Below are 72,089 nucleotides of genomic sequence, written 5' to 3'. Positions count from 1 at the left end.
TTAAGCCAATAAAAAAGTAAATCATTCTCTCAATCGTATGGTCTTAACCATTCAGACTCAACCATTTGACCTCATTCTATCAACCTATTTAGCAATTCAGCCTCAACCATATAATTTCAATTTCTCAGCTTCGATTTCTTTATCGAATTTTCAATCTTCAAATTTTGGCTTCAATCATTCAGCTCGGTCATTCGACCTCAACAATTCAACCTTAACCTCTTGGCCTCAATTTCTCTATCGACTGTTCAATCTTGGAATTTTGACTCGGCCATTTGACCTCGACTAATCGGCTTGTTCGACCTTTCGGTCTCGACCTCTTGGTCTCAATTTCTCTGTCTACCTTTTAGTCTTAACATTTTGAATCGGTCACTCGACCTCGACCTCTTAGCCTTAATTTTTTGTCAACTTTTTAGTCTTGACTTTTCAGCCTCAACCATTAGGCTTCAACATCTCAGTCTTAATTTCTCTTTTGAGTTTTTAGTCTTGACATCTCAATCTCGGTCATTCGACCTCAACCATTCTGGCTCATCCCATTGGCCTATTCGACCAGTCAGCCTCAATGCTCTCGACCTCTACCACCACTAGTACAATAAAGAGAAACGACATCGGTTATTTTTGACTATAGGTAGCGGTTCCTGAACCGAGGCATATTCAGGCGAGGTAAAAACTGGTAGACTTTATGCCTCGGTTCAGAACCGAGGCATAAAAAAGTAGGATATCGCCTCGGTTCAAAGACAACCGGTGCAGTAGGATTTTTTTTTTTTAATTTTTTTCCCCAGAACCGAGGCAGTAGGGTTCTTTTTTTTTCTGCTTAGGGTTCATTATTGGGTAAATATGTTGCCTATGTCATCAAAATTCAAAAACGCCCAAAAACAAAGTTAAATTGTCTGCACAGGCATCCTAAATAGCATGAAGATAGAACACATCATGAAGTCACAACATGAAGATAGAACACATCTCAGCATGGAAAGAGGTTCCAACAGAAGGAGCAAAAAAGGACTTGCTATCACCACCACAACCCTCCTCTTCGTCTTTTTCATCCGGATTATAATCTTCCCAACCAAAAGCAACAAATTCAAAAAAAAAATCAATTCTTGATACAAATGAGCACTACTGCATATCGTTGGTCAGAAATCAAATTCTGAAACAAGAGAAATGCTAAAACCCAATAATGAACCCTACTGCTCCAATTTCTCTGCCTCCGCTGCAAGAACACGAACGGCCACCGCCTAGGTTGGGTTGGATGGACGAAGAGGAAACCCTCTTTGGCTTGCGCGAGACCCTTGGTGCTGCGACCAAAACGTGGGTGGCGACCCAAACGGACAGTGGCGGCGACAAATGGTGGTGGCTGCAACCAACTGTGGTGGCTGCGACCAATGGTGGTGGCGGCAATGGAATCAAATGCAAGGTGTGGCAACAATTGCGAACCGCTGTTGAGGGCTTAGTTCGTGCGTAGGACGAGGCACGCCGGTTGGGGACAATGGTTTTGCAGTGGCGGCAGCAATGGCGGAGGAGGCACGACTCGACAGTTGCGGCAATGGCAGAAGGGGCACGACACGACAGCGGAAACGAATTGTGGTTGGAGGCAACGGTGCAAGGAAAACGAAGAAGAAGAACCCAATGCTGGTGGAAGAAGAACGGTGGTTGTTGTGCGCCTGAGGAATGAGAACGCGAGGAAGTAGAGGAGAGCGCGAGGAAGAAGAACGCAAATGAAGAGTATAGGTTAAGAGTCTGAACTTAACAAGAGATACAACCTCAGTTATCCAAAAACCCGAGGCAATACACGTTTATGGCACCGGTTATTACAGTAACCAAAGCCTAAAGTGCCAGAAGACGTGTGGCAGTGTGATGGTCAGTGTGTTGCAGGTGTAGCAGAGGCCTTATGCCTCGGTTCTACACATACCCGAAGCAGTATCCCCATTTCAAAAAGTTGTCAGCACAAAAGACAGGCGGGCAGGTGGACGTTTATGCTTCGGTTCACAGTGTAATCGAGGTTGTTGCTGGTTTATGCTTCGGTTCATTGTGTAACCGAGACGTATAAGTTGAACGTATTTACATGACTGCCACCGCATTTTTATAGGCATCGTTTTTGTCTGAACTGATGTCTATTGTACGAGTTTAAAAGCCAATTTTGTACTAGTGCACATGGGCTCATCCTCTCTACCTTTGGTCGGCCTTGACCTCTTGCCTTATCCTCTCACGATTACGGTAAAAATATTGGGTAAGGGTGAGTTCCAACCAAGGAACCCCTCCTGATCAAACTAAAATATTCTACTCAGGACAAGTTCCAACCAAGGATCCCTTGTTGAAAATTCCATTAGGTAAGGGCAAATTCCAAGTAAGCAAACACTCTTGATCGATAAATAACATTTGGCTAAGGGCAAGTTCTAAACAAGGAACCCATCCTGAAAACTACAACGACTAAAGATGAGTTATAACCAAGGAACCCCTCTTGATCTGACTATAACATACATGATTTCCAAGTACCTTTTTTCTTTTCAAACTGTTACAAGTACTCAGGCTTGGACGACTAGTGTATTTTACATATCCTTTTGGTCAATAAGTTAGACCAACTAGCAAGACAACCTATCGACCGAATGGCGGGCTGACCCCTTGACCTGACCAACCGACTAACGAGCAAACTACCCTGACTCGACTGACTGAAAAACTAACCAACTGATTAACAAGACTGAGCAATTGCAAAATAATAAAGGTCAAATTAATACTTAGTCAATGATAACCACAAATTAACCACGTCTCATACATGAGTAATTGGTCATTATATCAAAAGTCTTCCTAACAAAGATTTTAGGTAAGTGTGCCCCATTAAGATGAACGACGATATGCAAAGGTGTACTCATGGTTGAGAATGCTTTCGTTGAAAGGAGAGTGTGTACCAATGTGGAAGAGACTCACCCTTAATGTAGAGATTATTGGGCTTCAAGTGGTACTGTAAGTCCCATATTTGATAAAAAAAGAGAAAGTTGAACATCATACAAAGTATAAGACCCATAAACTTATTGACTTAAGATTTTGAGATTAAGGTGATGCTCATGCATTATGTGGTTTAGACTCAAGTATAATTGGTATTTTATTCCTATGATGAGTTCTCCCTTCACGAAGAACCATCATTTTTCTCAAATGTGGTTTAGACTCAAGTATAATTGGTATTTTATTCCTATGATAAGTTCTCCCGAATAACCATCATTTTTCTCAAATATAATATTTTTTTATTAATTACTTTCATCAATAAATGTTAAAATTGTTGAAATATTAGTTTTCTTCATTAAAAAATTCAAACTTTCTCTCTCCCTTCATTCTTTCTCCTTCTCATTATTACCTACTAAATATTATATATATATATATATATATATATATATATATATATATATATATATATATATGTATGTATAAACTTAACATTAAAACAAAGTGGAGAAACCATGCAAACACACGTCCACACAATTGGATAGATAGATAATTGTTTATAGGCAAATCATAAAAATAATTACAAAAGGGGTTTAGCCTTGTTCCTCATGTTCCAGTCAATGAAAATGAAAACAGGATGTAGGGTCCCGATCGTGCACATAAACTTAGTTAATCTAGAATGTTAGGATGCCACAGACCACTCATTTTCTCTATATAAACACCTCAACTTGTTCAACAATCCAATTGATCCATTTTCCCTCCTTCATCTTATCATTACTACCCCACAGTTTATGCACACTCACTACTTTGCTCCTTAATCACTTCTCTTTCACACAACTTATGTAATAACCTCGCAATCGATCAAGATGAAGAAGAGATTAGCAGCAAGCACCATCGATGATTCCACTAAACTTGATCGCAAAACCATCGAAAGAAACCGCAGAATCCACATGAAATCCCTCTGCCATCAGCTTGGTTCTCTTATTCCTCCCAACCTCAAACCACCCAAATCCAAGGTACACACGGAATTCACAAAAAATACTCAGCTGTTCATTTTTTTCGCCACCCCTCTTGTTTGAACTCTTCACCCAGTTGTTCTTTCAATTGGGATAGTTAAAAGACACTTTCTTTTTCAAAAAAGCAGACTCTTTCTTCGTTTTTGTATAAGAATTTGAAAATGAGCACTCATGTCTGATTCCACGTTTGAAGTCTTCCAATTCGGGATTCAGATGTGAAAATTGGGACGTGAATCACGCACCACCACACATTTGAGTTGATCTCGTGCGAAACACGAACTAAAATTTCCAAAATCACGTTCCTAACTGTTTGATGAATTGTATCCTTAGTCCATGAAGTTTTAACCAAGTGTTGAATGTTTTCAGCTGATGCTAGGGCAGCAGGACCAACTGGATCTCGCAGCAAGGTACATAAAACAAATGAGAGAGAGAATAGAGAAATTGAAGAGGCAGAAGGAGCAAGCGATGTTGAACCAAAGCAGTGAAAGAAAAATGTTCGTTGACACCAAGTTGCCAATACTCGAGCTAAGAGACTTGGGTTCCGGCATCGAAGTGATGCTGGTGAGTGGATTGAACAAGACAGTCATGTTGTACGAAGTAATCAGCGTTCTTGAGGAAGAAGGTGCTGAAGTTGTCACTGCAAGCTTCTCAACTGTCGGCGACAAGTTATTTTACGTTGTTCACGCTCAGGTAAAGTTATACAGCATCAATTTTTACAACATTTTCATCTGAAATGTTTGTTTGTTCAGAAGTTAAGAAGAATTCAATTAAGTAATTTGATCTGGTTTTTGGTGTGTCAGGTTAAAATATCAAGAGTTGGAGTGGAGACGACAAGGGTAAAGGATAGACTTCAAGAATTTATTGCCCCATTAGAAATTTGGCCGGAAGACGTGTGAATCTTAACAGCTACTCTGTACCTCACTATGTACTGTGTCCTGCCCACAAATTATTAGTTTCAGAGCTATGTCCTGGCTGTGTCAATCATATTAATCTATATATTAGCTTTTTATAAAAAAAATAAAAATGAGTACTATATTATCTATTTGTTTCTTTTAAGTAAAACAGAGAAACATATAATATTTCCTTTTATGATAAATTTTGTTATAATCTTAAATAAGTTGAGATAATACGATTAGAGTCATCACTATATTTAAAAGAAATTCAAGAACTATTTTTACTTTGAAGTTTGGAACCCCAACTTTTAGGTACGTGAGAATATAAGACTTATTAAAATAAATTCTTTTGATGAAATAAAAATTCATCTTTGAAAATTTTAATCTTTTTAGAAATGCTAAAATAAGTAGAAAATTTGACAGGAAATGAATTAAAATTAAATGTTCAATATAATAAAGATTAAGATTGATTGTTTGGGACATCCGTTGTAGAAACTAGAAAATCTGCAGATCCTGGAAGTGATTAAAAATGAATGATAATTTTAAAGAAAGTGACAGAGTTGAAATGAGTAATAGAATAATTAAGCAAAGTAATGATTTTGAAGGAGTGAACTTGCAAACTAACAACATGTTCACACGGCTTTGAGGGAAATAATTACTGAAAGGGGAAATAAAGCATATTAAAAAAAGTGATTTTGTGATCTGTGTCGATCTGTTTCTGAAGAGTAATCCATGATTTTGAATTTAATGCGCCGGCGGAGATGTCGTCAGAAGTGTATGAACTGAACCTGAATTTTGGACCTAATTCCATGTATGTGTGAACAAGGTCAGCATCATTATTTTTGAAAAGACTTTGACACTTTATGAATGGATGGAAGGCATCAGGACACAATTTTAAAAGCATCACAGTCTAATACGTGGAGATCTATTTTGACAAACTTTTTTTATACAAATAAATTATATGGAATCAAATTCGCCAATATTTTAAGAATTTCCTCCAATAGGATATTCGCTTAAAAATGTATTACTTTAGGAAACAAACCAAAAAATGTATTTTCTTTTGGGATGAATTGTTTGACACTGTGAGGAATTTATTATTGAGAGTGATGGAAAGGGACGATTTTGTGAGTGTAATGTGTTTTTATCCAAAAATTTAAGGATGGAGAAAAGAAGAGAGTAGCGAAATGTTGAGCTTGAGGAGGAAGTTTGACGGTGATATATGAAGTTTAACAATAATAGCACCTGGAGTTTATTATTTGTGAGAGGTGGAGAACTTGAGTTTTGTTTTTGTGACAGTGCTATGATGGTTCTGTAATGTGATGGCGAAGAAGGTTGTAGTAGTAGGAAGGGTGAAGTGTGTTGTGAACTTCGATATAGACAAAAGCAACAAGAAGGTGATTGCGAAATGTCATGGGTGTAAGGTGGTCCCGATTGGTGTTAGGAATTGGTTTTTGATTTGGTGAAATCAATTCCTCCAAGAACCCATGCATGTGTGATAATAAGTTATATTGTTCATCAAATCGATTTCAATGTGTGAAAAATGTTTTTTAATTCCTTATTTTGTGTTGTTCGGATGTGTTTAATAATAATAATAATAACTTTTAGAATTAAAAGAACATAACTTTTAGAAATATAATGTATTTTTTATTGTTATATCAAATAAATTGTATTATTTATTACTATTATTATTTTTTTCAAAATTAATGAATAATATTTTTTTAAAAAAATTTAACTAATCCAAAAATATTTTTATATTATTTTTAAATAAATATAATTTTGTAATATTTCTTTTCTATCTATTAAAGCTTTTTTTTATCTATCACATCAAATCATTCACAAATTTTCATAAATTTCACTTTTTAAATTCACTCACTCTCACTTTTAAGGCTTTGTTCACTGCAGAAGATGATTTGGGAGAAAGTGAATGTACGGATTTGAGGAGAAAATTTTTGTTGTTTATTTGAGTGAATTTTAAGGTAAGTAATGAAATTAAAGATTACCAAAATAATAATAATAATAATAATAATTTATTATTATTATTCATGTTGAGAATCTATTTCAATCAAATATATTATATTAAGGGTAAAATTGAGAATTGTCATAATTCCTTGTAAATCTGGAGAGAGAGTGGAAGATTAAAAATTTGCTTCATCCTACAAATCAGCTTTTTCCATCACCTGCAAATCTATAGATGTGAACATAAAATTCATTTGAAATCCATCGTCGCAAATCGCTAATAACAATGAATTACCTTCAAATGAACACGGCTTAAATCTCTTCATCAACACAAACTTTAAATTGAAATCTATTCAAATAAATTCAATTACTTTTAAATCTCTTCATCATTGAATTGAAATATACTAGAATTATTAGAATAATGATAAACTTATATTTCATTGAAAGTATAAGTTGTTGATTTTAAGGTTGTCAAATTAATTTTTATCTAAATTTGCTTGGTTTATACGGTAGGATTTTTTTTCTTATTATAATGTTAGGATTGATGTCCAATCTTATGTTATGGTTTATTTTCACTCGATTGTTATCCTATTCACGTAATATTAGTATTAATATATATATATATATATATATATATATATATATATATATATATTCGATATTAAGGTCGAAAACTATACTTTCACACTTTTAGTGAATCATTTATCTTAGATTATCTCTCTTATTTCAATCTCTTGTTGAATTTTCTCTAATAAAGTCCAAGTCCGAAGGGTGAGTATATGTTAAAGGCACTCTAATGATTAAATCAGTTCTTAGTTATATTGATCGGTTATTACAGTTAACTCTTAAATGCCTAATAAATGTAATCACCTATCTCCTTACCTTGTCTCTATATTTATAGGCTTTATATTTATAGGCTCTGAAATGGACTTTTGTTTAGGGTTGGTCCAATCACGACCCTATGCGTTGTAAGGATGTTTTTTCATTACTAATTAGCTTCAAGTTTTCTTAATTTGTGAGAGGCCGATCAGTTACTGATGTTGGTAGTGACTGATCGGTCTATATTGTTTTGGAGGTTTCAATGGATTGACCGACTGTTTGTTCACTTTGAGATTACATTGACTAGTCGGTTCATAGATACAATATATATATATATATATATATATATATATATATATATATATATATATAAATAATAGTAGAATAATGATAATGTTATAGACATTTAGGTCACTCTCAATAATATTAAAGAAATATTAATAAATATATTGAAACTAGAACAATAATAAAAAAATAAAAGACGAGAAAACAAATGGTGACAATGAAAATAAAAGAATACACTAAATGTTATGACTTAGAGGGTGTGCAATTCTTGGCTATAACATCATCTCTTTCTCAACTTTCATATCCTTACATTGAGTCTTTACATTAAGGGTTAATGGGTCTTTCATCTTTATATAATGTTCTACTTTCTCATTTCTATCCAATGTGGGACTTAGACTCACTTAGAAACCATCGACTCTGATACCACTGTTGGATCTACCAAGGAGGAGGTTCATCCGGGGAGACACAATATCAATGAGATATGAGTCCAACCATATAAAGGATTAACACCACTCTCTACCCAAAACCTTAAGGCAATGGATTAATGGGTCTTTCATCTTTATATAGTGTTCTACTTTCTCATTTTATCCAATGTGAGATTTAGACTCACACTTGGATTCCCAACAAATTTAGAATCGGTCCAAATTAACGAGGTGGTTTATTTGGTGTTAAAATACTTGCAGAAAATATTTTCCAATCAAGATAGAGGAAAGGTTGAATTGGTTTTTCTAAAAACTTATTCTTTTTAATTTTTCAAAACCATTTTCTTGAAATTGATTTAATCAATTAACAAAGTGTATGTTAGAAGAAATAAGAAACAATAAATTTTATACTCGTTCGATTCTTTAAGAATCAACATCAGCTTCAAACTTGAGCTAGAATTTCACCATAGAAGTAAGAGTTTACAATACTACAAGAACATTTTAGTAATCCTAATTTTTACAATACAAGAACCTTGAAATAGACTTCAAGAATTACACACAACTATAATGCTACACACAATTGCCTTATAAAAATCACCTTTAGAATGACAAGATTAACAAAAAGGAATGATAACAAAGAGAAGAAAAAAAGAAGGAATACACCTTATGTGTTGATATTAAAAAAATGACACTTACTTTAAGCAAGAATCCTTTAGAACATCTCAATATGAAAATCTTAAGTAAACTACTCTTAGAACTCTCTAACTTACACTTTTTAATCTTTTGATTTGAAACACATTATCTTTCTCATCTTTTGATTTGGAAAACATCATTTTCAAATGAGAAGAAATGATATTTTTTAAAGAAAACTATTTTCTGGTATGATCAATTGATTATGTTATTAACCTAATTGATTAATTTGATTACAAAAGAAAAGTTCATTTTCTAGGATTAACCATTTGTATCATGTATATTGGTTGTGGATTGGTTGTTGCAATAAATGATAGCAAATTAAGTTACGAGTATATGTAAATCTTGGAAAAATGTAGACTAATCATTGAAACTCACATGTGGCTAAGACACGGTATTCAACTTCTAAAGAACTATGAGAAGTTGTTTGTTATTGCTTCGACTTCCATGAAATGATAGAATTTCCAAAGTAAATAGAGAAACTAATGATGAATTTCCATGAATCTGAGCAAGTGGCCCATTTTGAGTGACTATATGGCTTTAGATGATTGGTGTTACTGCTTTGGAGATGCCACTTGTAACGACCCAAATTTGGTCATCATTATATAATTTTCAATAAAAAAAGTGTAAATCTATATTAGATGTATTCATAGTCTTCCAAAACTTTAAATAATGTCTTTTAATAAAAACATTTCTTATTAACGAGCAAACATTATCGAATACATGAATACATAAATGTATACATGCATCCATTCTTATTTACAACATCACAAACTCGTTGTCGATCTACACTAACCTATGAAATGCATATAAACATATCACAGGTTGAAACCATAACCGCAAAATTCAATACTAAGCAAAATCATAATACATATAACTTTATTATCATCAATGTAATTTAAACCATTTGTATCATGTTAAAACAATATACCAGATAAATTCATTGATTTCATTTTATAATATCTTTATAAAGATTCAAATAACTAAGCTAATAATATATTCATTTAAATATACAAGGTTACACCTCCAACTACAATAAATTAAATTATTTTGTAGTAGCTAGTTAAGACAAATAAGCTAATATCTACTCATTTAAATTCTCAAAGTTATACCTCCAATTATAATAATTCAAATCTTTATTTATCATTATATATATATATATATATATATATATATATATATATAAATTTTTTTTAAGTCTTATATAAAAAATCAAAGTTGTTTTATCCAAAACAAATAATAAAAAAATATTTTAGAGTTTTCAATAAAACAATAGATATGTTTATGCTGAAATGGGACGAGGATACCGCCAATCACTTCTGCTCGAGAATGCTTCAGCCTTCAATATATCCAACTGGTTAGTTCTCCGTATCTCTAAGTCTCCACGCCTAAAGTTCTCCTTCAGAATGTAAATCCCAAATGGGGGGTGACCTGCAGAAGACACTCCGACGCTCAAGTCAGAATTTATCTCTGTAAGTCTATTAGTAATGATTTAGAGTTGATCCAAAAGTCCTCTTACCTCCATAATAAACCTTTATTTATAGAGTTTAAAAGAATCTAATTAATTAATTTACCTCTTTAATGATCATTAATGCAAACCTTAACCGTTCAACGGTAGCCTTGACGTCATTAATTGCATACTTAATGGTACTTAACGGTTGTTGGAACCGAGCGGCCACATAACGTTTGCTTGAATGTCCTCGCTTGGTTCATCGTAATCCTTTCCTCTCGATTGCTGACTACCTACCGGTTAACCTTGTGCTTGTAGTAGCAGGGAATACCTATTACCAATCGATTAGACTCGCGCCTATGGTAACTTAAGCCCCCCAAGCCCTAGCAAAGTTTTTTGCGTTGGGTTTTAAAGTTGTATCAGATCGGTTCAAGGCCCCTCAAACCATAACATTCCTCAGGCGTGCGTGTCTTCAATGTTTGCAAAATGGCGGGAGAAGTTGAAGTTGGAGAGTCACGACTGTAATATATAGGCGGGAAAAGGTGAAGCTGTAGCGTCACAACGCCTGAGTCGTTAGATCTTTTTCTTTTGGACGCTTCGGATTTCTCTGGCGAATCGTTTTTACCCTCTATAAATAGCAATAGGTTTGCCCTGATTTTTCACCTTCTATCCACGCCTCTTCTACTCCCAAGTGCTTTCTTGTTCTCCTCCTTCCCGTCTCAATCTTCTGCTTCAGGTAATTATGTCTTCTCGTGTTCTTTCCGATTCCGCCGGTGAAGAAGGCAAAGGGTATGTTGACGACAAGATTGCCACTTCATCCTTTTCCTCCTCGGGTGCCATCGCCGATCGGGATGCTATTGCCGTTGATTCTGCAGCGCCTTTGGACCTTGGGGATTCTTCTGACCTTCTTGAAGACAATGATGCTCTTGAGGAGGTCGCTATTCATGTAGACTCCGCCGGTGCCTGGGATGGCAAGCCCAAGGATTGGCCTGTTGTCCTTGGCTATGATTGGGCTCCCTATGAGGATAGGAAAATCTCTTCGACCTTCTATTCTCGCTGCCCTTTCAAGGAATTGGCTGGCAAAGTTTGTCTGGTGAAGGCAGCCCAAGATGCTAGTTATTTTAAGCTTGCCATGTAAAAGACTGAGCGAGTGTGTCACGGCTGGGGAGATTATTCCTCAGACTTCTTTTATGCCTATGCTACAATGTTTAAGGACTTGAAGGTCCTTCTTCCTTTTTCGGAATTCTAGATGGGCGTTCTCAGGGAGCTTAATGTGGCTCCTACGCAGCTGCATCCGAATGGTTGGGCATTCATACAAGCATTTTCTGTCGCCTACACCGCCCTTGCCTTGTACCCTACTCCCGAGGCTTTTCTTTACTTTTTTCGCATACAGCCTCACCCGAGCAAGCTCTGGGTTTCCCTCAGAACGATTTCGGATAGGCAGTTATTTACGTTGTTCAACAGTTCCTACAAAGACTTTTAAGGGGAACTTTTTCAAGGTTGTTCCTCTAAAGGTCGATCATCCCAGCTTCTGCTTGCCAGACGAGCGACCTAAATTTCCCTACTGGAACGATTACCCTAATAAGGTTATTTTGTGGCCCAAGTCACGAATGACACCCAAATAGTTGGATTTGATAAGTCAACAGAGTCAGCTGCCCCGCAAGTCCTCTTCTCGTGCACTCATCAACTTCTTTAACAACAAAACCTTCACTCTAACAGCTTTGGTAAACTTCTTTCAATTGCCTTTATTGAGCAGCCGTTTGTAACTTATCTAAATTTGTTTTCGTTAAGTAGATTACTTAACTGGGATGGATCCGGCCAAGAGTAGCACCTTCGCACGTTTATTCGCCCAGAGGGGGGTGGGGGGAAATAAGGAAAGCAATTGGTGAGGGGAGTTCTTCTCGTACGCCAGTCGTTGCCGCTATCCGTGCCAACCCAACAAGTGCCTTCCTCCATACGCCACTGAAGTCCCGACGACTGAATCCACATGTCCACCTTCCGCTGAAAAAGTTCAACCCTCCTCTGAGTCGATTCCGAAGAAAAAGAGTAAAAGAAAAGCTGCTCGGGAATCATCTGCCTCGTCCAAACGTAGTAAGCGATCTCTACCGGACGGTCCTCCTCTTTCTGGGACGCTCAGTGCCAGCTCATAGGTGGCCAAACACATTCAATTCGACCTTTTTATTGAAGAAAAAGGTCTGATGAAAGGAATGATCAAAGAAGAGGCCTCAAACATGGCTTTAGAGTTGGCCGCCCGTTCCAGAATGTATCTAGCCTATGCTGCCCAGAAGAAGGTCGCGGCTTCTACAAAGCTTCAGTCGCTTCAGGAAAAGTATAATGCGGTTGTGAAGTCCAATCAAGAATTGACTCTTAGGTTGGCTGAAGTGGAAAGGATGGCGGATGAGGAAAAGAAAAAAGCTAACACTTTGTTTGCTGAGTCCTTTTCTGCTCAGCGCAGATTACAATGGTTTGCTGAAGACATGAAGCATGATCTTCAAAGGTCCACCAATAAATGCAAAGAGCTGGTGACCGATAGGGACAACCTTCTTGCCGAGTGGGATGGCCTTCGCGATAAGGCGTTGAAGCTGAAGGTTGACAACAAATTTTTGGGCAACGAAGTTGTGAACGAACATATGCTCAATTTCGAGAAGGCTCTCTCCTAGTGTAATGTCCTTTTCCAAATTCCTTTAGAAGACCCCCGCCTCGACGTTAGTATGGTAGTGATGGATGGTAAGTTAGTTCCCATCCAAGTTCCTACGCCTTCAACCTTGGCCGTTCCGAATACTCATCCTCCTGCCGAAGAAGTGATTGAGGAGACCGACGGGGTCAATGCTCAACTTTAGTAGACTTCCTTTAGTTTTTTCTAAAGTTTGTCAACGTCTATGACTTTTGTAATCCATCTTTGAATGAATATATCAACATTTCTGGATGAATATATACATCCTTTTTTACATTTGACTGTGCGCTTAATATAAATCTATCAGATCAATGTGAGAGCTCACGAAAAACATTCCTCACCGTTCGGTTTAGATCTTAGGATTTCATTGGGCGCGTGCCCTAAGATCAAGGTGAGAGTTCACGAGGAGCGTTCCTCACCATTCGGTTTAGGTCTTAGGAGTTCACTTGGAGTGTGCCCTAAGACCAAGGTGAGAGTTCACGAAAGAGCGTTCCTCATCGTTAGGTTTAGGTCTTAGGAGTTGACTAGGAGCGTGCCCTAAGACCAAGGTGAGAGTTTACGAGGAGCGTTCCTCACCGTTCGGTTTAGGTCTTAAGAGTTCACTAGGAGCGTGCCCTAAGACCAAGGTAAGAGTTCACGAAAGAGCGTTCCTCACCGTTCGGTTTAGGTCTTAGGAGTTCACTAAGAGCGTTCCTTAAGACCAAGGTGAGAGTTCACGAAAGAGCGTTCCTCACCGTTCAGTTTAGGTCTTAGGAGTTCACTAGGAGCGTGCCCTAAGACCAAGGTGAGAGTTCACGAAAGAGCGTTTCTCACCGTTCGGTTTAGGTCTTAGGAGTTCACTAGGAGCGTGCCCTAAGACCAAGGTGAGAGTCACGAAAGAACGTTCCTCACCGTTAGGTTGCACTAATAATGAATAAAAACATCAGTATTATTGATCTTTGAAAGAATTACAACGTAACCTCTTAACTAAAGTAGAACTTTAAATGTGACGCATTCCATGTGTTGGGAATGGCCTTTCCTGTTGGGTGCTCTAAACGGTAGGTTCCAATTTTCAGATTTTCAATCACCCTGAAGGGGCTTTCCCATTTTGCAGCTAGCTTCCCTTCTGCTCGGTTACGCCAGGCGTCCCCTGTCTTCCGCCACACGAGATCGCCCTCAACAAATTGTCTTGGTTCTATCTTGGTGTTATAACGTCTAACAATAAGTCTTTTTTGGGCTTCCGCTCGGATCACTGCAATTTCCCTTCTTTCATCCAAGGTGCCCAACTCCGTTCATAGCTCGTCACTGTTAGCCTACAAATCTTCAATTTTTCGCCTAATAGTAGGCTCCCCTACCTCTACTAGTAGCATGACATCCGTTCCATATGTGAGGTTAAAAGGAGTTTCTCTAGTTGTACCATGCGGTGTGTAACGGTATCCCCAAAGAACCTCTTGCAGCTCATCCACCCAAGCTCCTTTGGCTCTTCCCAGTCTCTTCTTTAACTCTGTCACAATTACTTTGTTGGCGGCCTTAACTTGGTCGTTCGCCTGTGGGTGTTCCACCGAGCTAGTAACATGCTTGATTCCTAGCTTATTGTAGAAATCGGCAAGTCGTTTATCAATGAATTGTCGCCCGTTATATGTAATGATCGTTCGGGGGACACCAAACCGACATATAAGCATCCATATGAACTTTTGTACTCTTGCAGCGGTAACGGTAACGAGAGGCTCTGCTTCTACCCACTTAGTGAAATAATCAATTGCCACTAGTAAGAATCTCTTCTGTGCTCTGCCCACTGAAAAAGGTCCACTATGTCCATTCCTCATTGTGCAAACGGCCAAGGAGATACTAAATTGTGCAACTCTACCGTCGATATGTTGAAGTTGTTGCAATGCTCCTGACACTTGAGACATTTTTGCACAAATGTCTTGCAGTCCCTTTTCATAGGTTGCCAAAAGTAACCTGCCCTTAGCACCTTTGCTCGGAGTGCTCGTTGGCCAGTATGCATTCTGCATGCCCCTTCGTGAAGCTCCCTCATAATGTACTTGGCTTCTTCCGACGACACACACTTCAATAATGGTGAAGAGAATCCCCTTCTGTAGAGATTTCCTCCTATTAATAAGAATCGAGCGGCTTTCTTTGTAAGATCCTTGAAAATATTTGTAATTGAGATACTAGATTAAAAAAAAAGTAAAAAGTAAATAGTAAATTATGAATAGTAAAAAAAAAAAATATTTTTAGAAGGGATAAGTATTCCACGTTGCCTTGAGTCATAAGAGATCAGAATTCATCAAATTGTAAGTAAAAAATTATTTTTATAATAGTAAAATGAATAGTTAAAATGAATAGTAAAAATGAATAGTAAATTTTTTTGCTATAAATAGCCAAGGGGGAAAGGCTGAAAATTTACACCAAAAAACTTAGAAAAATTTTGAGAGAAGAGAGTTGGAAGAATTTCTAGTTGCAAAGGGGATATTCTGGAAGTTTTCAGAGAATGAGGAGATTAAGTCTGTAATAGAGGTAAGGGGAGTTAATATTAAGATTTTGTTTTGTATTATCCTGAGTCTTGATCATGTAATATTTTGCTTTTGTTTGATCTTAAATCTTGAATATGAAACATTTTGTTTCTGTGTGATCTGAATTTTGAATAAGAACATGCTTCAGTAAGGAGATCCATGTTCTTTTTGTATGGTTGGAAGGATGAGAAGTTGTCTAACCGGCTCTGCCAGATTCAACTTCTTGTTCCCCAGAACTTTTATTGTTTCTTATATCTTTATATTGTATTTTTGGAAGGACGAGAAGTTGTCTAACCGGCTGTGTCAGATTCAACTTCTTGTTTCCCCAGAAGTTTTATTGTTTCTTATCTCTTTATATTATATTTTTGGAAGGATGAGCAGTTGTCTAACCGGCTCTGCCAGATTCAACTTCTTGTTTCCCTATAATTTTTATTGTTTTATCTATTTTTATTGCATCTTTTTGGAAGGATGAGAAGTTGTCTAACCGGCTCTGCCAGATTCAACTTCTTGTTTCCCCAGAAATTTTATTGTTTTATCTATTTTTATTGCATCTTTCCAGAAGGATGGGAAGTTGTCTAACCGGCTCTGCCAGATTCAACTTCTCGTTTCCCCTGAATTTTTATATTAAGATTATTTTGATGGTAGAGGAGCTAATCCTTTCTTACATATGATATTTATACATATTATGATCATAAATATGAATTATGATCATGTTAAAATTTTGGTAATGGTAGTTATCTGTGTAAACTTAGTTTTCATGATTTTAATTTTTCTATGTTCGAATTACAGTGGTAAAACGTTCCTCTTAATTGTTTTTATCGTTAGATTTAGCTAAAATTTTAATATATGGATCCTAAGATCTATTTCTTTACTTTGACCGTTTGAATAATTAATTAAGAGTCTGTACTTGGAGAAATAAGTTCAGCATGTTTGAATAAAATTGTATTACTGAGTACTCTCGGAAAAATATAGATTCTATTCTATTTGACTGTTGGATCAACTTGAAAATTTGATATATGATTCCTAAGATATATTACTATAATTTGACCGTTAGGATTTGTAATTAGAAGTCTATGTGTTGAGAAATAAATTTCAAAATTTTGAAAAGTATGATGAACACTATATTTTTGTTCTTAAGTCATCATGGAAAGAACTTCATATATATTTCATTTACCGTTACATTAAGCCCAAACTTTAATATTTAGTTCCTAAGATATGTTGATGTATTTTGGCTGATATATGACCTTTGATTTGTGAAAATATGTTGAGTTATACTCGTTATGAGAGAAATGAGTTTATAATATGAAGTATGATATCTAGCAATATGTTTACTTTGTTGACACCAAAACGAGTTATTATCAATTCATGAGTAAAGAACGAACATGATTTGAGTTAGGTAGATAAGAGGGTATGATATGTTGATTTTTATGAAATGTGGGAGTGGATATAAGAAATTATTACTTATGAAATGATGTTTACTACTTGGAGTAGTATGTTTGGTTTATACTATGAGAGCTTAATATGAGCAAAGTAACACCGAGGTTTATGAAAGCAGGCAGAAAGTGGTCTGACCATAAGGCTTTGACATAAATATATGGTCCGTAAGTTTTATAGAAGCAGGCAGAGAGAGGTCTGACCATAAGGCTTCAGAAAGTAAGACATAGTATACAGGTGAGGCTTAAGGAAGCAGGTAGAGAGCAGTCTGACCATAAGGCTTCGTGAGTAAGCATGGTATACTTGTAAGGTTTATGAAAATGAGAAAGGTGATTTTTAAAAAAAATGATGAATTAATGACATTCGGATAATGATATTTATCAATTGCAGAAATACATGATTGAAACATTTATATTATAAGTTTAATGATTGTATGATATGGTTGGCTTACCCTTATTTGTTTGTGCTATGATCATATAACTCATGTTATATGTGAATAGATAAATCCGAATTTATCTCTATAAGTCTAGTAGTGATGATTTAGAATCGATCCAAAAGTCCTCTTACCTCCATAATAAGCCTTTATTTATAGAGTTTAAAGGAATCTAATAAATTAATTTACCTCTTTAATGATCATTAATGCAAACCTTAATCATTCAACGGTAGCCTTGACGTCATTAATTGCATACTTAATGGTACTTAATGGTTGTCGGAACCGAGCGGTCACATAACGTTTGCTTGAACGTCCCCGCTTGGTTCATCTTAATCCTTTCCTCTCGATTGCTGACTACCTACCGGTTAACCTTGTGCTCGTAGTAGCAGGGAATACCTATTACCGATCGGTTAGACTCGCGTCTATGGTAACAAGATATATTAGAAAAAAAATTAACAAAAATGTAAATCAAATAAATGAATTTTATGAGAATAAAAAATCCAAAAAAAAATTATGAAAAGTATATTCAGATTTCAAATTGATGAAAACTAAAAGCCTTGCACTGTATGAAATTATAAGTTGTGTTTAAACATTATGAGCGCGAACGGCTACATTAAGTTTTTGGTACAGAAACAGGTACTACAATATTACATATTGAGAATCTTTTAAAAATAATTCATACGGCATTCGTTTACTTCCAACCATCTAATCATATCACAAAGGACCGTTAACTTATGGTGCGACATTATTATTGGTCTCTAATTCCTGTTTTACCTTTATCCTGTCCAATCAACTCAATTAATTGCTTGCCATCAACAACTTCCCAAATACACCTTCAATCTCCAACCAAGATTAATCTCATTCTAAGCAGCTAAGGGTTCAATAATAACTACATATATATTGAATTCTTTCGACATTCCTCTAAAGTTTGATTATGTCTGAAAAGGGAATTATTAGAAAATAAAAAAAATAAAAAATTCATCTGATGCTTTGGGAGATTAATTTATAAGAACTCGTCATCTTCAATCTCTAATATGTATAAATCTCCTCTAAATTCGACTTACGAAAAAAATTCGCCGTCTAAAAAACTCAATAATTGTTTGTCGAAAATGATCAGAGTTGATTTGTTATGTACTATTGTTTCAAACTTTATTTCTTGGTTAGCAGGAATTAATGTCCATATAATTTTGCGTTTGTATGTTAACTTCTATTTTAATCGATTAATCGATTACCTCAATCGGTTTAAATCAATCCAGTTGCGTGTTCAGTCTGTCTTAGATGTTTTAGTCAGTCAAATTCAATCCATACACCGAATGAATCAATCCTGCATGTTTATGGATAGAATCAGGTGCATCTATTTAACGTCATGATCATCAGTGCATATTCAATTAACTTCTGCTTCTTAATGCTTGTTGTCCATGTGTTTGTTGCATTGTTCAATGTGTCACTCTCCATTGCTTGAATTCATATTGTTGTCTTGTCAAACTAATTAAATGCAATTTTCACGGAACTAGTTCATAACTCAGCAAACTTAGTCCATTCATAAAAATGATTTCACCTGTTTCACCGAATAGTTCATTTATTATCTGTTTCACCGAACGACATCTCAACATATTTCCATAAACTCAAGAATGAAATATGAACAACCATTTTAGGTTCAAATCATGTGGTATCTAGATAGGTTGATGGATATATATGCTTATCTTTAATTGCTGATTTCAGTACTGGTTCAATTGAATTCAGTGAAAATTGTTGTTTCTAGTGCAATCGGTATTTGTTTCTGTCATATACTTCAGTACGTCTTTCAACATGTATATTGTCCTGATTAATTCTATTCAGTTGTCTAGTGGTTAGTCTGTGTGTATGATCATTGTGGATAGGGCTGGGCAAAAATAACTGATCTGTACTGTACTATAGTTAACTGTACTATATTATACTTAAAAAAACTGATCCACTTTTACTAAAAGTTCAGTATACTATTTTATGGTTTAGTTTTTAAAAACTGAACTTATAAGAGTTTCGGTTCAGTTAACTGTAAGAACTGTATCTATTCTTTTCTCTTCTCTAGTTTCCGTTCAATTACTCTCTCTTGTTAAGAAAATGTTATTTAATAATAAAATTTTAATAAAAGAAACCGTTCAAATAAAAAACTAATAATGAGTTTTTTAAGAAAAAATTTTTTATCACAAATTTTTATATTTTTTCATCAATAAACATATATTACTTTTTAAATAATATTATTTTAAGTAATAAAAGTAAAATATATTTTTTAAATTTAATTTTATTAAATGATTAAGTAATATAAATCATAAAAAAAAGACTATATAAAAAAATAATGCTTTAAATATATTATATTCTTTAACATATTATTAAATAAGTAAAAATATGTTAAAAAAACTTTTAATGATATTAAAATATGTGTAAGCGCACACACTAAAATAACTATTTATTTTAAAAATCAACTTACTTTAAAATAAATATCAATATTATTATTTTTAAATGATAGTATTTTACATACTAAAACTAAAATATATTTTTTAACGTTAAATTTTATTAAATGAATATATAATGAAATATCATAAAAAAAATAGTAATGTAGCAAAATAATTAATATAATAGAAATATCAAATGACAAACAAATTAACAAACGTTTGTTAAGAGTAATTTTTCTAGTATCATATTTTAGTATATTATAATAATTAATAAATACTAGTTTAATTTTTACATAATAAAATATAAATAATAAATAATTTATTAATAAAATAGTTTTACGAGGGAACAAAACAAATATAAATAAAAAATTATTTTAAAATAAAATTAGTAGATAAAAAGATAAAATAAATTATATACATATATAAAACAAAAAAATACAAATAAAAAATTAAAAAAATAAATATAAAAGTAAAATAATATTCATGACAAAATAAATATAAATAAAAAAATAAAAAATAAATAAAATAAATAATAAAATAATTTCCATACACATATAATAATAAAAGAAATATAAATAAAATAGAAAATAATAATATCAAATAATTAAAAAGTTAATTTGTAAGACACTTATGAATAAAATAAAATAAATATTAAAATAAATTTCAATTAAAAAGAACATGTATTGTTATACTATTCACTTTAAAAACTAGTACAATTCAATTTAAAAACTAGTACAATTCAGTTTAAAATTAGTATAATTCAGTTTAAAATTAGTATAGTTCAGTTTAAAATTAGTATAGTTAGTAGTTCAGTTTAGTTTATATTGTATTTTAGTACAATTTAGTATAGTTCAGTTCAATACAGTTTAATAAAACAAAAAACAGTTCAGTTCAGTTTGTCTGAACTGTTTTACAGCTCAGTTCAGTTTATACAAACTAGTTTTTAGTTCAGTACAGATTTTAGCAGTACAGTACAGTTCAGTTCTATTTGCCCACCCCTAATTGTGGAATTGAATTTTGGAGTCTAACTATTTGATCTTTTGAGTCATATGTGGGTAGATGTTCTAGAATAGGTGTTTTCTCAACTTACTCTAATTAGAATTGAATACGTGTAAATAAGAAACTGTTTGAGAAAAAAGTTGATTAATGGTCTGAACAACAGAGTGCAAGTGTCCATGCCTTACTTCAGCTCTTAGCTTCAGATCTTATAAAGTGCTTTTTCATTAGGCACTACTATTTTGAACATCTTTTCCTAAGCAAAAATATTTCATGTAATGTTGTTTGTTAAACTTCAAAACTTGGGTTGCTTACACAATTTACTCTTTAGATGATTTTTGTTTCTTTAATCTCATTTTTTTTATGTTTAACAAATACTCATGCTAAACGAAATATATTTCAAGTTGATTTTGAAGGCGTATGGTTATGCTAGGGTTTTTTTTTATCTTAGTAAACAATGTATACTTTAAGTATGCTCCCCCTTACTCCTAACTCCCTCTGAATTGTTTAACTTTTATCAAAGCAAATGTGACATTTCAAAAATTTCCTTTAGTGCGTATGTCAAAATCCTTGTATCAGAATTTTATTGCTTTTTAATAAGAAAGTATTAGAACGAAATATGATTCACTAGAGCAAAATATCATTAATTTTTCGTATATCAGAATTTATATCGTCTAATCATTTTAAAGTTTATGCATGATATGAAATGTAGCAACAAAGAGAATCGTGTATATTATTAGAGCATAAGTGTTTTTTATATACCACAGTTAAAACACACATATATAAGAACATAAATATCTTTTATATGGCAGAATAAACACAAATCTATACAGTAAAGCATAAACACACACACACACACACACACACACACACACACACACACACACACACACACACACACACACACACACACACACATATATTATATTAGAGTACATATATCACTTTTAAGTCATAAAATTTTTATTTCATATTTCATCAAATAAACATTATTACATGCAATATCCTAATATTACATTACTCCCCCTGAATGTAATATTTATCTGGTTTAGGATTTCCTCCCAAGGGAGGGGAAGAAAGCCATCATGGAAGGACTGGATAAAGATAAGGTGGTGGAGGGGATGAAAAGGAAGATGGAAGGCTAAAAAAGAAAAGGTTTCTAAGGAAGGGAGGGAGGGGAAGGGGTTTGCAAGGAGAACATCATCACCCATGGATTAAGGCGAGATATTTAGGATATTGTAAAACTTTATGAGTACAAATCTTTAGAGAATACCATTAGCAAAGGAGGTTCAAGCAATAATTGGAAAGGTGTCATTAGGTGTGGGCAAACACATTAGGGTGCCTTAGCCTAAGAAAGAGCACACAATGACTGACTTGTAGTGCAAGGGAGCAAAGGTGCTTAGAAGAGTCACAACAGAAGTTCCTTGGCCCAAGAAGAGATCAAGAGCAAATAATTTGCTCACTTGGAGTGCAAGGCAAAGGAATGCTTCTAGAAAGGAGTCACACCACCAACATTGAGCACATGTTAAATGCGCAACATGTTTAAGGTATAGAGATCCTAATTTAATGGTTCACCTATTTTATATTCAACTTTGATTAGTAGTACAAAAACTTTGCTGCTTTTGTGAATGATTGAGGGTTACTCTCAAGTAGAATATTATCTTGTGCCTTCAACTCAAGTGGCGACTTCATCCTTCCCTTATTTTGGCTCCTACTCCAAGTGGCATCTACATTGATTGCTACTGAATCATGTTCTATCCTATATACAAGCTCCATTAGGTACTTAATTTCAGTTATAGTTCAAAAGACATTTTCCATCACCTAATGAATCATAATCAAGCCATGGATGTTCAAACCAACAAAAAAATTAAGCATAGAAATCAAATACTAACATTGAAATAGAAAAACATATGTATTAACATCATAAAATATGCAAAAATAAAATTATTACATCTATTATCAATAAATAGGTTTAGCTCTCGGTAGTGGACAACCTAAGGTTTACAAAATTGAAGAATATGGAAGAAATTGAAACCATAGATCAGAAACAAGGACTCTCCCAAGGTTCTTGGCAGCTACTCCATGTTGCAATGGTGCCTTCCATTCGCATCTCCACCTCTAATTTCAATGACACACACACTGCACACACACACAAAAATACACATGTCGCGTGCACATACAGATAGAGAAGGTACAATACTTTAATTAACTTCTAAATGCATGACTTTAGGTCCAAGCTAAAGGTTGAGTATGGTCATGTCAACCTATGTCGAAGGTCAAATTGAGTCAATTTGTATTGAAGGTCAAGATAATTTAGTTTAGGTCGAACGTCTAGAAGAGTCGGTTCAGGTTGAAGGTCGTTCGAGTTATCCCAAGTTGAAGGATCCAGCCTTCCACCAAGGATGACTCAATTCTACCCTGCCTTCCACTAGGGATGACTCAGTTCTAACCTTAGGCTCGAGCTAACATGAGTCAACCTTCGGCCCGTACTCACTATTGTTGACCTTGGACCTAAGTAGACTCACCTTGAGTTTTGGCCCCGGCTAACTTAAGTTGACCTTCGGCCCAAATTGACTTGCCTCAACCTTTGGTCCTAACTAGCTTGACTTTCGATCTAACTGACTCAATTCAATACTTTGGCTCACTCAAATTGGGTCAACCTTAGGCCTACTTGCCTTGGCTTGACCTTTGGTCAGGATTGCTCAATCCGAGTTGACTCAACTCAACCTTCAACTTAGCCGAAGTAGACTTGATTCTTTAACCTAGCAAATTTAGGTCAACCTTCAACGTGAGTAGACTCGAGTTGACCTTTACTCAAGCCAACTCGGCTTAACCTTCAAACTAGGTTGATTCGGCTCGACCTTTGTCTAGCTGACTCATTTTAAATTTGGTATAAACCAACTCTGTTTAACATTCAAGCTAGGTCAGCTCGACAAAACCTTTGACCTAGGTTGACTCGTCTCAATTCTTTAGTCTGAGCTGATTCGACTTAGCATAAGATATATCTTACTTGACTTCAATTCTATCAACCTTTACTTAACCTAGACATAGTCTTCCTTGAATCTAAGTTGAACAATATCTTGTTTATCTTAACCTAAAATCGACTTGCACATGTCAATCCATGAGACTTTTATTATTATCTTGATCATATATAAAACGGAATTTGTTTTTACTCTTGTGACTTTTATTTAACCTCTATCCATATAAACTAAAATTAAATCGGTGAAGTGATTAAATTCACATCTCTACAAGTAATTGTTTATGAAATTTCAAATTGATGTAATTATTACCTTGTATATTTTCAATTTTTTCATTCACTGTGTGAACATTAAGATGAATGTTATAATATGATATGCTTCAAAATCGTGAAACAAGTATCTTATGTTTTAAATTCCAAACATTTTTACTTCAAAATATTTTAAAATTTTAAAATAAATAAATTATTCTTTTAAATTGTTTCATCCAAATACAATAATATGTCAATGAAATATAGTGGAGAAAATAGAGTAGGTGGTAAGTTAAATATGACTATGAACGTTTTTTGTGCATCATTAATATGATATATTATGTTGTTGAACTACGTGTCAGATATTATTTGATATAAAATCTGTGAATGGTCCTTGCTAATCTCGTGACGTTGACACAGTTATGAGGGATATAATGCTACTTTCAGAGTGCCTATTTGTCACCATCCTTGGCTACTTTCACAAACTTGTTTTTAGTGTTCATCAACTGTTGTTACAAATATCTTTTTGCCCTTTTTTCCTTAGTAGTCTATGTTAAAGTACAAATGAACTTGTAAAGAATTATTTATCTGAATAAACTTTTTCATTATTCATGTTGAGAATTGGATTTTTAAAAAGTTGAATTTGCAACATGAAATAGAGTCTTAGGTGTTGAAAGACTAATCAAAATTCTTTTTCATTAAATTTTGAAAACAAAATCAGAAAGCCTCACCAACTTCCTAGTGATTGCGCTATTATTCCACTTTGCAAGGATTTAATTTTGAGTGGGTTTACACGTCTAGCGATAATGCTTATTGTTGAAAATTAAGCTTCTTGAAAACTAAACTTTCATCGATTGTATAACATCAATAATAATAATTTCTAAGTTTAGTTTCCCAAAACTCAAATTCTCAACCACTAAATAATTCGTTTATATTACATACTAATAATAATACATATCTATTTAAGATTTTTTTTAATGATTTTCCTGCAGAAAAAAAACTTGTTTTTGAATAGGTAATGTAAAAAAAATGAATTTTCTACGTTTATAGTGATTGAATTAAATATTAAAAATAATAAATTTATGAATTTCCATTGATTGTAACTTTCTCAAATAATCTAAAATTTAGACTTAAATAACTTTTATCAATTGAATTCTGGTGAGCTTGAGTACTCTTTGAATTGGGTCTTCACATTATAGACGCCACTTGATTCAGGTTCTTACCACTCAACAACCAAAAGCAAAAACTTTTCAGTTTTATTATTGCTATTTTTTCTATTGATAGTAATAATTCCAAGTCTTCTAATTAATATCCTTACTTCTTTAGTGTCTATCTCTCTATCTATATCTCTGTATGTATTTTATATGATAAATCTTGAACTGTATATTTTTTAATATATATCTAATATGAGCTGTGATGAAAGCAACCAGTGGTTCACCGTTGCTACAATCGGTGGTTGTTTGAACCCAGTTTCAATTTGTTGTCTCTAAGGAGTAAACATATTTCATCAGAATCAGACCTTCCAAGTTCGAAGGGAAAGGTAAACTGGGCAAGATCACAGTGATGGAGATTGTGATTTCTTTGATCATATTGTTTGTGGGTATAGCGATTTTGGTGGTTATCCATGTCTGCATAGTGGGGAGAGTCTTCAGAGGAAACAATACTGGTGAAGAAGATACTCAACAGGGGCAGAACATGAGTGGAATGAAAAGAATGTTGGGTGAAGACAACATTAGCGACCTCAAAAACCTTCCTTGCTTTATGTACGAGGAGGCAGCAGCAGTATCAGCAGAGAGAAGAGAGTGCAGCAGTCCTGTCGATTGTGCTGTTTGCTTGGAGAGTTTCAAGGTTGGTGATTTGTGCAGGTTGTTGCCCAATTGCAATCACACCTTCCATCTGCACTGTATAGACTCATGGATTCTCCACACACCCATCTGTCCCATTTGCAGAACATGTGTTCTTTCAGTAACAGAACAGCAAAGTTATGCTTCTGAGAATGTAGAAATTGTAACATCATAGACCTGTTCAAAAGTGCCTCCTATTTTGTGTCTGGTGTGTCTGGTTAGGTGAATTTGTGCCCAAAATTTCATCTGAATAATGTTCTCGCACACACAGAGACACATATTTTCAGTGTTTCATATTTTTAGCTCTGATTGTTAGATTAACAGAGTAATTTCATTGCTGAATCATGAACTATCCCTTTTTTTTATTCGGTTGGTTTATATGAAATGTTTATCCTTCCAGACAGATTTTGAGACCAGAGAACATGAACTCCAACGAAATAGTGAATGTTTCTTTTGTCTTTTTCGGGCTATCTTATCAACACAAGTTGCTTTGCCTGTTGTTACTGGTTGTTTCATTGTATTTTGGATTGGGCAGTAACTGTGATGTGGTTGTGGTACTTGAATGTACACTGTTATGTTCAGATTTTTGGCGATTCTTGATCTTGTAATGTGGTAGATAAATCATTATCTTATCTTTGTCTTAATTAAGTAAGCATAGATATTATAATAGATAATGGTGTTTGAAGATATTCCGTCGATAATTGCAATTTCCTATTGCTAAGACTTTTTGTTATGCTGTCAATATTCTACTAGTCAAGGAATAAATCATCATCATGTGACTTGTCTTTGACTTCGTCAATTGTATATAGACATAAAATGCTCTTAGCAACGACCATTAACAACTGTTAAGTGAAAATCTACAATACCTATGATTTATCGTTTCCACTATGCTTATTGATAGATAAATCATCACATTCTATCTTAGTCGTATTAAGCAATATGTATAATTTATAAGAAATATGTTAATAGGTGATAAGTTGGAAAATGCCTCGAAAATTTAGTTTGATACCACGGTATTTTTTAAAGTATGAGTATCTCGAACTCATTTTATAATTTCAACTGCTAATAATTTCCCTAAAGAAACGACTAGTATTACATTTAGTAAAACGTTTTAAATGTGTATTTTACTAATTTTTTAAAGGTGGAAGTAATTTATAATATTTTTTATTTAGATCTGTTTTTTATTCAACTTACAACACAGGAAAGCCATGTCAATCATTAATAAACAAATCATGTGGATCTCCTGCAATCTATAGCTGCTTTTCGCGTCAATGGATGCAAACATTGCTCAAAAGTTTATAAGAAAAATATTCCTTAAAGGTGATTTAGAATTGTTTGAGTTTTATGTTAAATTCAATCTAATATAAATAAAAATAATATAATTACAAAAGCTAATCCAAAGCTTCAACAAAATTAATAAGTTGTCATAATAAATTTATTTAAATTAAGATATGAAGAAAAATCACAATTTGTTCATAACTCAAATATAAATTTTGAATTTGGTCTGAAATCATCATAAACTAAATCCATATAAAAGTGTGTTGGTGCATATTGGATCATATTTTACCATAATCATAAATGAAATTTAATTTAATTAAATTGAATTCAGTCAACTTGGATTATTAGGTGATTCAACCTGATGAACCTTGAAGATTGTATTGGTTTATTAAACCTCATATTAGTGGAATATTAATGTAGTTACTATGTTATTATGTTTTAATAATAATTTAAAAAATGTTAATTATGTTTTTATACTTGAACTATAATGTTAATTTGATGTCCGTCTTTATCACAAATTTCATGTTAAGCAGTCATTTTCATCCAACAAAATTAATTATTTTCACGTAACAAATGACAAATTCACAAGTTATCATCATGTCAACATTTATGTGATTCATTGGGTTTTATGCCAAAAAACAATTACCATTAAAGACTACATTCATGCATTTCTTAAGTAAGAAAACTTAATAAGATTATAGTTTGAGACATAGATAAAAATAAAAATCATATTATAATTTAAAAAAAAAACGTAGTTAACTCATTTAAATATTCAACACTCAAGCATTCTAGTAGTATGTCAGTATCAAAAAGACTTTTAAGTAGTAATTTACATTGATTCAGCCCTGAAAATGTTATCAAACACTTTCTTCTTAAACTCGATTTTAATTTCCTTATCTCCTTTTACACGTCCTTGTCAAATTAGCCTAAAATAATTTAAATAATAATCATCAGTAGGTGAGTTACAAGTTATCATTTAGTAACTTCTTAGAAAAACTAAAATCTAAAATCACAAAAATACAAGTTCTTTATGGTTTTGTTCAGATTAAAAATATGAAAACTATAACAATTAAACACATCAATTTTTGTCTAATGAACAAATGTCAAACTCGGGGAGCGTTTAAGCAAAACTTATTTAAGCTTATTGAACTGAATTGTACCTTTCTTTATATTTTTCTTTTAACTAAAACGGATAAGTATGTAATTAAGTTATCTGAAAAGTGCTTCCTCGATTAGTGTATGTTTTCAGGCTTTACATTGATTAGTTCCTACTTGGAACACGGGAGCTACAAGAAAATGTGCAACTAACTGCACCATTAGCAAGAATGGTTCACATAAAAAAGCACGCCTACCCAACCCCATAATGAAAATAAGAACGAAAAATTCAAGGTTTTAAGTCAACTTTTAAAGCCATACTCCACCTAATAATGCAGAATTTGATTAATGTACAAACACTCAATAACTTCTAAGCAGATATTCAGGAAAGAACAGAAAATTATGTCCGTATGTTCTTACATCTCCTTCCTAACAAAGCATAGATCTCCTTCCAAGTGATCAAGCACCCAAGTCTCACGTGGTTTAATTCTTATCAGTATTACTCTCCAACTCCCTTCTTAACTGAAGAGAAAAATCATCACTAACATCATCGTCATCCCAATCATCCTCCCACTGTTGAGCCACTTCTTTCCCTTCCTCTTTGTCATCCCACTCTGAAAGTTGTAAAACAAAAAAGTGCAACATAAAGAAGAAACATTAGAATGACACCCAAACCCTAAACAAGTGTTGAATTAGCATTCTCTATACCCAAAGAACTTTCAAATACCATCAACAATAATGAACCAAATGTTTATTACAAACGAGAAACAGAACCAACCACATTGACGAACAATGTTTGGAACGTAGACTCTAATACCATGAGTCATAGTCCATATTCTATACATTTTATAAAGAAAACAGAACATAAATTGGGTGGCTTCTAGGGTAGAGCCCCTAAAATCTGCTGTAAACATAAAGTCCTTTCATCGAGTCCATCTTTCTCTCTCACCCATTTCTTCTGTTAATACAAATCTGAGCACTATTATTTCCGACATGGAAAGGAATTTTTAGTGCAAAGGTTTAATAGCCTATAGACAAGAATGAATAAATATCAACTAATTTTAAGTGTTTTTTTGTGTGAAGTATTGCAGATAAATCTTTAAATGATAGAAAGATTCAGCCGAATACGCAGTGGCTACTTGAATAAACTCATATTTGCTATATACTAGAAAAACTGCCTGAATACCTAGAGAAGAAATGGCAAGAAAAGCAAATCAAATACTACTACCAGAGAATGGGAAAAGACAAAGAGGGAGCTTTGTTGTCGGAAGGTAAGCCATGTAGGTTTAAGATGTGGGTTTAATGAAGGTAATGTTGCTTTGCGGCAGAAATGCAACGGCTTTGTGGACACGGTGTCAGGATGGCAGCTCTAATTGCTGGTAAGATGAAATGTAGTTTGTTGGGTGAAGAGATTATGATGGGTTCGAATGGACAAAAAAAAATGAAGCAACAGATTTCACTATCCTACATAACAGAGTTTTTGTTGAGGTTTTCTACATGGACTCTTAACAAACTCCAACTACTTAAGATGTATCTTACAATTTAGACTACCTTGGAATACTTATAGTTCTGCTAGGCTCAAGGAAACCAAAATGGTCATTAATTTCAGGCATGTACTTGACGTGCATTATAATCCTTCAATTAGTTATTCCTCAGAGCTCCATCAAATGAAGATGGGCTAATCCTACCTCATGTGAATTTCTAGATTTATGACACTTAAATAAGTGCATTCTCTTTGATTGTCTGTGTATTATGTCTAGTTAGACCTGAGAAAGGCAAGGTTAGGATGAAGGATCTTTGGGTCTACTTTTCGTTGTTTTCTAACTGAAAGACAGTAAAACCCCACGTAACAAATACATAAAAAAAGGAGACAGATTTTGTGAATCGGTATATTCCCCTGGATTCAAAGAAATAAGCCAGAATCGTGTGGAATACCAAGGATATGGCAACACAAAAGCTTCACTAGAAATATATGTTTCTTCAATGAATCGAACAATGCAATTTACTCTTATAAAGGATTACTCCCATCGGCAATACAGTAAAGATCAACACAGTACGAAATACTATTAACTACTGCATAAAACAGGTATTAGGTCCACTATGTTTATGATCTCAATTCAAGTGTCTAAGGATCAGAAACAAATAACCAATACATTAAACATCTATAAATAAAACCACCTAGATGTGGAGTTCAGTAATTCGGCATTTATAAACATATAGTTTGTATTATCCGTTGACTGTCTCCAATCTTACACAAAAACATATTGTTTGAAAGAATTTTAACAGTCAAAAAGAACATATCAGCAGATAAATAGAGAAGAAAAAGGAAACAACAATTAAAGCCAAAATCGGATAATAACAACTTTTCCAATAAAAAAACTCGGTTTGTAAGAGGCCAAGGAACTGGAAAAACAAATTGAGATCGATGTGAAAGTTCAAAACGTGTTACAAATATTGGGACGAATAAACAAAAAAATGGAAATTGAAACAGAGGCAAGGAGAACTTAGTCGGGAATCGAAAGAAAGGATGAGATTACTGATATTTACCTTCGTCGATTTCAAACTCTTCGAATTCATCATCGTCTTCGAAGAGATCGATCTTGACATCGTCGGTGGCAGCTTTTGGTTCTGTTGCCATTGATAAACCTGAATCCGCAGTTATTTCGAAACCCTAAGTGCGTATATTTGATGAAGAAAGAGCAGTCGCTAATAACTACATCTAAAATATATATATATATATATATATATATATATATATATATATATATATATATATATATATATATATATATATATATATATATAAATAATGGGTTTATTAATTTATATAAACGTTTTTTCATCTACATTTTAACGTGTATTAAGTTTTAGTTGATAAACAAATTTTCATTCATATAAAAAAACATACCTTTTAAATATATGAGTATTTTAATAAATTTATTTTTAAATTAAAATAAAAAATAAAAAATAAAAAATCAGAAAGAATCATCAATCCTAATTCGTCTTACTCGTTTATCTAATTTGTTTCTTTTTCGTCTTCATCCTCTCTGTCACCCATGTTTAGATATTATTAGCTAACCCGGTCCATCACGGATTCAACCCGCATGAGTCGAATTTAAATGAGTTGAGTTAAAATCTGATCCACGTACAAAAATACAATTTTTTCAAACTCAACCCGGCTCAAACCCGTGGTGACCGGATTGACTCGCGAGTTATGACCGAACTCTAATAAATATATTATTAAACTTTATTGTTATTATTATTATTAGACTATATTATTATTATTAGACTAACTCTACCCACTTTTACGGAAAAATTGCAACATAAACCGAAACGAGATAGTTCAAACCATATTGTGATTAATAACACAAGACATTAACATAATCATTCTAACATTTATAAACAATGAAAAGATTCACAAAAATTCAGGTCTCCTTGGCTCCGAAACCATATCATTTAAAAACTTTCCCTACAATGTGTATCAAACCACTCCGAACAAGATCCCACGAGCCAGCTCGGCACAAGATTTTTGTTAGGACAAAATTGTATCGGGCTTGAACAGGATTGCCACACATACTTTGTCTACAAATACGAAAATTATTTTTTTAATAATTAAAACATCCTTTTAATCTCTCACTTTCTCTGCAAATACAAAAATTATATTTTTAATAATTAAAATATCATTAAAAGTGAGTTGTTTAGTGGTGGTGCAAGTAAAACAACATTTTCAGAAAAGGCTTCAATCTTTGAGTCGTATACAGGATAATACTTTGGCAACCTTTCAGACTCGTCCCACCTCCTAAGAACATAGTTTTCAGATTCATATTTTATTATGAATCACGGTGTTCGAATTTACAAAAGTTGGTGTCAAAATAATTCTCTCCATATATATGGATACTCAGTTAATCATGGAACGTCAAGAAATGGGTTTCGTATTGGCATCATCAAACTATAGGATGAGGATGATTAATTGTGTTGGACTAGATATATACAAAGGAAAAGGAATGAATCTATGACTCATAATTATGTATACATATACTGAGTTAATCATGGAAAGTGGAGAAATCGGGTTCCGTAGGCTTGAACATCTTGGGCATCTTCAAACTATCAGAATCAGGAAGATTAATTTTCACCGTCTTAATCTTTCCCTTTCTGGTGTTCGCAGCGAATTTAGAAGCCAAAACGGTAGCCCCAAGATTCTGAAAACCCACGCTGGGACCACTCGAACTCTCACCCGCACCACCTCCAGCATCACCTGCATCACAATCATCATCATCCTCCTCTACTATCTCCACCACATTCGTGTAGTACAGGCTCTCCTTCCCCAGCAGCTCCATCGCCAGCTTCCTCTTGCGGTGCCGCCGCCACGCCGCCTGGATGAAGTGGGCCCCCCATGCCCTCCACTGATGCGAATAGTAGCGGAAGGCGTGCTGCAGCTTCTTGCTGTGGAGCCGCTTGAACTGGTTCGACACGAATTTTAGGTCCTCAGCGCGGAGCGCGAAAGCCTCTACTTCCGAGATGGACTTCACGGTGCGCGTGGAGGAAGGGAGGTTGAGGTTGGAGGAGGACATGAGGGCCCACGTGAGCAACTCCTCGCCGCAGAAGTCCCCCGGGCGGAGGGTGATGGAGTTATAGAACCCTGTTCTGCCACCGTCGGTGGTGGAGCTCTCCACCTGCCCTCTGATGATGAAGAGCATCTCCCTCACTGGATCGCCTTCTCGCACGATATACGAGTCCTTCGTGTTCAGTGACGACACCAGCCTCTCGCATATTGCGTCCAGAAGCTGGTCATCCATTTGCCCGAAAAATGGAACCTGAATCAATCAACACCACCACAAATATATTTCACGAAAAAATCCATTTGAAACAGCAATGTTTCATTCACATGCATACACACACACACACGTTGTTTTGAAGTGACAAGAAGATACTTACCCGACGAACAATGTCGAGACAGAGGTGCCTCTGAATCTGGCGGCGAAGATCCAAGGGCAAAGCACGCAAAATGGCTTCTTCGTCTACTCCTCTGGTGGCCAGCCATTTATATTGAACAAACCGTCGAACCCTTTGTTGCAGTTCTGGTGGTAGCTGCCGATGATTCATCCACTCTTCTGTATCTTTTTGTCTAAGTCTCCACTCTTCAATTCTAGCAGTTGTAGATTGCAGATAATTCTTTTTTCAAAAAGTGAAAAATCAACCCAAATTGTTAGTATGACTTTCAACCATTTTTTATTACAGACTAAAATGATTGAAAATAATAAAATATATTGAGTTTCAATAGGGTTTGTAATATTTTTTACCTGCATGTTACCAATGAGATGCGCGAACAGGATTAGACCTGCGATGCATATGAAACTTGAAAACAATGTTTCACCACTGTAAGTGCTAGTCTGAAGATTTTGTCCGTATGAACTGCACATGAGAACAGGGGTTCACAACGACGAAATGATGTCTTCAATCTCAAACCAAAATTATATCTAACATCAAATATGGAAAGAGTAAACTAAATGGAAGACGAAAGTACCGTTTTTTTAACATTTATAGGCAAATCTAATTGCCTTATTATCGAAATAACTAATATATGTGAGAAAATAATTCGGTCAATATAAATATACTTTAGACATTTTATCATCTGATGAATTTTATATCTTAATATATCCATTTGTCCATGGATAATTGATTACTAATCAATTACAACGTCTTGTAATGTTTTCTAATTCGAATTACATGCACTAGTCTCGATTACAATAAGTAATTGATTACATTAAACTCGCAGACACTCTAATGATTTCAGCATTATGTAATTGAGTATAGTTTATTATAATCAATTACATATGCTAAAATGTGTGGGACATATGCTAAAATGTGTGGGACGTATGACTTTACCTTTTTAAATAATTCAGAACTAATGTACAACTTCTTCATTTGAAGTTGTTGAGGGCTGCATGACTGGCCTAAAAATGTAATTTTAAATTTTTTGCCTACTTTGATAATAAGACAATTAGATTTGCTAATAAATGTAGAAAAAAAAACCTGAAAGTACCTTAGATTCTTTAAACCCCACCAGAGGCAGTAGAAGTATTTTTGGACGAATCTTGATGAGGAAACGTGATCGGTGAAAGCATCAGCGAAAAGTCCAAACTGAAACTCATTTTTGTTATTGAGGGCATCGCAATTACTGAGAACTCTGGTGCGTTTGAACCAAGCTTGCCTTTCTCGGTGGTCAAGAGTAGCACAGTCCAAAAACGAAGGAGTACAAGATGGAGAATGCGTTTTGTTCATCTCTTGTTTGCATGTTATTATCCAACATTCGTATTGTCTCTGAATAGAAGCTACATACCACGTGGCTCCTAAAACCTGCACTGACGTCAACATTTCAAAATATAAACAAAAGTATTAAGTTTTATCTATTTATTACTTTGTTCATTTCCTTTTGCATTTTTCAATGAAATTTGACAACAAAAAATGTAGCAGAATGTATGAAAAATGGAAGTAGTGGGTATGAATAGTTACATGGCTAGCGAGCATGTAGGAACCAAGATTGTATAAGGCTCCTGCCAAGGCAGTTTTGGCAATAAGTCCACTGGTCTTCAAGATTCTCCGTTGAAGAGGAAAAATTTGAAACAATCTAGGAATGAATTGAATGAGCACAATCAAAGATAAAGTATGATTTACATGAGCCACTGTAGAATTTTTCACCGCTGGAATCACGAACCATACCACTATCTGTAATTAATTAGGTCCAAGAAACAAACTATATCAAATACCCCTTTCAAAATTTGAAAACAATGAAATTAAATCACATACAAATTTTAATTTCCATCCATTTTGTGTCCTTCTTAGCTTCAATAGTCGAAGGCATATGAGAAAGGAAAAGAAAGGAATTACCTGAGGAAGAGGAAGGGTTGCGAGGAGATCGATAATGAAATCAGATTTGAGGTAGCGTGAGGCGATGTCACGAGGATCTGTGACGAGTTCTTTGCGGCCATAAACGCGAGAGTTGGGAGCGACGTAGGCGGTGCGGAACTTGAGGACGACGTGGAAGAGGAAGAAGAGATCGGCGACGGTGCGGGAGAAGGTGACGAAGACTCCGAGGACGAGGTCGGTCTGCATGCAGGCCTTGTCCCCCGTGATGGGAAAATAGAAGTAGAGAGGGTCGAGGAAGAGCGCGGCGATGCAGACGTAGAGGAAGGTGCGGTTCCATCTGGCCACGAACTTGGATCGAGGGTTTAGGATTTGGTACCACCATGGCACTTTCTTTCTCAGAGAGAAGGATTTGGGGAAACTGCTGAAGTGCGATGAAACTGCGAGTCGATAGAAATCGCTTTTCATCGTTGCTCTTTCCTCTCTTCTTTTGTTACCATGCAACTACCAACCAACCAACCAACCTCGGATATTGCAGACCATAAACGTAACTTTGTTACGAAATCACCAACTAAGATAGAAAGAGAGAGAGAGAGATTCCAAAAAAAGTGACGGAGGGAAACTGGTTCGTTAAATAAGGAAGAAACGCGATAAATATAGCAACGTAATGTGCATATGCTTGATCTTTATGTTTTTTATTTTTTTAAATCACGTCAAAATAAAATGTTTCATTTTCATGTTACTTTGTAAAGGACTACAGTTATTTTAGCAAACAAAAGGTACTGGTTTCTATTCTAGAGTTTAATTGAATTGTAAACCAGTTTCCAATTAGTAGTGTTTCATCTTCTTCCTCTTCCCTAATAATCACAAACAACAATAAAAAACAAAAATGTATGAGAAAGAAGAAAAGGTTTGAATAGAGTAGAAAGGGGTGGAGATGATGTGCAGTGAAACAGTGCCGCCAACGCTCATTCAAACCCTAGAGCAGTTGGAGCGGTGACGCTCCATTCCCGGTGAAGCAGCGGGGTCTCTGACGTACCTCCGATTGCAGGCAGCGATTGACTGCGATAGGGTGGTCTCACCGATGGTTCACGCTCCCTGGTGGAACCGGAGGAAGAGGAACCGTGACGGAGTTTCCGGCGTTGGAGCGTCTCCCGTGATCAAAGGAGATTGGCGGCAACGACGGCGAGAGTTCCAGGTGTCATCGGCGTCTCTGGTGAAGGTTTAGTCTGGCGTTGGCAGCGGCCGCCTGTGCGTGGAGGAAGAAGGTGTGACGGCAGGCAATGGTGTTGACGGCGGTGTTTCGCGAACTTGGGGGATGGAATGCTCCGTTTCATGTGACTGACAGCGAGGCGAAGCGGATGACGGCCCCGGCGCATGTCACTTTTTTTCAAAAATATAAAAAATATAAAAAGAAAACTTACAGAAATTAAATCAATATTCCAACTATTTTTTTTTTAAATAAGAACTACGCTATTTTGTATTTTCTATTTTTCAATGTGAATGTAATACCTAATGGCAAGGTAAATAATTTTTCAAATAGTTTTTCAACTTAGAACTACTTCTAATTTTGATTTTTTATTTTGAATCAGAATAAAAAGATTAAACGGGCTCAATCTTTTATTTTAAAAAACCACAACCATTTTGTACATTTATCATTTTTGGACGGATTTATTTTAGAGTATTAATACTTTTCTATGCATAATTAATCTCGAGATCCAAAATTTCATTTTTGTCAATGTTTTATTTTATGATTTTTTATAATTTTTTAAAACAAATTATGATGACAACTTTCAAATTTAAAATTTAAACTTATTTATTTTTTATTTGCTATCCTGTTGCAATTTAGGTGGTAACAACGAAGATGTAGGTCTTATGTTTTACAAAATATTTTCTCTCCTTCCATCTCTTTAGGCCTTGTTCTTTTGAGTGGATTTGAGGGGATTTGAGAGGATTTAAAGATAATTTTTTTTGTCGTTTATTTGAGTGAATTTGGAGGTAAATGAGAATGAATTTGGAAATAAATTTTTTTAATTTGTCACGTCAATACAATTATATACTAATTCTCACAAATTTTATTTCTAAGGTTGATTACACTCATCCTCAGTTGGGAATAGTAAAAAAATGGTTTAAACTCTTTAGTTGTTCCTGTTTATGTGGGGTTTTCCCATTTTGATACCCTTCTTATTAAAATCCTCAATTGAATCCTTAAAAGTGTTAACTTGAATCAATTGAGTCACTGCCGTTAAATTTACTTAACGGGGCTAAGTTTGTGTACAAGTGAAAGGTTGATGTGTTTATTTTTTAAGACGTGACATGGTAAGAGTTGAAACGTGGCAGGTGAGACATGAAATTTGGTAAAATGTAATAATTTAATATTTATGTGGGTAAATGAAGAAAAATTATCTTTCCCAAGAGCAGAAACCATTTTCAATGGAAAAAGAGCCACTAAAAGCATTGTCAGAAGCACTGGAAGAACCATTTAACATTCAGATCAAACTGATCTGCCCATAAATTCTTTATCCTAAACAAACCCAGCAACCTCATTTAACATTCAAATAAAAGCCCACAGAACTGTTCTTCTTCAAGACATTCTCAACAAAAACAATTAACTTTTTCCTTCTAATCTGTATTTTAATTCACTCACGTTGGTTCCAAATCTCCTACCATACCTATTATCCTTCTTTGTTTTAATTTTCTCCAACTAATGCTAATTTTAAAAAAAGATACCCTCTTTAACGTGAATCGATTGAAAAGTTGGAACCAAAGATGAACGAAAAATGATACCTGGGAGCTGAAGGGCATTAAGGTAGAAGGTAAAGATGTCAGTTTCAGTGTTGCAGTGACTGAGAAATGATAAGAATGGATATTGATTTTGTTGTTGGATTGTTGATGATGAGAACCACCATAAGAATATTCATTGAGGCGCGTCAGGTTGCTGCACGAGACTTATTTCGGCTCGGATCTCGTTATAAGCGTATTCGATACCGGAATCTGGCCGAAGCGCCAGAGTTTCAACGGTCGTGACCTGGGGCCCGTTCCTGCCAAGCGGAAGGGCGAGTGCGCCGCCGGGAAGAGCTTCCTGGCTACCTCATGCAACCGAAAAATCATCGAAGCCAGGTACTTCTCCGAAGGGTACGAGGCCACCAACGGGAACTTGAACGAGACCGTGGAGTTCAGCTCGGCAAGAGACTCTGACGGCCACGGCACTCATACGGCGTCCATCGTCGCTGGAAGGTACGTGTCACCGGCGTCAACGTTGGATTACGCGAAAGGATTCGCTGTCGGCATGGCATCGAAAGCACGGTTGGTGGTGTATAAAGTCTGTTGGCTCGGCTAGTGCTACGGCTCCGACATTCTCGCCGCGTTTGACGCTGCCGTGGATGACGGCGTTGACGTGGTGTCGCTTAGCGTCGGAGGAGTGGTGGTGTCGTACCACCTCGACGAGATTGCGATTGGCGCCTTCGGTGCCACCTCGGTTGACGTTTTTATGTCCTCCTCAGCTGGCAATGGCGGCACCAGTGGCCTCACAGTAACGAATGTGGCGCCGTGGGTTACCACTGTAGACCACTAAACTCCTTCAATAGCGGCTTCGTAGCGGCTTTATGGCAGTGACTAGGGAAATTAGGTTTGTGCTGTTGGAAAAGATGACTATGACGTAGTATGAGTGATGTGGCAAAAATTGGCCACGCCAACGTTTTAACATGTGCACAAACTTAACCCCTTTAAATAAATTTAACGGTAGGGGTTCCATTGATTCAAATTAGCATTTTTAAGGATTCAATTGGGGATTCTAATAAGAAGGGGATCAAAATGGGAAAAACCCACATAAATAAGGACAACTAAAGGGTTTAAACCTAAAAAAAATCGCATGCATGGGTATGCACAGGTAAAATCTGCGACAGATAGTTATTATCTGCTAGAGCTGTCAAAATGGGTCACAACCCGCGGGCCAACCCGGTCCACCACGGGTTTGAGCCGGGTTGGGTTTGAAAAAATTGTATTTTTTTTATGCGGGTCAGATTTCAACCCGGCTCATGCAGGTTGAACCTGTGGTGGGCCGGGTTGGCCCACCAACCCACCTACCTAATTTTATTTTATTAAAATTTAATTTTAATTTTATAAAAAAATATTTCTTATTTTGTTTTTGTTTGAAAAAATTATTTAAGTTCCTTATTTTAAAAATTAATTAAACACCCATGTTGGGAGTGAAATTTGGGTGTGAAATTTGTTTACATTTGAATTATAGAAAGTTTGTAATTTTTCTTATTTAAAAAAAATTGTAATTAAGTGAGCGAGTGAGCCAACCCGTTTACCCACCAACCCGTGGTGGGTTGAGCCGGGTTCGAATTTTTCTGGCTCGCTAGTAAATGAGCCGGGTTGGGTTGGCTCATTAAGTGACAAACCTGTGGTGGGCCGGGCCGGATGGCCCGTTTTGACAACTCTACTATCTGCGGATATTTAGCGAGTAACGGGTAGTGGGTATTTTAATACCCGCTTCTAAATGAGTCGGGTACATGTAGTATACTATCCGACCAACACGTACCCGCAAAAAAAAATTATATATATTTTAAATTAAATTTAATTAAAAATAAAATAATATTTTATTTTATTAGGTTAAATTTAATTAAAATTAAAATTTAATTTATATTTAATTTAATTTATATTTTATATATATATTTTTTGTAATTTTATTTAAATTTTATTTTAAAAATGTATAAAATATTTTTTTTTTGCGGGTATTCGCGGGTATTTTCTAAACGGGTACCCGTACGGGTAACAGGTCGGGTAGCGGGTACAATTTTATCCGGTGGGTCGGGTTGCGGGTAGGCACTATTCGTATCCGATCTGACTCGTTGCCATCTTTATCCCCAGTGCACAAGAGAAATAAGTATTCCAAGCTCGCACAACTTCTCAAGGTATAGAGTCTCGTCTAACCAACACAACCATACAACATCTAATACATGTAAGCCTCTAACACCCTTAAGTGTTTAATGCTTCGAGTGTCTAATGGTCTCACAAGACTAGTCGTCAAATAAATAACTTGTCTAACTGACCATAATGTCTAATAAACCACTTGTCTAATATACCACTCTACCCTTTATTAAACACATTTAATTAAGACTTGTCTAACAGGTCCAAGGGGCCATCTAATGACCCTTTCACAACTCACAACTCTTTTCTTCCAACTTAAGACTTGTCTAAAATGGAAAGCTAAACCCTAAGTTCTCCACAAAGGAGAGGTAAAACCTATTTGTTGAAATTAGATGTAATAAACTGATTTCATGTGTATTTTGAGAGGTTCATTCATATTCTTTTCTATTTCAATGTTAGTATTTCATTTCTACGCTTAATGATTGCTTTGCTTTCGTCATTCATAGCTTGATATTTGGTCCATTACATGTTTAAAAATGGCTTTGAACCTAGAACTAAAATTAATAACCTAGAACTGTCGCTACTTACAAGGGTTTGGAAAATCGTTGATACTAACCGAGGTTCCAAAACTGTCGGAACTAAATTCAGATTAATTTTTTTTATATTATTTAAATTATTTGATTATGATGAAAATGCTTTAATAACAAAACACACAATCAAATCATTTGAAACTAAAATTAAGTATTATATAAAATAAATGATAAACTTGTTTTGATACAACTAATTGTTCAACATAAAATAATAACATTATTCAATAGTAAAAATTAAAGAGAAATATGTTCAATAACGATTAATCTTGTTCTTCTTCATTACATTTATCGTTTGGTACACTTCCTTAATCAGATATCTACAATATAAAATAATAGTTAGTCAATAATATATTTTAAAAAATTATTTCATAAATTTAATAATTATTACGGGTGATTGTTGACATATGACAAACAATGAAGGTAATTGACTTGGATAATTTTGCAACATAAATGTCATCATTGTCTTTATTTCATTGACTTGTGATGTTAATGAAGATACCTCTAATAGAAAAATTTATTCTAAAGATAAGAAAAATGATAGCCAACAAGTTATTCATAAAAGGAACAAAACAAGTAAATATTGATAAAATATTCATTTATCTAAGTTTGTAATTCAACATGCGAAAAAGCTGAGATGATCCACTACGGCAACAAGCATTGACTCCAAAGACTTTAGATGGAAAACGACCCAAACCTAGACCGCTAACGCATCCACAATGCTCTTGGATTCCTAAAGCATGAGCCAATGAATTTGAACTAGATATTTCTTTTGATTGAGATATGAATGTTGTGGATTCATATGCTTCAATGTTTTCCTAGATACAATGTTTAATAAAAGGCTAGTGTTTCTACCATTTTTTACTAGCTATAATAAAATAGAATAAGGGTACAAATCAGATAAAAAAAGTGCACAATTCCAAAACCTATTTATAAAGAACCAAACAATTCATAATTCCAAATCTAATGTAACCATAATTGAATAGTAAGGAATTCTGAAACAGATTTAAGCATAACCAATCCATAGATATTGTACTTATCCTACATTACTTTTTTTCTTCCTGCATCAATATTTTCATAGCTTCTAAAACTTCTCTCAGATATCAACCTCTCATATAAGATAACTTGCCCTACATTACTAATATTTCATTCTTAGTGCTATAATCAGCTGCATTTTTCCTCATTACATAATCAAGAACTTTTTATCTTCCATGGATATAAACTTAATAAAGGTGGAGTAATGTTATACTATTCTCTGATACTTTATAAATAAGATATTAAATGAAAAGGAAATGCATTCAATATTTTGAAAACATAAAAGGCATTTAATACCTTTTTTCATTGAATAATTAGGATGATGTGATAGTATTTAAAATCATGGGTTTTGTTAAATTATAACTGAAGTACCTGAAATAAAACTTTTGTCGAGTATAAGATATTTCTAGTTGTTAAACGCTTGACCTTGTAAATGATTTTAAGCAAGGAATTATTTTCTCGTGTTATTCAGAATATTCACTACAGTGTTTGTAAGAACTTTCGTTTTAATGAATAATCGTTTAGTATGGGAAGCTCTTGTATTTTAAACTAAAATGGAACTGTAGGTTTTTTTTAGAAAAATGTTGAGACAGTAGTAAACAATAAATATACAAATATTTTTATACTAGTTCACTCAAATTGAGCTACGTCCACTCTCCTCTATCCTTAGAGTGTTCCAGTATAATCTTCAACAAGATTACAACTAAGTATTCTTACCACTCCTTGTATTCTTACCACTCCTTGTATCCTTAGGCACTTCTGGAATACCTTGATACGCTGCTTAGTTGAGTTTTACCCACTCCTGATTATGCAATGTTCTTCACCATTCCTGGTATCCCTAGTCAACAAATAGCTTCCCGTTATCGTAAATTAGTTGAATATTAACATCACTCTTGGTATCCCTAGTCAACGAATAACTTCCCCTTACCCTAGACTAGTTAAGTATTCACATCACTTCTGGTACTAGACAATCCTAATATACAATAAGTGTTTTAATTGTTTTCAGAATTGCAATCAATCGATTACTTACAAGTCGTTTAGACTATTACTCTCATAGAGAGGATATATGTTCAATACAATACAGTCTATAGACTCGCTGGGTGTTTCTCCCTTTTCTCTTTTTTTCTTTTCTTACAATAGTAAGCAAATATTACAATGAAGCGTGAGAGTATTGCTTGACTTTTCTTTTTATCTTCTCAAATATTCTCTTGAGTTTGAGCTAATATGTGGTTTTCTTCTAAACACTTTTGTACGATTGATATTTTCGTTGTAAGCTATCCTCTTTATTATTCCTTTGAATGATATTTTATTTAAAGGTTATTGAAAAGATATTCGTTAGACTGAGCTCTTAGCATTGAATCTTGTGTCTTGTTTGTTTTCTATTTAAAGGCTATTAAAGTCCACTTGTTAGAACATGCTTGCTTTTTCAGTACTTTGCTCAAAGTAGGTTATACTATCTTTCAGACACATATCTTCTTATGAAGAGAACATTATGTGAATATCTTTTCTTGTCTCTAACGTCCACTTTTGATATATTTCAAATAAAGCATGTGGATGCGTGTAATAGGTTATTTGCATAGAATAAAATAGATTGTGCATGCAGTAGATATGTCTTATCTCTTATAACTTTTGTTGTTTTGAATGTTGGACATTTAATGTTTGTTTAGAACAACAGAGTACTTTTTACATTTTCTAGTTGAGGTAGTGATTATCATTTAAGATTTTCTTTAAAATACCATGCATTTAGTAAGAACTTCATCATTGGACGAAGTAAAGATTTTGGCTCATGGTATCGTCTAGTATGTTGTAAACTTTTTTTAGGATATTGCCTTTTTATAGCTAGAGCGTTTAACACTTTTCATTTTCTATAAGTTTTTGGATCTTTATTTAAGGCTTTTAGAGGGTTTAGTCAAAGATGTTGTCTTAACACCTTTTCACTTCTTGATTGATAACCATAGGGTACAATATAGCTTACATGTTTAGCATAACTCTCTTAGACGCTTTAACTTGTAAGTCGTTTAGTGTTGTGTCTGAAAGCTTTAACCTAGTTGTTATTTGTTTCATATAACCCTTAGTGTTTTCTTAAGTATTTTCTATGTTAATCAATGATTGGGGATTTTATTTATAGCACTTGTGTTTCTGCCTATCTTATTCTTCTGGTTAAGACTTTTCAGATTCTTCTCTCATTTAATGTTATTTGATTAAACATCAAAACATGTGCATTTATACATATAAGTCTTATAGATGATTTTGGCTTAACAATAACCATCATCATTCAGTACACTTTCTTAGAGGCTTTCAATTGCTTTAAAAAGCAAAATGGAAATTAATTTTTGTGTTTTCAATGTTTCATTATTTGCTGTTTTAAAGTTTTGGTTCCTTAACTAATACCTTAAGGTCATTCATTAACATTTTACTAGAATTATTCATGAGAAAAAACATACTTTGGGCTGCTTTATGATATTGTAAACTAAAATGCTAGCATGACCACTTTTCTTTTATTTTGGATTTCTTGCACTGTAATGAAAATCGATGCCTAAGGTTGTTATTTTTAAAATGTTATCATGGCTATGTTGAAGTGGTCTTATTCTTGAAATGTCTTAATTCACTTGAAAGCATAATACTTTCTCCATTCTCAAACCAGAAAAATAATGTTATAAGGGAAAAATCAATCCCAAGGTAACTTACACCAATTTTCCTTGCCTCATCAGTGACAAAAAGCTCCATTTGTCTTCTCATGGGTAGCTATCTAGACTTCTCCTTTGTTAACTTTGTGCCCACACTCTCTTTCCTATGAAAAAGATGATTATGCATATTAAGTGTGTCATAAATATTATGAAAAATAGAAAACTGAAGAACAATAACACTTCATCATTTCTTCCCTTTTCCTTGCGATGCTCTTGGACCCCTTATGTCAGCAAGAGTTTGCTTTGCCGCACGCACCTCGTCTCCCGCCACGCGCTCTCCGCCTCCAGCTAGCTCGGCTCCGTCCAGCCTCTCTGCCGTGGGATGCGCCGCTGTCGCGGCCTTGTTCTCAGCATCCTCGGAATCTCTGGCTTGGCTAGGTCTTTGTCCACTTGCAGCTTGGCCTTCAAAATGAGCGTGCTCTATACTCAACCAGTACGTATTTTTAATCTTTCCTTGTGAAGATCCCTTCTTCAGTTGAAATTAAAATAGTAATCGATGTATCAATGCTTTAATTTCTTGATCCACTTGTTGTTTGTGAGACTTGATTCTTAATTGATATTGTAGCATTTGTTTCATGATTCTGAAGCATTTTTTGTTTTTGTGGCACTGTAACTGGTGTGTGACAGTTTGGATTTTATGATTAGCGTGTGTGTTTTTTGTTTCATGATTCTGAAGCATTTTTTGTTTTTGTTTCCCACACTCTCTTATTTTCCCACACTCTCTGATGCCATTGGTGAGAATCAAGATGAGGCAGCTAGTGAGGTGCAAACTAGTTTTGATATAATCTCATGCATGCTGAACTTGAGAAACTCTGGCAGCTTTAGATCGAGCAATTCATTCTCCACATGCCTCTACTCTGGTAATTATTTCTGTTTTCTTCTATTATTTAGTGATAAATTTCTTGTAATGTATGTACAGAAATCGTGAATTAGGTTAAGTTTGGGATACAAGTCAAAATCATTTTGGGCCCTCCTTCAAAAAGGTTAAGCTTTTTATGTACTAATTGGTTCTTGAGTTTTTTTATTTTACTCAAGTGGTTATTAGGAGTTTGATTTTCACTTCTCTTTACTGGCCACCGTTATTGAATCTAAATTTTTGCAATGAGCACAAGTGGGTGTTGTTTTTTCCTTTCTTTGGTGCACACATATTAGTTATATTTTCTTCCATTCAGTTGCTTACCAATATGGCTTTTGATGTTTCTTTTTGCATTTCATGTTCTTTGTTTTGGAGGGTATCTTACCCTTTCTTGCTCTTGGATTAAGGATTTCTCCATCTTCACTGAAATCTCTACTTCCTTAGGAGTTTGTGTTACTTTTGAAATCACTTTTTAAATCTTGCTTCTACTTCTAGAGGAGGCACCACAAACACTAAGATCCTTTTCATTTGGTTTTTACTTCAATAGAGTGTGAATTCTTGATAGCTCTGTTATTTTTTGTTTTTATTAGTGCCTAAAGTGTTTATTTTTTTTCTTTCTAATTTTTTTGTTAGGAATGTATAAGCCAGTTGATCTAACCTGTTATTATTTTCTGTTTGAAAGCTCTTTGAGAGCTCTGGTCTGATGCATATATCTGCTATGAAGTCTCTCCTCAGTGCATTGTGTCAACTTTCACATCAGTGCATGTCAGGTACTTCAAGCAGTTCGGGACCAACAACTAGTCAAAAAATTGGAAGCATCAGCTTTTCAGTGGAAAGAATGATATCCATCCTTGTGAATAATATTCACAGTATGTAAACCATAACTCTAAACATGATAGTAATTCTTGTATGCTAGATGTTATTCAATTGTTCATTCTATGTTGTATTTTTCCTAAGTAGATACTTGAGTTGTGATATTTAAGTTCTATTCACTAATTTTGGATTTTGTGAATATTCATTTTTTATTTTGTTGTCAAGTGAATAGATACTTGAGGTCTCTTTTTCTCACTGTTTCTTTGGTGTGGCAATGGTAGTTTCATTTTCATCTCACTTGATATCTTGATATGCTCTTTCAGCTAGCTGATAATTCTAATCCACATTTGAAAAACATGGCACTTGATGCACTTGATCCATAATTGGTTACTGGACAACAGAAAATTCGCCCTTCCTTCGGAAATTACCGAAGGCTTTTGCCCTTCGGAAATTACCGAAGGCTTTTGCCCTTCGGTAATTACCGAAGGCTTTTGCCCTTCGGTAATTACCGAAGGCTTTTGACCCTCGGTAATTACCGAAGGGCAAAAGCTCTCGGTAAATGTTAGCGACAAGGGATTTACCGATGGCTCTTTGGCCGTCGATAAGCCTTCAGTAATTACCTTTTACCGACGGTTTTGGACTGTTTCCGAGGGCTTCTGGCCTTCGGTAATGCCCTTCTTTTTTGTAGTGTAAAGAAAACTCTTTTATTACATTAATTTTATAATAATGCAACATATATTTATAATATTTTTTTTTATATATATTTACTCTTACGTCCACTTAATATAATAATTATTTAATATAAAATATAATTATAGTGACACTTTTTTGTGTTTTACAAGTAGTTACAAAATTAATTTATATTAGTTTTAGTCTTGTCAATGTAAATAGAATTTCAGCAGAGTGTATTTAACTTATGCTGATTTTTCTGATTATTTTACTGTTACGGTGGTCGAGTCTAGTAAAGTCCTAAACATATAGTAAACGCTCTTAAAATTAAGATGCATTCAACTTTAAACTTTCCATTTAGTTATATTAATAAATAATTGGAAATTTGGATTCATTTTACAACAGTATTAAATATTCCAAAAAAAAAAAAAGACGTCGAATAAAACCCTTGTTTTAACACAATTATTACTAGTGGAGTGTGAATGTCATTTCTGCCAAAAATAACATCTATAATATTCTTCATCGTGCAAGACATGTAGCTATAGCCTATATTATCAAAACTTCTAACAACCAAGCAGCGCCAAGTGATTTTTATCGACATGTTTAATATTTTAGTCATTAAAGCTGTTATTCAATCATTAGTTTTCTTCTTCTTTCATACGTTGAATCCTAAATTTCCTTTCAAATCTTTATCCTTGTCTTGCCTTGTTGCATCATTTCAAAAAACTGTATATATGTATATGCAAACATAATCAAAATAATGCTTTAACTTTCAGTACCCATTAGATCTCCGAATATCTTCCCGTTTTTCTAACAGTTTTTCTCACGTTTGAAAAATATTTTGAAAGCCACAAACAGAGACAAAGTATCAACATTTCACAAGATGGAAAATCGTCCTTTAGCTATGATCAGCAATGGCAAAACTGGTTTCTCAACTCCAACTTCCACACATGAAGAAGACGCTGGAAAACCTGAAATTCGTGTACATCCACAAATTCCAGGATGGTTTTCAGAATATTCTCCATTATGGCCAGGTTGGTTTTGATTTTATATATATATATATATATGGTAAGGTTTTAGATTCAAGATGATTTTAATTACTTATGTACGATAGAGTCAAGTTTTATTTGTGTTGTATGTAGGAGAATTATTGGATTATGTTAAATAAATTTGTCCAGCATTTTTTTTAAAACAAATAAAATTGATGCATTTGTTGATGTCCTTCAATTAATTATTTATGTTAGAAACCATCTAGAGGAAACTATAAAAGAAAAAAAATATTTATTCATCAGTCATAAAATGTTTTGCATGCCCAGCCTCCATAATACATTTTCATTGGCTTCTGATCATGCTTCAAGTGCAAGGGTAATAATATTTTTGTCATTATATATGTTGTGTATAATAATGCATATGCATATCAGGTTAAATAATCAACTGTTCATATTTTAATGCCTTGCCTCCCCACACATCTTCCTTAAAGAACAATCTAATTAATACGTTTTCGCATGGAATAAGAAACGTTATAAGTATAGATTACTGCCGAGGTAATCCACCTCACTCACTTGATTTTCATGAAACTAATAACCAAAAGGATCAAATGTGTCACGCTTCCGGCTGCGACACTTTCTAACAACCTTATTTAATAATCGATGTTTTTTGTTCTTGTTGATGATGATGTTTCTACAGATATAATATCTATAAATGTTTATATAAAGCTAACGAAATTGATTGACGTGTACATGTATTGTAGGACAAGCTCACTTCTTCAAGGTAGAAAAGATTTATTTCCAAGGGAAATCTAAATACCAGGATATGCTAGTTTTTCAGGTGTGATAATTAAAAAAAATACATAATATATCTCTTGTTCTTGATCTTATAATACTGTAGTTGACATGACTTGTTGAATGTTAATTCCATTACAGTCATCAACTTATGGTAAGGTTTTCGTTCTTGATGGAGCACTCCAACTGACAGAGAAGGACGAATGTGCTTACCAAGAAATGATGACTCACCTTCCTCTTTGCTCTATCCCTAACCCAAAAAAGGTTTCCATAGACAATTAGTCTTACGGTTATTATAGCACTTATGAGCATTTAAATATCAAGCTATTTTTGTGTCAAATTCTTTTAACATGTTTTCGCCTCTGGTCTGAATTTTAGGTGTTGCTCATAGGTGGTGGAGATGGTGGCATCCTAAGGGAAATTTCCCGTCACTCGTCTGTTGAACAAATCGACATATGTGAAATTGACACAATGCTCATTGATGTAAGCATAAGCTTTACCTCCATCCGTTACCCATAGAAATAAACTTTTATTTTATGTACAAGTGATTTTGTATAGTTATATTTATATCGGAAATTGTGTATAGATAAAATCACTTTAAAATATACTAAAAATCTTTAATTAGGTTTTGTGAAAATGAATTAAAATTATGTTCATTTCCTAATTTAGTCTATCTTATTATCAGACTATTATATAATCATTTAAACATATTACAAAATATATAGTCTTTTACATAATATATTTATATCTCAACAAAAGAAAAATAAAATATCTCATAATAAAGATAAAGTTAATGTAGAATATATAATTAGAAGCAATCATCGCCCTATAATTAAATTATAATTTTCAAACACATCATAAACTATTCTCAGTTTTTCTTATATTATTATTATTATTAAATTTATTATAAGATAAAACTATGTAAAGCTTTTAATTAAATTAGGAAATGGAAGAAAAGAAGGTGAAGTGGAGAAGTTTAAGTAAACTAAAGGGGTTAAATAATGAATTCAGGTGTATAAAGAATATTTCCCAGACGTGGCTGTTGGGTACAAAGACCCTCGAGTGAAGCCTCACATCATAGATGGTACATACAATCAAACTAAATAGCTTAGTATTATCTTAAAGTTGTGTGATGTGTTCTTCTATTGAAACTAGCAGGAACTCTCTTTTTGAATTCTGTGCCAAGAGGAACCTATGATGCCATAATAGTGGATGCCTTCGACCCAATAAGTGTGTCTCATATATCTTCTATGTTTTGCTTTATGAATCTCAACAATACCTAATACTAATTGATGTGATATATATATATATATACCAGGGCCTGATCATGAGCTTTTTGAGTCTGAATTCTTTGAACTGGTTTCCATGGCTCTTCGACCTGGAGGAGTTCTGTGCATCCAAGCAGAGAGTATTTGGTTTCAATCATTGGATATTGAAGAACTCTTCACCAAATGTCACCAAACTTTTAAAGGTTCCTCTGGTTATGCTTGGACAACTGTTCCTGCATATCCAAGGCAAGCATCACTGATTATCATATCTTATTCTCTTGTATTTCAAAAGAAATTTCTTAAAAAAGGAACTAATTATAAGTAAGCATGGCTCTGAGTTAACAAAATGACAATAGTTAACGTAAGTTCACCACACCTTTTTCTTTAATGTCAGAAACTCTAAGAAAGCTTCTTGTGTTAGTGCGTCCACCAAACGTTGAATCTTTGGTTTCTTTTCTTTCAGTGGGGTCATTGGTTTCTTGCTGTGCTCCACCGAAGGTCCTTATGTCGACTTCCGAAATCCAATCAACCCCGTCGATCCCGAAAATTATGGCATATCAAACAAACCCTTGAAGTTTTACAACTCAGAAGTAAGCATATATATAACAATCTAAAATTGACAGTTTTTTTTTTTTGTGTTTTTTTGTTTAAATTTTCGACGTTGTTGTGTATCCGTTTCAGGTTCATTCAGCTGCATTTTGCTTACCATCTTTTGCCAAAAGATTCTCGAATGCGAAAGCTACTAAAAGGCCGTAGTATGAACAAGACAGAGACATGTTCACGTAGTTGCAAGCATGTGTACTAATACCGACAACACTGCATGCCTCATTCATACCCTTTCCGACAACGTTTGAAAATTCGTGCCACTATTGTTGGGCCAAGATTTTTTAAAAGAAATCGTACTTTGTTATACTTCAACGTTCAAGTGTGTTATCTTAAGAAAATAACTACTCCATATGCATTGCCATTATTCAGACAGAATCAATATTTCATTAAGCAAAACATCAATAAATTGTTTAAATTACTAGTTCTTAATCTTTTTATGTTTACATTGGTGATACTGGAAATCAAACTTTTGAAATAATCAAGAAAATTTAAATTCTATCTTTAACTTTACAACTATAAATCAATTATTTGCATTACAAGTGGTTTAATCTTTTGTTTACTATATATGAACTAATCTATTAATAGTAATAAAATTCAGACACTAAATGTTTTTACTTTTTTTGAGTTATAGAAATCAAATTAACTTGCCATATCAATTTTATGAACTAAATTATTACTTGACCGATTTGAGAACTGTTGACTAAATTTATTTTTTCACATTATCAAAACAAATTATCTGATTATTCAGATTTGTTCCGAATCCAAAGTATTTAAAAACTTAAATCTGAGATACTGAAATTTATCTAAGAAACTAATATTTTCTGTCAACTATATATATCTTCTTCATACAAACGGATTTCAGAATTTGCAACATTTTAGTCTCTTCATTACCTACGTGTTCTTGAAAGAAATCATAATATTTTGGGAGTAATAGTCTCCGATGAGTGAGTTAAATAAGTCATGTTTCTAAAGACAAAAAGCAAAACATGAGAGATATTGTAGGTAAACCTAACATGATGTAGAATGGCGCTTAACAAACAAGATATTGACGGTGATTCTCTGTTGGAGTAGTTTTTTCATGTTAAGATGTGACCAAATGATGGAATATGATCTATCACTGTCCCTATAATTAAACCTAAACCCATGGGAGGTTGGTGCGTCTATATCCAAAATCGGCTCAAAGGAGTATAAACACACATTTATCATGGCTTGTTTGTCTCCATCAATGTTAGCAATTTGAAGCACAATTCAACCCTAATGCCACTCAGTGTTCCTCATAGATTTTTCCACATTATCACGATAAAATGTTGAACCTTTTTTAGGTTGGGTAATTATGTGCATGACATGTTCTCAATGGGCGAAAGTTGAAAGTTGAAACTATGAAACACTCAATGATTGCAGAACGTGCAATCAAATACCCAAATCTATTTTTTTAGAATTATTATCATGTCTAATTTACCATAGTTAAATATGGGTATGGTAGAACAAACTACTTTACAAAAATAAGTATTACTAGAAGAAAACGAAATTATTTTTAAGCTATGATTTTGTATAAATTAACTTATATGGATAAGTTAATTTTAACAAAAAGAAAGTTAATTTTAATTTCTTTTATTTTTCTGTTTTGATGACACAGCGAAAATAGATTTGAAAGAGGAGTCCTCAATAAGTATTTATTAAGGAAAATATTAAAAAGACCCAAGAGTAATAAAAAATATTTTGGGAATTAACATTGTTCTCAAGAATCAATTATGTGTGCTTGGAAGGTGGTGGTATCCTCTCCAACACATATAAAAAAATGTTACCTTTAATCAATTATGCAAATTATTTACATCATCTTATAACATAATTAAAAACTGCTAAAAGTATTTTTTTTTTTAAAAATTAGATTATGACTACATTTTTCTATTTCTGGTTCGGCAGAGGAAGACTACATGTTACGATTTATTTTACGAAAAAATAATTAAAAATTCTTATAATGTTTATCTTTCTAGATTGACAAAAGTGGATTGTTTCTCCCTCCAAATTCACTGAAGAATTAAAGTTAATTTCTAAAACAATGTGTTTATAATTTTTAAGTTTACCCTTTTACCTTCATTAGGGTTAGAATTAAGCATCTACTTAAAAATACTCAAAATATAAATTGAAAAAGAATATACTCAAATTCATCAAATAAAAATAATTAATTTTAGTTACTTACAATTTCATTTTGATTCAACAATTATACAGGAAGTTTTTAAAGTGGCAAGTTGTCAATAGTTTATAAACATCTAGATAATGTCCGATCACAATAGAAAATTTGTCCTCACAATAATATAGTGAATTAATTATAAAAAAATTTTATAATAAGATATTGGTATGTAAGGTTATCTTCATTTTTGTTAACTGAGATGTTGTTTGATATAGATGAGAAAAAAATTAACTAGGAAGTTCACACGGATTTAATTTCAAAATTAAAAGAAAAAGCATCATCCAATAAACTTTTTTTTATAATGTGTTTGTCACTATTATAAAAATTTATTATAGTGAATATATATTTGTTATCCAAGTTTAGCATACTCTTTGGTTGATTATGATTGTGTGTCAACTAAATATAAAATATAACTTTAAGTATATAAGATCATGTGACAAAAGGTAATCCAATAGAGACAATGTGTAGTGGTTACTGTCAACATTCAATGTCGTCCAAAGCAGATAAAATTATTTTCGAAACATTCAAAAATAAAATACTAAATAAAAAAAAAGTAAAACTAACATTTGATCTTAAATAATAATAATTTAAAAAAAATGATTTTAAAAAGAGCTTCTTGAAGTTTGTTTTTTTAAATAATATATACTGATAAAAAAATAAAAAAATGAAAAGGGATTTTTGTTTTTAGATAATAAGAAAATTAAAAAAGAGATATACAAGTAAATTATTAATTAAAACTGTTTTTTTCGTTATTTTTTATTTATTATTATTATAATTAATTAATTAAAATTTTAAAACTAAAAAGAAGCGGTTTGACAGTTATTTGGAGGAGGGAATAGTTTTTTCTCTGTCTCAACTTTTCCTTCTCTGGGATATTCTTCTTCCAATAACACACATATAATCCCATTCATCCGAATCTCCGTTTTCTACGATTTCTTCCCCAACATTCATTACCATAACGCTCCTCCATTCTAGACCAACACCAAATTCCAACCACAACAGGTCCATTCATCACTACAAGAAGCAGAGAACGTTTTCAAAGAACATCATCAAATTCATGTAAAAGAGGCAGAGAGATACTGTGAATACAACATTTCGAGATAGGAATTAGCCACAGAGAATCAAACTCGGCATTAAAAAGTATAGCAATACATTGAACTTGAAGGTACACTTTTAATGGTGTTCTTATTATCTACCCTCTTCCTTAACAATCTGAAACACCCATCGGCAACACTGAGAACCAAAATAACAAACAAAAATAAGAAATCTGCGGTGAGAAGAAGGAGATTGAAATTAAGGAGAATTAGAGGCTGTGAACCATGTTGTGTTCCAAATGCATTCAAACATATATTGGATAGTTTGTAATATAACAAGTGTTATATATATATATATATATATATATATATATATATATATATATATATATATATATAAATAAAGATATGATAGAACACAAAATTTAAACTGGTTTGATTTGAATAAAACAATGTTTAGATTACACTAGAAGTATAAAAAGATATTTGATGTACAAAAGGGTTGATTTGAGACAAGAAAGATGTATTAAAATAGTTATGAGTGTAGAATTAGTTTCATATATGATAAAAACGTGTTGAAGTTATATTTCAGTTCTTTGTCCTTGTATTGATTCAATTATTATTTACAAAGATACAATTATTTATGTCTTGAGAGTTTTCTTTAAATGTAACTTTAAGTTCATCTCTAATATCTTGAGCTTAAGATTATCAAACTTTACTATGATTTCTTTATGACTGCTTTAATGAATAACTTACATTAAGACCGAGACTCTATTACTAGTTAGAGTCTTGGATCTATTTCTAGAATCTAAAAGTAAGAGAATTTGTTGGACCACAACTTTGAATCAATTCTCACTCAATCATAAACCAATGACATACAAAAAAAGTGTTATTTAGTGGAGATTTTTTTTTTCTATTTGCAGGGTTTTTTACCCTTCGCAAAGTAATTTCCGGGGGTTTTTCAAACTGCTGCAGTTTGAGTCGCCACAATCTATCTGCGGAGGTTTTTCGCGACCCCTGGTATCACATTCAATTTGCGGAGGTCTTTTTACGGAAGGTAAAAACCTCCTCGATTACTGACTATTATTTTGTGAGAGTTTTTAACCTCCTTTATTTTCAACTATTTAATTACAAAAAATACCTATATCTTTTACATTATTTTTTGGAATTAATATATATTCAATTCACGAGCTTGCTGAAATAATATAAAAGATTAATAAAATATGTAAAATTGTAAATTATACAAAAATTAATCAAAATTAATTTTATTGATGATTTAAAACAAAGTATATTTATATTTATTGACAATTACAATGTAAATATATAAAATAAAACACATAGGCAACCTAAACAAAATCACTATAAAACTAGAGGTTTAGCTTGTGGCAAATTTTTGCACTTTGCCAGAGTGTAACAGAGGTTTTACAAGGGAACGTTAGATAGCTAATTGAAATTTCACACTTGCTCTTGTAGCTTCACACTTGCTCTTATAGCTCCAAGATAAAGGACAATCAAGGCCATGGTTTCCTCAATCCAAGATGTAGCACCAAAGATAGGTTTGATGCCTCAAGTCTCTTTGCCTTATGCTTCTTCTGCCACTTCTTGAATGCAAGTCCTGCCAACATCATAACTTCTGATGAGCCAATAGTTCTTACTCCAACAACATTTCCATCTTCTCCAATTTCAGCATGGAACAAGTTCACGCACCGGTTCTGTTTCCATTCAAAATACAACATCAGAGAGAGTGAAAAAAATTATTGAGCAAGTCACACCAAAAAAATATAATACCTGTTTCATATTCCAAATATAAACACCATTTGTCATGACAGACAAAAGCTCTACAGCATACCATTTTGCCCAAGTTCTCCATTATCGATATGTTCATCTACAAAACAATGAAGATTGATTCCATTTATATACTCTTTCAAACTTTATCTCAAGCTAATATAGAACCAAAAAAATTCTGGAAAACAAAATCTCTTCTACTGCTTGTTTCTCCTACTACCATAAATAATGAATAGACATAGACAATACTAAAAGTATTGATTTAATCTAGAAGGATAAAACCTAGACAAGAAGTAACAAAACTAGAAAAGTGCTAAATTCACATTCTTTGTAGTTCAATGACATGATGTTAAAGTGGGGAAAAATGTAACAATCAGTTAAAACCAAATCCCTCGGTATAGGAAAGTTGCTAATATGCTTTGATTAAAATTATGTGATTGGCACAAAGATGCTCAAGATTGAAAGCAAAGTAATCATTTATAAAGAAGGAAAACCATTTAGAACATAATCTCTTTGCCTGTACTTGAACATTGTTAATATAGGTCCTTTTAACAACAGCTAAACAGTCTGATAGCAAAGAAATATGAGGAATTGAATTTCAGACTTCTTTATACCCCAACCCATCCACTAACGGCAACAACATCATTCAACAAAATACATCTAATAATGAACATGAGGCATGCATTAGACTTGGACAAATATCAACTCTAAAGCTAACATTATGTACTAATATGATGAGTGATGATTAATTATGCACAACGAATACTCAAAACCACATTATTATTTCATAAGAATTGGCATAGGAGCTCGCAAGAATTACTAAAATAAAAAAATGAGACCTGGAAGAACAGAGTAGAGGCTTGGCAAGTGTCCACCAGTATCAGAAGCTCCTTGAACCTAACAAATCCAGGTATGAATGAGTAAAGAAAAGAGATTACAGTCCAACATTTATAAGCATGCAAAATTGGATTTCTAATTCAATTGTTTGTTTTCCAGAACATAGGTAGCTTTTCTTTAATTATTATTCATCTTTATTGTCTTCTGTTTTATACTTTTGTTATGGAGAACTCACTATCCTCTCCTCTCTATGTAAGAAAAAATCATTAGCAGCATATGAAGATTCTATATATATTATAATAGAGGAGCAAATTATGAAAAAGGGAGCTCAAGAAAGGAGTTCCATTTACACCAAATGTCTGTCTATTATTATAATGTATTTCTTTTCAATACAAACTAAATGGTTAGATATTGATATGAAAAACAGTGTTAACATTAAACGATTTCTGAAATTAATTATGTATTATAAATTACAAAGGTTGGTTCTTACATCAATGATTAATGCATTACACAAAGGAAACACAAACATTGCAAAATGAATTCATTTGATAGAGCAACATTGTAAAAGAATCTATGATTGATTCTAACAAATCTGAGAAATGACACCAACTTCACCAATTATTAACAAGACCACAGAACCAAGTCTCAAATCTCACCTTTCCTAACCCAAAACTTATAGTATTTATACCTCTTCCGCTGGTGAGAATCACGATCGGCAGTATTCATTTCCCCTGATTTTCCCTTCTCTTCTCCATTTTTTGAGTTAATCGATAAAACCCTAACTCTCTCTTCTCCCTTTTCCTGTGTTGTTGTTCCAAAACCTTCTCCATTTGCTTCTCTCTCTTTCGTGTTAGCTATACAAGAACAGGAGAGTAAGAGGACTGAACGTCGCTGGAGGAGTCAACGGCGATAACGGCTTGGACGAGCTTTCATTGGAGTTCATAGGAGGAGTCGGCGTAGAACTCGATGTCGTCAGAATGTTGTTCCAGAGTTGCGTAGGAGGAGTCGACGAAGAACTCTTAGGGAACCCTAATTCGAAACTAAAGAATTATCGTGAGCGAAATGGAAGAACAAAGAAAGGAAGGAAGGGAATGCGATGATTTTAAGAAGCTTCGAGAGGGAAGAACGATTGCGAAATTTTAGAGGAGGAAGGGAGTGGGAAATTTGGGAGGGGAGAAGAAAAGTCGAAAATTTTGGAGGCACACATGTTTTTGGAATTGGGAAAAAGATTAAGTGTAAAATATAAAGAGGGAAGAGATATAAAAAAGATGGAAAGGAAAGAAAAAAAGTTTTTATAATTGAAGATGTTATAAACCTCCTAAATAAGAAATTAAAACCGCCAAAATTATTGTCATTTACACGGTTAAGCATAATCATTTCAAATCATGTCAATTTGCGGAGGTTTTTTATAACCTCTGGAAAAAAAACCTCTACTATATATCATTTTTTTTTTGTAGTGTAAGATGAGTGATTAGTTCATCCAACAATAAATATAAACTAATTCACACATATATAATAAAAGCAAACTTTGATAAATATAACAATACCGATAAAAGAGAGTTCCAAAGGATTACATCTTAGCTTCAACATAAGAGAGAGTTAAATTAGGATGCAAACTTTGAAATGTAGTTGATAGCCATGTTTCTTCTTCCTTTCTAAAGGTATGTATTAAGTACAAAGAAAGTGTGTCTAAAAAGCACTCTAAGAACAGTATAAAATAACTCTCTAAAAGTTTGTTTGAATAGGGTGCAACTTTATTTTCATAAACAGTCCAGGGCAGTGCTCAACAGTACATTTGTAACTTCAGTTGTACAAGTTTCCTATCTAGTTGGGTTTGCTTTTATGGTCAAGCCTCATGCTTTGGTGCTTCGGCTCTTGAGATAACTTCTACGAGAAGGAGTTTTCATGGCTCAGTCGCATTAATCACATTTTTATCCAAAATTACTTAAAATTCATCAAGTTTCATTGTTTTTTCACTTTGACTTTCTATTGTTGCTAGATAATACAAAACAAACTAAATTGGGATGACTTTAACAAAAACTTAATATAATAAAAGCAATATAAGTGTCAAATTCATCTCAAAACTAACTCATATTAGATACTTATCAGCCGGCAAACAGGTGGTGGTGGTGACACTAGTTCAAACCTTAGCGAGGTTACATTGGTTTCCCTCCCAGTGAAACAATAGTGTCTCCAATTGATGGTGTTGTTGCCTGGTCATGCATTTAGGTAATTGAAAAATGCAAGAAAAAGAAGATAAGCAACAACTCCATTGAGGAACTACAACAACACTAACAATGATGCCCATGACAAAGTGACATGGCGGTGTCGTTGACCGCTATGATTGGGGTTGGATTGTTATTACTCTTTGCACTTATATGTTTCATTGTACACACTCTCACTTTCTTTTATTTTATTTCTAGACTGCTACTTTCTACACCTGCACATTACACGTAACTCACAATTTTTATTCCACGTTTACCCTTTTTCTAATTAAATCTCACATTTCACTCACATCATTTTCTAAAACAAGAATATATATATATATATATAACATGAAAATAAAAATTGTTTTCTTTTTTTTCACTTTTAGTGTCCGGTCGACCACTCACGTCGTATGACAATATTTCCAAATAATTCAAAAAACACCAAAAAAAATGAAAAAAATGATTTTTTTTTCTCTTACTCCTTAGTATTTGGCAGACCACTCGCGTCATATGACACTATTTTTAAATAATTCAAAAAACACCAAAAAATAACATTTTAAAAATTAAAAATTCAAATAAACTCTCAACAAGTTTTCTTATTAAAACTATGCAAAACAATTGTGTTTCACTAGAGTTACTTCAGTAGACATAAATGATCCATCAAGTTATTTGCTAATGACAAATGGTTTGTCAAGGTTGGTAGCCTTCTTTTGTCACTCTAGAAAGAACCTTTTGGTGTGTCCTTCTTATAATGACAACATTTGATTGATAATGTATTTCCACCAATTTTTGTCCTCTACTTACACCTCCTTCTACATTTTTTGTTATCACTAGTAAATAGTTTACACCTTATAGTACAAGGTCATTTCCAACACTAGTGGCCTTAACTAAAAACTTCTCATTCAATTCCTTTGAGCTTAAAGCAACTCGAAACTCTTCAGGAAAGACAGTTTCTCTTCATTGAGCAAGGTTTCCTTGAAATGATTATGTATCTTAGGGAATGAACACAACAACAAAAGTGTTTGACCCTCATAATTAATATACCTATCTCTAAATCAAGGATCAACTTGAACTCATCCAATTATTCACTAATTGTCTTTTCACTACTCATCTTATATAAGTACAATGCTTAGATTCAAATATAAACAATTCACCAAGTACTTGGTCATGTACAAACTCTCAAGCTTAGTCCATAATCATGCTAGAGTCATTTTCTTTGAGACTTGTCTCAATATTTTATCAATGACACTAAGAACATATATGTTATGAGCCTTCTCTAATGGCATTTTCGTGTCCTTCTCAACCATGGATGCATGAAGCTTGGATTCACCTTCCGAAACTTTGATGAGGCCTTATTCAACCAGAAAAACACGAATTACAAAGTTGTTGGATTTTTGTGACTCAAAAAACATTTGGTTGAAGTAGTCAAAACAGTTAAATAAAAATATATTTTTATCCTATTTCTTAGGAAGCTTTTATGCATTATTTAATTAATTAGTTTAGGAGATATTTTTCAAAGTTGGTTACAAATTATGTAGTATAAATATTTACTACTTATGCTCAATAAAATATATCAGTTTCCCTTCTATTATTTTGCCTCTTATACTTTAAAAACACAACAGTTGGTATCAAGAGCAAAAAGGATCTTACGGGATCTGTGATATAACCCACAAACACCTACAACCACAAAATAGCCACCACACATCAGATGGAATCTCAAACATCCTTTACTACCGTTTTTGTACCTGTATTTGATGGACAAAACTATTAAATGTGGGCTGTCAAAATTGAAGCATATCTAGATGCTAACGATGTATGGGAAGTAGTAGAAGAGAACTGCGAAGTGCCTCCCTTGCCAAATAATCCTACGATTGCTCAAATGAAAAGTCACAAAGAAAAGAGGCTTCGAAAATCCAAAGCCAAATCAATTTTGTTCACAGCCATATCTCCAATCATTTTCAACAGAATAATGACGTTGAAAACGGCATATGAAATCTGGAAGGTTTTTAAGGAAGAGTATGAAGGCAGTGAGAGAATCAAAGGAATGCAAGCTTTGAATCTGGTTCAAGAACTTGAGATGCAAAGGATGAAAGATTCAGAGACAGTCAAAGATTATGCGGACAAGCTTCTCGGCATTGCAAACAAAATACGTCTTCTTGGCACTAAGATTCCTGATTCTCGAATTGTTCAAAAAATACTTGTAACAATTCCAGAAAGATATGAAGCCACATTGACTTCCTTGGAGAACTCAAAAGATCTTTCTACTATTACCTTGGCCGAATTTGACCGCACTTCAGGCTCCAGAACAAAGAAGACTCATGAGAGAAGAAGGGCATATTGAAGGGGCTTTGATAGCTAAATTTTTGAAGAAAAAAAAAGGGTAAGTCAGGAAGTTTCAACCACAAAAATGATAACAAATCCTCTCTTGTTTTTCCATCATGTCCTTTTTCTAAGAAAAATAATCATCCACATACAAAGTGTTGGTAGAGGCCAGATGTGGAATGCCATAAATGTGGACATTTAGGGCCTGTGGAGAAAATCTGCAAGTCATCAAAAACACAAGAGAATGTATAAGCTCTTGTTGAAGAGGGTGAAGAAGAAGATCTTTTTGTTGTTTCTTGCTTTGCCACTACAAGATCAACTGAAAGTTGGCTTATTGATAGTGGTTGCACGAACCACATGACTAACGATCAAGAATTATTCAAAGATCTTGATGCAACATACTACACAAATGTCAGAATTGGAAACGGAGCAAAACTAACAGTGAAGGGCAAAGGAACCATCGCGATCGAAGGTTGCACAGATTTGAAATTAATTAATGATGTTCTATACGTTCCTGAAATTGACCAAAACTTGTTGAGTGTTGGCCAACTTCTAGAGAAAGGCTATAAAGTTCTATTTGAAGATAAAACCTGCATGATTAAAGATTCAGATAATAAAGAATTATTCAGAGTTAAAATAAAAGGCAAGAGCTTTGCTTTGGATTTGATTGATAAAGAGCAGTTTGTTGTGCACAAGGTTGAAGACAATATGCAGGTACAAGGACTTCCTCAACTGGAAGAGAAATCACCCATATGCGCAACTTTGCAATATGGAAAACAAACAAGGTTGCCTTTTCTAAAAGACAAATCTTGGAGAGCAACAAACAAACTGCAGGATGTCAAAGGACCTAAAAGAACCCCATCTCTGAATGACAAGAAAGTAGAGCTAGTGGGTATTAAAGTTGGTGAAAGTCAAATTAAACCAGAAAAATTAGAAGAAGAAAATGAGGAAAAGTCAAAAGAGCAACTACAAATACATGAGAAAATTGCAGAAGATTGTAAGGACGTGAAGACTAAGCAAGAAATTGTGATCGTGACTTCCAAAAGTGAAAGAACTTTAGATATTACGATCAAGTACGAAAAAACTTAGCATATGCTGACTTTGAGTCAAGGAGGAGATTGTTGGAATTTTGTGACTCAAACAACATTTGGTTGAAGTAGTCAAAGCAGTTAAATAAAAATATATTTCTATCCTATTTCTTAGGAAGATTTTATGCATTATTTAATTAATTAGTTTAGGAGATATTTTTCAAAGTTGGTTACAAATTATGTAGGATAAATATTTAATGTTTATGCTCAATAAAATATATCAATTTTCCTTCTATTATTTTGCCTCTTATACTTTAAAAACACAACAAAAATATACTATTTGACCAAACGGCCCATAGTAAACATTAAGAAACTAGTCAATCCACTTGAGACCATTTACCAAATATGATAAATGTTGCATATTAACATTGGACACTTTAGCATTGCCATATAGTGTAGGAAGCTTTGGACAAGATTTTATTGAGTCAATCTTCATAAAATGATAAAGAGAAGTCATTTGCCTTGGCTTTCATAAGTGTTCGTAAAAAAAACCATGCAGAGTCAATGCTAAGTCAAGAGCATCTCAAATACAAGAATAAGTAGTAATGAAAGAAGAATTATACAACAATTAGAGAGGATGTGCAATGACTCTTTTCTTCTAAATTTTAATTATAGAAAATCCATTAGAACAATGAGAGTTGACAAAAATCTTGCAAGAAAAATATATTCGAGTTTTCAAGTTATCCTTAGTCTTTGTAATTATAAGGAAAAACATTTTTCATGTTAAAAATAATCTAAAAGAGTTAATTTATCTTATAAAGATATGTAATCTCTCCTTTTAAAACTATGGAATGATCTTTTACATTGACATACAATTATAACTTCTAGGAAAATAAAGAAAATATTATATTAACATAAGTGTGAACTCTAACATTAATTTATATTTTATGCATGAAATATAAAATGATTATTATATAAGCATAAACCTAGTTTTCTTAATAAAAACAAAAAAAAAGAAGCATCACAATATTTGCTACCATGATAAATAAAATATACTTTTCAAGAAGATCTCTCTTTATAAATCCAAAAGCACTACTTTTTGTTGGATAAAAAGTTTTCAAAATAAATTCATAAACATCATCTTTTCCTAAAAATCTTTATAGACAAGTGAAAAAACTCAATGGAGAAATTTCGTTTTAAGGCTTCCGTATAAAGCAATTTATAATACTTTAAATTTTATATTTTCAAAGGAAACATTTCTTATATTTTAATGTTGTTGATAATGTTATTGTGTGCTGAAATGTTGGATTTAACATGATTAAATTCAACTTTAAGTTACATATTTTTAAATCCTTTTTCTAATAAATATTTTAATTTTAAATATTTTATAAAGTTAAATATGTAATTAAAAAATTTTCTTAATAAATTAAAATTTTAAATATTTTGTAAGATTATTTTTCTTAATATAGTGTAAGAAAATTGTGCTAGAAAAAATTATAAAGATACAGATATAGAAAGCCATTAACCTTATTTAAGAGACATTAGCCCAAATACGGAAGTTCTTAACCTTATTAAGGAGTGTTGCTCCCTACATTACCACGGACTGCTCCCAACACCTCCCCATTCCTATTTTACCCTTCAGTTAAACGGATGTGAGCATACAGATTGATATCCGTTGAAGGTAAAACAGATGTGGATATTCGACTTCCTATGTTGGTGTTGGTGGTCTGACGAAGACAAGCTTTGCAAGTAAGGAGAGCACAAGACCTAAACTTGGTCGTAAAGAAACCTTATATATCTCATGACCTCGTGAAGCACCAATGGTGTATCTGTATGCACATGCAGTTTCTATCAACACTCAAAATCTTTAATTCAGTCAACCCCGTTTTCAATAGACCTTGGCCACATAAAAATTTACAAAATTCCAATTTTAAAAACACTACATCTCAGTCACCTTGCCGAAGGGAGAAACAAGTTGTTGTAATGCTGCAATTCTTTCCCAAGCTTCTCCTTCCTCTGATAATATAACTTGTCAACCTTTCTAAAAACCATACGACATTCTTTTATTAGAAAACGACAGGTCATGTATCTGTCACCGAGAAAAGTTAGAGTTCAAAGTGAAGATAGAGAAGAAAACGACATGCAAACAATCCACAGCCGATTATTATTAAGATATCCCACATCCATTGGAAACCAGTGAAAAAAACCAACCTGCAAACGAAAACAAACAGCAAAGGAACTGGATCCACACTCCTCAACACTCCTCCACAAATGATCAACGGCAATGAAAGCTTTGAAACCCAAAAAAAAAATGGGAAAGAAACAAATGAAGGAAAAGAAAGGAAAAGAAGAACAATGAAGGGGAAGTGAAATGGAAATGAAGGAAGAGAGATATGTGAGATTGGAGGTACAGCGCAAAGAGTAATTAAGGAGAAGTAAGGTCTCAAATAAATTAAAATATCCTAAATAGTAAAAGTGAAAAGAAATTTAACTTAAAAATAAAATTAGAATTAAAAGAATTAAATAAAGAAAATAATACTTAAAAATTATGTGTACTTATGTAAGCATACTAAATTAATAGTTTGGGATATTTTTTGAATAAGAAATTAGTATACCAATTTAAATAATTATAGATATATAGCATGCTGCACTCCAAGAAGCACTTACCAAAGTTATTGGAGAGGTAAAAGATAAAGACGAAGAAAAAGATTGACGAAGGAAATGAAAAGAAAAGAACAAGACGATGAAGACCTAAGTTTATGTTTTTAGTTTTGGTTCAATGTTTACGTCAAACAAAAGGGAAAGATGATAAGAGTGGAAGTTTCTATGTATGACTAGTTTTAACAGATAAGGACAGCAGATGTTTTTGCAAGGCTCTCTCTACCATTACCCGACATTTTCAACTTAGAATACAAAACCAAATCCATAAATCAATGTTAAATAAAATCTTCAGGTATCAATTGAAAGACTGATATATATATATATATATATATATATATATATATATATTATTCAAAATATTAGGTTAATGAAATATGTCATCACTTACTAATAATAATAATAACAATTATTATGGTAAATTTTTTATTTAAGATTTTAATTACCTATTTTATTAATTTTTATACATTTTATATATATGTATTCTTCTGTTTTAGTATTTTATTGTATATTCTTGAAAATGAATTTTTCCATTTCAACCTAGAAAATAAAAATGATAAGTATTTAACATTTCAAATATTCAAAAGTATTAATTACTTCTTCGAAAAATTAGAAAATATATAAAAATACTTTTATTTATTAAATGTTTTTTATCTCAAATATTTAAAATTTCTTTGACTTCAACTCTTATCTAAATTTAAGACTATTGATTATATTAAGAACATAAACTCCCAGAGGAGGTATAAAGGGAATGAAGATTCATCCTCAATGAGAGCTATAGAGAAAAAATGTTATGATCCTGAATCAGTTGAGTGATATAATTAAATTCAATTACCATTCATTTGAATAGGCTTAATACCCTATTTTGTCCCCAGTTTCGCTCGAAAATGTCAAATTAGTCCATCCTTTAAAAAATGCGTCAATTACGTCCTCACTTAATAAAATTTGCATCAATGAAATCCCTTCCGTTAAATCTGTACAAACGGCGTTAATTATCTAAGTAGAAGAAAGAGAAAAATAATTAACGCCGTTTGTACGGATTTAACGGAAGGGATTTCATTGATACAAATTTTATTAAGTTAGGACGTAATTGACGCATTTTTTAAAGGATGGACTAATTTGACATTTTCGAACGAAACTAGGGACAAAGTAGGGTATTAAGCCATTTGAATATTGTCTACTTTAGAGTTTGTGTTCTGTTACGAGTTTTGCTTTAGAGTGGAAGACGGAAAGAGTATGTAAATTGTCTTTGGCCTCAACTCATAAGCAATCTAAGACTATTAGACGACCCACTGTGAGGCTAATAAAAAGATTCTAAAGACGAATCATCGGTTCCTTTAAGTCCTCCACAAGGGATGAACCCTCTTTCACTTTAAATCTCGATTGGAGGCTTTTGTTACAATACATTTAATAGTCTCACATCGCTTAGGAGTCAAGGTCAATGACATTTTAAATACTCCTTCCACCCTCTAAGGTGCCTTTTAAAAACAAAATTGTGATGGATCATAGGCTCTAAAGCGGACAATATCTTATATGAGGGGTGATTAACCTTAATGATGTCATTCAGCAAACTTAGGATTGAAACATTAACACCCATTGTGGAATCAATATTGTAGTTCTGAGATACATCGGTCCTTTAAGTCTTCCATTGTGAATGAACATTTACTCTATAGTTGTTAAAACGAGCCACCCAGCCCGACCCAGCTTGGCCCACGACGAGTTGGCCACTTATAGAGTCAACTTAACCCGGCTCACTTATTAATGAGTCAAAAAAATTTGAATCTGGTCCAGTCTACCACGGATTAGGGAGTTAAATGAGTTGGCTCACTGACTTACCTAACTACAAGTATTTTGTTTTCAATTAAAAAGTTAACAATTTTTTTCTAATTCAAATATAAATAAAGGATAAGGGTCTTTAAATTAGATTTATGATCAATCAAACATAAGATTTAATTTACATAAAAATATCAGAAAATCTTCTCACATAATTTTCAATGGCGTCATAGTGATTCAAATTTGTTTATGCATAAAAATTGAGTTATTGAGTATAGATTTGTAGTTTCTCATGTTGTCTAATTATTCCATACGAAAATAATTTTACACGAGTTTTCGTTTTAATAAAAAATACTTATTAGAAATATTAGATGAGTTGATAAGTCAATTCAGTTCATCACAAATTCAATCCGAGTGAATTAAGTTCTTAATAAGAATTCAAAATTATCCGTATCAAAATTTTAAATTCTTTTTCAGTAAGTGATAACACTAATTATTTTCTTAAATCTTGACTGAAAAATTTATATTCACTTAAAAGTCGAAATAAAAAATAGTTAAAATATTTTTTTCTTCTTTCATTTGATTCTAAAATAAACAATATCTTATATTAAAAATTAGGAGTAATTAATTTTAACGATGTTGTTCGAGAAACTTATAGTGGAACAATATTGAATATTGATGACACATTATCAGCTGACAAGACAATGTTATCTTTAGATATCACTAATTAAGATATTGAAAAGAGTCAAACACGTGGGATTCGAGATTTGGATTTTTAGTTTTCTAAGCATAAGTAGTATGATGTAGTTTTGCTGAGTTATTCTTGGATAAATTCATATTTTATTGCTGAAGATATCTCTTACTTTTTAAAGATATTAAGATTTATTGAAAAGACTACCCACTAATAAATATTATTATATGTATAACTTAAAGATAAAAGTCTGATTATATATTAAAAAATAGTATGATTATCCATTAATTCCATCACATATTATGTTGTAATTGATATTATTTTATCTTATAAAGGAATATCATAAAGTATGCTAACTAATGTAAATGGCATTAACTTTTAATAAATTAGATTAAACAAAAATTTCACATATATGTTTAAAAAAAATTATTTTAATTAAAATTGGTAGATAAAATTTTAATAAAATTCTATGCAAGATCTAGTATATTTATGTTAAAAGATATGATTTTAAAGTAAATAGAAAATAAATGTAACTTTTAAAAATTGTCATCAATATATTAAAAAATAAGTTATTATTTACTTATTTTAAATGTTATTTCTATGTTTCTAGTACTCTTACTTATTTTTAAAGATTTTAAGTTAAGAGATATGATTTTAAAGTAAATGAGAAATGAATATATCTTTCGAAAAAAGGAGTAAAAATAGATTAAAAAGTTCATTGTTTACCTAAAAATTCTGGTCATATCATCCATCTTTTCTATAATTATATTCTACTTGGAAGGAGTCATTATTGAATAGATCAAGATAAAACGATCAAATATTTATCTCAATTAAAGTTCTATTTTTCATACTTTCAATTTTGTCCCCTCTTTTTTTTTCTTTTTTTTGGGGAAGTTTTATCTTTTGTATGCCTAAATCAATTTATGAATAGTAATATTGTAGTAATTTGAATAGGTAGAAATGTTGGTAGTATAAGTAGAGGAGTTAATAGCCTGTATTTTTTTTCAATTTGTTTGGTTTAGATTAATTGGTTGCTCATAAAAAGAAATATGTTGGGATTTTAATATGGTGTAATCGGAGTTAGTGTTCCTTAGAGATTGAAATATTGGAGTTATTAACGACACAAATTAAATTTGTGTATAATTTTTTGGCTTTAATTTGGGGTTTGGATTAGTAAATTTTGGCTTGAGTTTAGATTTATAGGCAAGTTTGAGTTCATAAAAGATCTATTAAGATGATTGAAACATGTTACAATAGTTTAAACAATGTTATTTGTCATTTAATATGAAAAAAAAAATATTTCTTGTTCAAGTAATAATATTTTTCTTTTGAAAGTTTTACTGTTCAAGTAATAAGTGATGGTTTAAGAGATGAAAATTCACAATTTAAAGATGTATTTTGGAACTTGGAGATTATGGAGCAAGTCTCACCGTTCAAACGAGTGTGTAATGCTTGAGCAAGGAAGAGGCAAGTTGATTTTTCTCTCCAATCGAGTTTTGCTTGCTCAAGTTAGAGATGTTATGTCATTTCCTTTTTCTCCTCTAGATATGAAATACTACGAATAAATATTAAAATATTTAAATAATAAATGATGACTTTACTATTAAATGTGTTATAGGAAAAAATAATATTATAATAATAATATAAATGTTAGGTAAGGGTAAGAGGATAAATAAAATAAAGGAGTTTTGGAGTTGCATCCCACTTTCTTTCTCATACTTCTTCATTTTCATTTTCTTTCTCATTTAACAAATATAAAAATTTATTGATGAAGATTTTAAGCTAATATAGATAAATTATTCAATCTATTGAGAAGTAGAGTTTTGTTTGGAAAAGTTGTTTTAAGACAAGGTGTAACATCCCAAAATATAACATAAAACTATATAATACTCATAACACATTTAATATAAAAGACCAGTTAGAGAAAGGATTATAAAATATAATTTACAGTCATCCAAAATAACCATAAATTTAAAACTTTATATACAATATAGTTGTATCAAAACTATATACAAGAATGGTCATCTCAACCAGAAAGTAAAAGAAAACAAAAACAGATGAATCTACTACTACTGCATAGGAGTATCGGAGACATCTTCACGAGGAGTCTGCTCAACTAACATTTCATCATCCTCTACTCACACCCACCAAATGACCATAGCCAAACCAAACAAAGGAAACAAAACAACAAACAAAAACAAAACAAAAGGGTAAGTTAGATTCAAAAACAATACCTCATCTATGTTAAAACATTTCACATAATAATCATACACACACACACACACACACACACACACACACACATATATATATATATATATATATATATATATATATATATATATACACACACACATATATATATAGTAGATCAACTCAAGCATCTTAGCATACAAAGACCTAAACCGACTGTCCAGACTTGGAATGAATGTCAAGTTATGCACTTATGGTGGCCACTACTGCTTTGCAAAGCCCTCGCTAATTGGGTTTCACCCTACCACACATCACAAGGTTAGTTTGTACCACGTCATAGGTCATATTGGAAGCACCTAGACTAAGACCTCTTACTACTCTCACCACATGCATCAAACATCTCTATATGAGAATGTATGACCATTAGAGTGTGAGAAAAACTCCCAAAATTGAGCTACCTGCATTCATTCTAACACACTTAAACCACACCAAGAAGTTCCACCTTGAAACCAACATTTCCAACCTTGAAATCAATGAGATCACTTCACATTCACATAGTATACCAATACATGAGACTACTTATCATACATTAAAGAAATAGAAATACCCATACAAGTCATCAGAAATCACATAATAACACAATTTCTTCATGGTATCTTGATACTCACATTTAGGTGGGGAAACAGCTTTGAAACCCTCACCAACAGCTCCAGAAGGGTCCAAAACCCCCAAAACGACCTAAAGAACATAAAAAACCAATAACCAAAATCCCAAATTTGAGATCCCAAAAACTAAAAAAAAAAAACACCAAAATCTGCTAAGTTGCGCCCAGCGTCCTAAAAAGGGGTGCCCAGGCCCTGGAACATGGGCGCTCAAGGGGCGCCGAAGCGAATTTTTCTCACAAAAATGATGCCTAGGGACCCCTTGAAGGGCGCCCAGCGCTGCACCAGGTTCTAAAATTCACCTATCAAACATACATGTTATACACCCAATCATACCAATTTTCTAAAAATCATCTATAACTCATAGAGACACCAAATTTATAAAACAAACACAACCAAGACAATTTTTAGCTTCCCTTACCTAAAAATTTTCTCTTTCACAACAACACCCAAGATTGCGAGATGCGGGAAGGAAACCCTCTTCGGAACCTTAAACCCAAATTCACCACAAATCAGAAAGAGGAAAGGAACCCCGAATTTGAACTCTAAAACGATGGTGAAGAACGTTGTGTTAAAGTCACCAGAAACTCACCGTGAAGAAGCTACAACTTCGTTGTCGCGAAGAGAACGTCGTTGCCGCTGCACCCACGAAAGTAAATCGTCTTTCCACGAGGAGGAATGAGTTTCCTCATGCTGCTCTTTTTCTCACACTAGGGTCTAGCAAAGAAAAGAAAGAGGAAAATGGAAGAGTGGTGAGGGAAGAAGAAAAAGGAGGAAGAAGAGAGAAGAGAGGGGTAGTGAGAAAAGAAGAAGAAAAAGGATTTGTAAGAAAAACAAGGTTCTTACTTAAGGGAAGCAAAATATTAATCATTTATCTATATTTATTGATTTATTTATTTTATTTTAGTGTCCATATATTTGTTTTATTTATTTATTGTCATTATTTTTATTTTATTATTGAGGTGTTTAAAACATTATTTTTATTTATTTATTATTATTATTTATTAGTGAGGTGTTGATGGCCTCATTTTTATTTATTGTCATTATTTTTATTTTATTAATGAGTACTTTTTAACGTTATTACTTATTTATTGTTATTATTATATTAGTGAGTTGTATTGTCATAATTGAGATGTTTATAACCTTATTTTTATTTATTTATTTTTATTTTATTAATAATGTGGTTATAACTTTATTTTAATTTGTTTATTTTTATTACTTTTATTTTATTAGTTAGGTGTTTATAACCTCATTCCTATTTATTTATTAGTATTATTTTATTAATGGAGTTTATAACCACATTTTTATTTATTTTTTGTTATTATTTTCATTTAATTAGTGAGGTGTTCGTAATCTCATTTTCATTTATTTATATTTATATTTTCATTGAATTCTCCTAATTGCATTGATTTATCCAAAAGATTTCATTTCAATTAGAATTTGGTTATTCACCATGTAGTGCCCAGCTCATAATTGAAGAATTTGTAAGTTCAATTCCTACTAGATGTCCTCTCTCTGAAAAGTCCGTCGAATTTTTGTTCAAGAATGAAATCTTATTATAAATGTCTTGTTCACCTTTTAGAACTATATACACATTCTTGGTAAAATGAAATGTGATGAACTGAGAGAGTGTTTTTCAAATACATAATTATCTTGAATAAATTCACTATCTTTTTTTCGATCACTTGAAAAAAGTAAGATGTTTCTTTTACTTTATTTTTCGACAATTTCTGATTTGGTAGACCTATGAGTAGGATTTAAGCCCATATGAAGTTTTAATCATCTCTCAAAGAAAAAAGAACAAGTGGCTTTCTATTAATAAAATTTCATCATTCATACGTAATAAATTAATGTGATATATTCAAATCATAAAATATGAATGTAGTAGTATTTTAATTGAAACTAAAATCCATAAAAAAGAAAATAAATTTATGAATAAAATAAAATATGCAATATTCACGACCAAAAACATTCAATTATTGAGAAAAAATTAATATATTTTTAATGTCTTCCAATTATATTTTCCAAATCATTCATATTAACAATCCATTTTAAATCCTTAAAAGGTGATTTTAATAGATATTCAAATAGAATACTTAAACTAAGATTAAATTAATTATTGTTTTTACATCTCTTTCCTTGACGGTTCCCTTCCCAACCACGATATTATTAGATTTTATTTAAATAAATTATCTTTAATCTAAAAAAATGTGGATTAATATAACAATTTTAAATAGTTTATCTTTAATAGTATCATAAAATTAAAATAGTTTAAAACAACTAATTTTATTATATAATTAA

The 72,089-nt window shown here is 32.9% G+C and overlaps 5 protein-coding genes and 1 long non-coding RNA gene across 7 annotated transcripts; 3 read left to right on the top strand and 3 right to left on the bottom strand.

Annotated features, from left to right (window-relative positions):
- Nucleotides 1-3,665: 3,665 nt before the first annotated feature.
- LOC124841738 (transcription factor bHLH168-like) lies at nucleotides 3,666-4,986 on the top strand. Its single transcript, XM_047318065.2, has 3 exons — nucleotides 3,666-3,944; nucleotides 4,311-4,634; nucleotides 4,745-4,986. The coding sequence occupies exons 1-3, from the start codon at nucleotides 3,795-3,797 to the stop codon at nucleotides 4,838-4,840; spliced, it is 570 nt and encodes a 189-aa protein (XP_047174021.1). The 5' UTR covers nucleotides 3,666-3,794; the 3' UTR covers nucleotides 4,841-4,986.
- A 20,726-nt stretch (nucleotides 4,987-25,712) lies between these two features.
- Nucleotides 25,713-26,168, top strand: LOC124841729 (RING-H2 finger protein ATL47-like). The gene has a single exon (XM_047318057.2). The coding sequence runs from the start codon at nucleotides 25,713-25,715 to the stop codon at nucleotides 26,166-26,168; it is 456 nt and encodes a 151-aa protein (XP_047174013.2).
- A 2,390-nt stretch (nucleotides 26,169-28,558) lies between these two features.
- On the bottom strand, nucleotides 28,559-31,081 carry LOC124841740 (protein DELETION OF SUV3 SUPPRESSOR 1(I)-like). The gene is made up of 2 exons (XM_047318067.2): nucleotides 30,914-31,081; nucleotides 28,559-28,980 (listed from the first exon to the last, which is right to left on the bottom strand). Exons 1-2 carry the CDS (start codon nucleotides 31,002-31,004, stop codon nucleotides 28,850-28,852), a joined length of 222 nt encoding a protein of 73 aa, XP_047174023.1. The 5' UTR covers nucleotides 31,005-31,081; the 3' UTR covers nucleotides 28,559-28,849.
- A 1,234-nt stretch (nucleotides 31,082-32,315) lies between these two features.
- Nucleotides 32,316-35,800, bottom strand: LOC124841739 (putative cyclic nucleotide-gated ion channel 16). The gene is made up of 6 exons (XM_047318066.2): nucleotides 35,255-35,800; nucleotides 34,880-35,092; nucleotides 34,410-34,723; nucleotides 33,667-33,778; nucleotides 33,302-33,538; nucleotides 32,316-33,180 (listed from the first exon to the last, which is right to left on the bottom strand). Exons 1-6 carry the CDS (start codon nucleotides 35,696-35,698, stop codon nucleotides 32,410-32,412), a joined length of 2,091 nt encoding a protein of 696 aa, XP_047174022.1. The 5' UTR covers nucleotides 35,699-35,800; the 3' UTR covers nucleotides 32,316-32,409.
- An 11,747-nt stretch (nucleotides 35,801-47,547) lies between these two features.
- Nucleotides 47,548-50,761, top strand: LOC124841734 (spermidine synthase 2-like). Its single transcript, XM_047318061.2, has 9 exons — nucleotides 47,548-47,786; nucleotides 48,503-48,579; nucleotides 48,675-48,797; nucleotides 48,912-49,016; nucleotides 49,545-49,617; nucleotides 49,692-49,763; nucleotides 49,852-50,047; nucleotides 50,265-50,391; nucleotides 50,483-50,761. Exons 1-9 carry the CDS (start codon nucleotides 47,636-47,638, stop codon nucleotides 50,555-50,557), a joined length of 999 nt encoding a protein of 332 aa, XP_047174017.1. The 5' UTR covers nucleotides 47,548-47,635; the 3' UTR covers nucleotides 50,558-50,761.
- Nucleotides 50,762-54,870: 4,109 nt separating this feature from the next.
- LOC148203462 (uncharacterized) lies at nucleotides 54,871-57,497 on the bottom strand. Of its 2 annotated transcripts, none has more exons than XR_015784232.1 (4): nucleotides 56,911-57,497; nucleotides 56,257-56,314; nucleotides 55,421-55,517; nucleotides 54,871-55,344 (listed from the first exon to the last, which is right to left on the bottom strand). It is a non-coding gene; the product is annotated as an uncharacterized LOC148203462 (long non-coding RNA). The 2 variants fall into 2 exon arrangements; XR_015784233.1 differs by having other exon boundaries at nucleotides 56,943-57,496.
- Between the last annotated feature and the right edge of the window lie 14,592 nt (nucleotides 57,498-72,089).

This window comes from Vigna umbellata, chromosome 2 (genome assembly GCF_029865625.1).
Source record: "Vigna umbellata cultivar VRB3 chromosome 2, Vumbellata_1.0, whole genome shotgun sequence".
Classification (NCBI taxonomy): Eukaryota; Viridiplantae; Streptophyta; class Magnoliopsida; order Fabales; family Fabaceae; genus Vigna; species Vigna umbellata.
This window is presented reverse-complemented; position numbering and strand designations above follow the sequence as displayed.

Bases quoted from the DNA above. Each gene is read 5' to 3' on its own strand.
- LOC124841738 (XM_047318065.2), top strand. From the start codon at position 3,795: ATGAAGAAGAGATTAGCAGCAAGCACCATCGATGATTCCACTAAACTT. The intron at 3,945-4,310 runs GTACACACGGAA...GAATGTTTTCAG, and splicing joins TCAAACCACCCAAATCCAAG to CTGATGCTAGGGCAGCAGGA. The intron at 4,635-4,744 runs GTAAAGTTATAC...TTGGTGTGTCAG, and splicing joins TTTACGTTGTTCACGCTCAG to GTTAAAATATCAAGAGTTGG.
- LOC124841739 (XM_047318066.2), bottom strand. From the start codon at position 35,698: ATGAAAAGCGATTTCTATCGACTCGCAGTTTCATCGCACTTCAGCAGT. The intron at 34,724-34,879 runs GTAACTATTCAT...ACGTCAGTGCAG, and splicing joins CCTACATGCTCGCTAGCCAT to GTTTTAGGAGCCACGTGGTA. The intron at 33,181-33,301 runs GTAAGTATCTTC...TGATTGATTCAG, and splicing joins GTCTCGACATTGTTCGTCGG to GTTCCATTTTTCGGGCAAAT.
- LOC124841740 (XM_047318067.2), bottom strand. From the start codon at position 31,004: ATGGCAACAGAACCAAAAGCTGCCACCGACGATGTCAAGATCGATCTC. The intron at 28,981-30,913 runs GTAAATATCAGT...TACAACTTTCAG, and splicing joins AGAGTTTGAAATCGACGAAG to AGTGGGATGACAAAGAGGAA.
- LOC124841734 (XM_047318061.2), top strand. From the start codon at position 47,636: ATGGAAAATCGTCCTTTAGCTATGATCAGCAATGGCAAAACTGGTTTC. The intron at 47,787-48,502 runs GTTGGTTTTGAT...CATGTATTGTAG, and splicing joins ATATTCTCCATTATGGCCAG to GACAAGCTCACTTCTTCAAG. The intron at 49,764-49,851 runs GTGTGTCTCATA...TATATATACCAG, and splicing joins GGATGCCTTCGACCCAATAA to GGCCTGATCATGAGCTTTTT.
- LOC124841729 (XM_047318057.2), top strand. From the start codon at position 25,713: ATGGAGATTGTGATTTCTTTGATCATATTGTTTGTGGGTATAGCGATT.